We start from the raw sequence: 72,089 nt of genomic DNA, 5'->3' as shown, positions 1-72,089 counted from the left end.
CATAAAAGGGAACTGAAAAGCAAGAAAGAGAGAAAAGATAGATACCTGTGAAGGGGTAGCGTGGTGAAGTCCAGAGAGTCAGAAGTAAGAACAAAAAAGGTGGCCAGTCTGGGCCCTTCCTCAAAATGGAAGTTCTGGGAGGGACTTCCCAATGGGAAAGGGAGTGGAAGGGGTGAAGGTATGTTCCAGGGTAAGAAAGGCACAGGGATAAAGGAAACTTCCAGGGTGAGAAGGTGCAAGAATTTGCTCTGCATGACCACGCAGATTTGTCACAAAGATTTTGATTTTCAATTTTCCCAAGATGGGGAGAAGTAGGAAAAGAGAAAATAAATTTTTGTTTATTGGAAAATTAATTTTTTTTAAAAAGTTACCTAAGCAAGAAATAAAGAATTGGATTGGCAAGAATGACTATAAGCCAGGGAAAGGAAGGAAACCATCCTGGAGGTCAGTAAATCAGAACAACAAAGATCTGGAGCAGATGGTATAGATGGATGTAGCAAACCTCAAAGGGGAAAAGGTTTCTGTTGGTAGCAGAGGGAGAATTTGTAAGTGACAGTGGGGAGTAAAAGGTACATCTTTTTACTCAGTGTGTCAGGGGACATGAGGGAAGAAGCAGCCCACACAGGAGAAAGCATCCAGGATTGTTATATTTTTCTGGATGGAGTCAGGTTTCTGTAAGTACAAGAATATGGAAAGGGTGAAAAGAAAGGACCTCATGAATCAGGAGAGAAGGTGAGGAAAGGAATAGTGTGGAGTGATAGGACTGAGATGGATGGGGACAAAAACAGGCAGAGGTTGCAGAGGAAGATGAAGTTTTGCCCTGGGAGTTTGCAACTCTGAATCACCAGGATCAGGGAATCATAGTCTTGGAGAAATCCTACTTGGTTGGGTCCTTTCAGGTTTCTATCTTGCTGTTGGGAGGTGTTGAGGTGAGTCGTAGGATTACAGATTTGGAGCTGGAAGGGACTTAGGCCATCTGGTCAAATGTCCTTATTTTACAGATGAGAAAATTGATATCTGCTGAATATAAATTATTTTCCCAAGGTTACATAGGCAGTGGGTAGCACAGCCAATATTGGAACCCAGGTGCTGTGACCCTAAATTCAGTGCTTTTTCCACTACAGTAAGTATCCCCTTCTCAAAATCCTCCAGAACTAGGAATGCTGTGGCAAGGAATTTGTGGCAAATGTTTGTCTCCCAAGAACAAGATTAAATTAATAGATGGTGCCTACTTGGTATTTAAATCATAAGGGAGCAAAGAGTAAAGAAACAGCTCTGTGTTAGGCCTAGTGACCATGACTCTCATTTTCAAATTCAGGCTGGTGACTGGGGCTTTTTGGGGGTGGAACTAAGCCTTCGTTTGAAGTCCCAATGTTTCCATCCCTAGTCACAGGCTCTGAAGACCTGAATGGACAGTGTCAGGCTTTTGCCTGATATCCGAGTCTTTCTAATCCCAGGAATGGTGCTCGAGTTCAAATCCAAGGTTCACATTAAGCTTTTGTCCAAGCTGCTCCTTGGCGCACATGTGTGTACACATAAAAAAAAAAATTAGCACCTTTATTCTTGTGATGCTATGTGACTTTAACTCATAGAACATCAACCTCTCTGAAAAATTAAAATTACAAGTGGACCAATGAGGAAGTGAATGGGAGGTATAAATAACTGCAGCATATCACCAAGTGATTTATGTGCAAAAAGCAGCATAAAAGATATCACTCTGAAAATGCATTGTCTCTCTGCCTCTGCCTCTGCCAAAGACTAGCAAAATAGACTAAGGTCACTTTTAAGATCATCGTTAAAATTATCCTCCTCCTAGGATACCTCTGAAATGCAGAGGTAAGAATGGAGAACACAGGGCATAAGAGAAGAGGGCGGGGAAGATAGAAGGGAGGGCAGGTTAGGGGAAACGGTATTCAGAATGCACACTGTCTTGGGGTTGAAGGAGGGATGAGATGGGGAGAAAATTTAGAACTCAAAATCTTTTGAAGTGAATGTTGAAACTAAAAATAAATAAATTAATGAATAAAAAAAAAGAAAAAGAAAAGAAAAAAGAAAAAAGAAAACAACAGAACAATAGATTAAAAAAAGAGAGAGAATGGAGAAGACGGAACACTATAATGTTTCCACTGTCCATGGCCCCATGATGAAGAGTAAAATCTGCCCAGGCCATTGCAGGCCAATCCAAGCAAGGTGCTCAGGATGACCCTGTAGCTGTGCGCCATCTACTTTATAACCACCAGATGGCACTCACATCACAATCAAGGAAGCAAGGTCAAATGATATGATTTTTCCAAGGGGACATCTAATCAACCAAATATTACCATCGTAGAGAGACAGAGAAGATGTGGTCATCTTTAGCAAATTATGCTCCTCACTCACAGGGTCTTTCATCCCAAATAACTGTCTGGGAAATAAACCCTACATTGCAAGAATCTAATAAAACTTGCTCTGCTCCATTAACAAAGGGTCTAACTTCTGAGGTCAGCTGACACTCAATACCTGGCAAAAAAACACTGAACATTGGAAGAAAATCTAGATGTAGGTTAAATGTGCATGGGTATTGGGGAGAAGGTCTTGAGTCTTGACTTTTTCCAATACATACATTCATTCATTCATTCGACATCTATTATGTGCAAACAGGGCAGCTAGGTGGCTCAGTGGACAGAGTACCAGGCCAGGAGTCAGGAAAACTCATCTTCCTGAGATCAGATTTGACCTCAGATGCTTACTAGCTGTGTGACCCTGGGCAAGTCACTTAGTCTTGTTTGCCTCTGTTTCCTCATCTGTAAAATGAGCTGGAGAAGGAAATAACAAACCACTACAATATCTTTGCCAGGAAAACCCTGAATAGGGTCACAAAGAGTTGAACACAACTGAAATGATTGAAGAACAACAAATGTTAATATTCTTTAGCAGACTCTATCTTTAAGGCCATACAATTGTTTAAAATGTACAGAGGATACAAAATTCAACTGAGATCATTGTTTGTTGATTGTAAAAGAACATTTGATTCCTTAAAGCCAAATGTACCTCAAAAGCATTTTTCCAAAGTATCTCACATGCATGTGTAAAATCATACAAAATAATAATAGCTAATAGTTACACAGCACTTATTATGTACCAGGCACTGGGCTAAATGTTTTGCAATTATTATCTCATTTGGTCCTCATAACAACCTTGTAAGGTGGGTGCTATTTATTATCCCCATTTTATAGATGAGGAAAATGAAGCAAACAGAGGTTAAATGACGTGTCCAGGGTTACACAACTAGCAAGTGTCTGAGACCAAACTTTAACTGAGGTCTTCATGACTTCAGACTCCGTGCTCTATCCATCTGGCTGTATATAATTCCTTGAAAGAGGCAATGACAGGAGCAATTTTACTTGATGTTCCTCTGAATATTAATATCAAACAAGGTATAAAACTGGAATGCATAGAGCACTTTTTTTTTAGTAAAACCACCTTTACAGCAACCTTATGAAGAAGGTTTTATTATTATCCCCATTATACATGTGAGGAAACCGAGGCTGAGAGAGTTTAAATGATAGCAAGTATCTGAACTTAGGTCTTCTTGACTCTAGGTTTAGTGCTGTAATCATTACTAGCTACCTCATGGAGTATATCTATCACCAAATGGAAGAAAAATTACCTATAATGGTGAAATACTTCAGATGCTCCTGTCAGGAGCTGACACTGTTGACTATATCAAGCCCAAAAATATTGTAAAAAAAAAACCATATTACTATTCACATGGAAAAATCAAGCAGGTGAAAAGTACCTATTGTCCAGATACATGCAGTTGGAAGGATAGCCAAATGAGCTGATCCATCACTAAATCTTAGACAGATACCACAAATGGACAGTCAGTTGGGCCCAGAATGGAATTGAAGGAGAGTAGGCTGCTTTGCCTTTGTGAAACTAAATTGTGCATTTATTAAACCCACACTTCTCCCTGAAACAAAGGCTCACCTTTTTGAACACTGATGTTCTACTGGTGATATCATGTGCACAGAAAACCATATTTTGTAAAGACATAAAAAGCACATAGATAATAACCTATATCAAATTGCTTGCCTTATCATTGAGGAAGGAAAGAAGAGAGAGAAGGAAAGAGAATTTGAAACTTAAAATTTTTTAAAATAAATGTTAAAATTGTTTTTACATGTAATTGGAAGACAATATTTGAGAAAAACATACAGATATACACACAAGTATATTCATTCAATGGCAGACAGATTTTATATCTTCTTAACCAAAGAGCAGTTATTTATAATAGCTTGGGAACTGGAAAGGATCTTAGAGGTCATCTAATCCAATCTAGTCACTTTTCGAATAGGAAACTGAATTGTTTGCTTATGTAACTAACTGACCAGGGATTTGAACCCTGGTTTCCTAACTCTAAGTCTAATGATCTTTTCCCTTACATAAGTACTGGTTTATTCGTTTCGTATTATTTTATTTTATTGATGCAAGTCAGTATAATAGAAAAAACAGATAACTTATTTATTGCCTTAAGAAGGCCCATGGTATAATTTACATGTGTAGTCTAAGAAGTGGAGGGAGGTTTATTAGCTTTTTCCCATTAACCCAGAAAATTTATCAGATTGTCACTTTGGAAATCAGAGAGTTCCTAGCTGAAAGAGGATGAGGTAATACCACAGGAAGGAATGAGGACAGATAAGAGATGGTTAGCAACACACACTGCTCTGGGGATGGGGTGGATCGAGAAGACAGAGAGAGAAACTTGTTAAATGGTAACACTGTTTGGGGAATCCTTCTCTAACATAGATTATAAAATTGGGAATGAATGGGTTGGAGGACAGAGAATGGGATTAGAAATTTAATAGTTCTATATTTATATGTCCGAAGTTTAGGGTTTGGCTCTATTCTCTCTAAGCCAGCCTTCCCACAATTACTTTAATTGAAGTAGAAGATGTGACAATCGGTTTTGCTCACTACGACCAACATACCAAACTAATCCAACATACACTTTTTATGCCCCAACTAGGTGCAAGGAATTGATTGTGCTCTCTAGCTCTGGGTCTTTCTGGGACCCAGGGACAACTTAATAACGTCCTTTCCCTTTCCCCTTCCAAAATATAGCAAGCAACAAGGCCAACAAGATTATTTTTTTAATGTTGTCTTTTTCCAGGCTCTCTCCCCTCTAGTGTCCCCACTCCCTTAACTGTATGGGGGTGCTTACTTTCCATTTTTATATTTTCAGCGGGCATTTTGATCTGATAATCTCTTTTCCTTTTCCTTTAATTTGAATTTTGTCTGCTTCATTTTTTTGACATTGCATTCTTTATTGCCTTTCAGTTTATGACAATTTTTCCCCTAAAGGGGAAAGTTCCTCTTTAGGAAGTAAAAAGTCTCATTTCTATTTTATTATAAGTTGCTGGAATAGTAGATTAGGGAATGCCATAGAGTCCAGTAAGGTATTCACAAATGTCTCCTACGATATCCCTGCAAACAAAATTAAGAAATGTGGGCTGAGTGATAGTTTTGCATCAACATAAACATAAAATAAAAACTATGACAGTAAAATCTACTTTATATGTAGAAATACCAGTGTAACCCCACTCTCTCTCCTCATGCCCGAGGCAGTTTCCTGAAGAACAGCTCTGCCTGAGAGGAGGCTGATTGAGATGTGGCTGATAATGGACTGACAGACCTCTGAGCCCATGAAGCTGCAGGTTTGTGTACATGGAGAAGAGACTTATTCATATTCAAGAGATACTGCTGGGAGAAGCAGAAAAAGAATTTGAGAAAAATTAGAAGAGAAAAGTATATTCTCCCAATCAGTCAACAAGTATTTATTAAGAGTTTGCTATGTACTAGGCACTCTGCTAAGTATGGAGGATACAAAGAAAAAACAAAACCAGTTCCTGCCCTCAAGAAGCTTATATTTTATAGGGAGGCACAACATACAGAAATCTGAACACACAAGATAAATACAGAGTAGGTGGAAAGCAACCTTAGAGACATTGGCACTAACATCTGGGGGGACCAAGAAAGGCTCTTAGAGGAGGGTAAGATAGAGCTGTTTTAACAGAAGTCAGATCCTAGGAGTGGAGTGTTAGGAAGAAGACTATTCTAGGCATGAGGAATAGTCAGTGAAAAGGCACAGACATGAGAGATGCAGTGTCTTGGTCAAGGAAAACATAAATAAGCCAGTATGATTGGATCTTAGTGTATATGGAAGGAAGTATAATGTAAGAAGACTAGAAAAATTAAGGAATAGAACTTTGAACTTTGTATTTGATCCTGGGTGTAATTGGGAGCCACTGGAGTTCATTGAATAAATAGGATGACATGATCAGACCCATGCTTTAGGAAAATCACTTTGACAGGGGCTTAGAGGATAGACTGGAGTGGGGAAGTACTTGAGGCAGGGAAACTATTGCAACCGTCTAGGTGAAAAGCTATTTTGGTGGAGACTAACAATTGGAAACTGAAAAAATGTCCGTCATTTGGGGAATGGCTGAACAGTTAAATGTATGTGATGGAAAGCTATTGTTATAAGAAATGATGAAGGGAGTGATTTCAGTTTCAAAGAATGCTTGGAGGACTTGTATAATGTGGGGTATGAGTGAGGTCAGCAGAACCCAGAGAATAATTTATTCAATAATAACAATATAATAAAAACAAACTTTGAAAGACTTAGGAACTCTTATCACCACAATGAACAACCAAAATTCTAGACTCGTGAAGAAACATGCTACATGGATTCAGGATAGATAGGCAGATGTGTCTGTGTGTGCATATGCACATACACACAAATATGTGTGTGTATATATATATATATATGTATGTATGTACACATGCGGAGAAAGAAAGAGAGAGAGAGAGAGAACCAACATAGGAATTTGGGTTTTTGACTACATGTTTAAAACAGGAGTTCCCTTCCCCCCCCTCCTTGTTTTTCTCATTGGGAAGGAGGAGACAAAAAATAAGCATCTGAAAATAAAATAAAACTCAACTAAAAAAGAGGGAAGGTACAGACAAAAAGTGATAAGGGCCTGATCTAGGATGATGACTATGTGAGTGGAGAGGAGACACAGACATATTTGATGACAGGGACAGATGTTTTGGGAAAAGGAATTATAAGATTTGGAGATGGATTAGATATGTGGGGTGAGAGAAAAATTGGAGATGAAGCTGAGGCTGTGGACCTATGTGACTGGAAGAATGACAGTGTCCTTGACAGTAATTGGACAGATGGGAAGATTGGAGGGTCTGTGGGGAAAGATAATGAGTCCTATTTTGGACACGTTGAATTTGAGATACTTGCAGGATATCCAATTCAAAATGTCCAATAGAAAGTTGATGATGTACGACTGGAGCTCAGGAGAAAGACTAGGGCTGTATATATAGATCTGGAAATCATCAACATAGAGGTAATTTGAACACATGGGAACTAATGAGCCAAGTGAGAAAACATAAAGCACATGAGAAGAGGACCAGAACAGTCTTGGAGAACAACCACAATTAGTGGGTATACCCTGCATGAAGAGCCAGCAGAGTGAAAAGGAATTGACAGACACATCAAAGGAGAACTAAAGAAAGCAGTCATCAAAACCCAAAGAGGAGACAGAGTATTCAGGAGGAGAAAATGGTCAGCAATGGCAAATGCTGCAGAGAAGTCAAGAATGAGGAATCACTAGATTTGGCAATTAAAAGATCACTGGTAAATTTGGAAAAAGCAGTTCTAGTTGAATAATGGTGTCAGAAGACAGATTGCAGGAGATTTAGAAGGATGTGAAAAGAGAGAAAGAGGAAGTTCAGATTGTAGATGGTTTTTTCAAGGAGTTTAGCTGAGAAGCAGAATAGAGATATAGGATGGTAGCTAGAGGACATGGCAGGGTCCAGCACAAAGATTCATAGCCTGGGATCCATGTACTATGAATGGGTCTGTGTAGTTCAGGAGGCCCATTAACTCAAGTAAGAAAGAATTATGCCTTTACATTCACTAGCCTCTAAATGAAATTTAGCATTTCCTTCAATTATTTAAAAACATTATTCTGAGAAGGGCTCTAAGGGTTTATCATACTGCCAAAGGGGTCCATGAAACAAAAAAGTTAGAAACTAGTGATTTAGTTAGTTGGGGGTTTTTTTGTTTTGTTTGTTTTGCTTTGCTTTGCTTTTAGAGGGGGGTCACTTTGGTATGTTGTTTGGTAGCAAAGAAGGAAGATACGGAGAGATTGAAGATTAGCTAGAGAATGGGAATGATAAAGTAAACAGTCTGCTGGAGAAGACGGGAGTGGATGGGATCAAAGGTCAACATAGACAGGTTAGCCTTTGCAATTCAGTTGGAAGTCATGTCATCATCTCCCTGATGTCACGGTCCTCTTTGAGAATGAAGGACAAACCACAACCTGTGAGTGGTCTGAACTGCCCGAATGGAGACCCAGCTGGCCAGTTCCAGTTGGGCAACTCAGCTCCTCCTCTCCTCTGCTCTCCTCTCCTCTCCTCTCCTCTCCTCTCCTCTCCTCTCCTCTCTTCTCCTCCCCTTTTCTCTCTTTCCCTTACCTGAGGGTGTTCCTCCCAAAGGAAGGTTAATTTTCATGACTGAAACCTGTCTAGACAATTTTGGGTTTACTGGCTAGAATTCTTTCTCAACAACCATACTTCAAACTCAGTTCACTCTGGATCTCATTGATTGAACAATAGGTCCCTGCCAAAGCCCACTTCATGCTTATTTTGGGGGCTCTCCTGGCTCCTAGTGAATGTAAATAGTAACTCTTTCTTTTTTGGCCAGCAGCCCTGAGGGTATTCACCTCCCAGTTTGATTTAATTATTTATTCAATTTTTTAATAAAGGGGCCATCCTTTGACTCATTTTTAAAGAGGACTATTCACTGAATGGGTGTTTCCTCACTCAAAGTGAGAACTTGAAAAAGACCTTAGCTTAAAAAGGCCAAGGTCTCCCACTGCGTCCTAGGCCATCTCTAGTCGTCCTGATCTATACCTAGCCACTAAACCCAGATGACTCTGGAAAAGAAAGTGAGGCTGGTGACTTTGCACAGCCCTCCCTCACTCAAATCCAATTCAATTGCAAGTCATGTCATCATTTCCCTGATGTCATGGTCCTCCTCTAGAAGGAAGGACAAACCACACACACAGAAGGGCCACCTCTTCCTCAATAACTTTTATTGTTGTTCAGTCATGTCCAATTCTTCATGACCCCATTTTGGGATTCTCTTGGCAAGGATACTGAAGTGGTTTGTCATTTCCTTCTCCAGTTCATTTTACAGATGAGGAAAATGAGGCAAACAGGGTTATGTGACTTGCCCAGGGTCACACAGCTAGTAAATATCTAAGGCCAGATTTGAACAGAAAGAGAAGTCTTCCTGACTCAAGGCCCAGTACTCTATCCATAGCTCCACCGAGCTGCCCTCACTGACTTGAGTGAAGGAAATAGTAAGAGGCTATCAGATGGATATTAAGAGGAGAGGAGAAGAGGAAACTCTCAGTGAATGCACTAAATGTTTTCAGTAAAATATGAGGGGAGAGATGTTGTAAGATTCTTGGAGAGAGAAGAAAAGGTTTATGATAGCTGTCATGGTGAGTAGGATAAAGAATCAATTTAGGAGGAGGAGGATTGCCTTACTATATAGAAGGCTCAACTGAGATTAGGTAGCATTAATTTATAGTGTACTCACTCAAAACAGACTCATTATTTCATCTAGTTCAGCAGCGTGAGAGTAGAAGTAAAGCAGGCAAATGGTGTAATCCAGGGCTGGGGTTTGGCAGGGAATGATTGGCAGTGGCCCAATGGAATAAGTGATTCAAAAATACAGAATAATGTAGAGTTGAACTAGCTCACCAAAGAGTGGAAACTGGGAAGGAAGGAGAATGTAGACAGAGGAGAAGTGATGACCTGAGATAGTACTGAGGGATGGAAAGATTGGAGATTATGATAAAAATTAAAAGTACGTTTAGGAGGAGGGAAAAAATAGAGAAAGATGGAAAGGTAAAAGTTCATGATCATATAAAGGAAATGTAGGGTTCTTGGATGTGTGGATGATAGCAAGATCAAAGGTATGAGCATCTGTGAGATATAATGAAGGAGTAAATCTTAGGAGTTGAGGGGATTGAAGAACTGGGAAATTAGGATTTGGGGAAACATTTACATGTATGTGAAGTCCCCTAGAATGAGGGAAGGAGTTGGGGTCAAGAGAATGCTATAAGCCAGGCACTGAACTAATTAAAAAAGGAAGGAATATGTCCTGGGGGTCAGTAAATAACAGCTACCAAAATCTGGATTAGGTGATAAATTTGGATGGAATGAACCTCAGAAGAGAGATTGTTTAGTGATAGAAATAGAGAGTCTGGAAATAGGACTGCGAAGCAAGATCCTGGCTCACCAGTTCTTTTTCTTTTTAAAAACAGTATTTTCTTTTTTCCAATTACAAGTAAAGATAAACATTTTTAGCATTATTTTTGTAAAATTTTGAGTTCCAAATTTTCTCCCTCTTTCCCTACTCTCCCCCCTCCCTGAGATGGTAAGCAATTTGATATAGGTTGTATACGTGCAATCATGTAAAGCCTATTTTCATATTAATCTTGTTGTGAAAGAAGAAACAGTTTGATATATATTGTGATATATATATATATATGTACTTTGCAAAAGAAAAAAACATGAAAACAATAGATTGAAAATAGTATGTTTCGATCTGCATTCAGACTCCATCAGCTCTTTCTCTTGGATGCGGATAGTATTTTCTATCATGAGTCTTTGAGAACTGTCTTGGATCATTGTATTGCTGAGAAGAGCTAAGTCAATCATAGTTGATAACAAGATAATCTTGCTGTTACTGTGTACAATCTTCTCCTGGTTTTGCTCACTTCACTTTGTATCAGTTGATATAAGTCTTTCCAGATTTTTCTGAAATCTGCCTGCTCATCATTTCTTGTAGCACAACAATAGTATTCAATTATATCCACATACCACAATTTGTTCACTGGCTCACCAATTATGACCCTACAACCATAAGTTCCAAATGTCCCAATTTTCAATGACAGGAACAAGGTAGATCCTGGAATTAGAGACTTAAATTTGCAAATGATTTATGAAATAGGTGGTTTGTGATCACTTAGAAAAGAAATCAAGGAGCCAGCAAGGATTTGTCAAGTTTTGCTTCAGTCAAAATATGGAGGAAATAGTGAGAGAATATATTCTAGATCTGATACTCACCAAGAGGAATTGGTTGCTATAGAAACAGTGGAAACCTTGGGGAGGAAGTGATTGGTTTATCTTAAATCTGATCATAGGAAAGGACAGGAAAGCCTGGCAGAGTCTAAAATCCACTTTAGATGTGGGAAAGGGAAGGAAAGAGAAGGGAAAGGATTGATCTAGAGCTCTAGAGTTCAGGGTTTCCGAGTTTCCCATACAGTTAAGCAGAGAGGAGAAAGATGCAAAGGTAAAACCAAGGGCCAAGGTAGTTCTATACTTCCTCCTCACATTCTTACCACTCTGGTTCCAGTCTTCATTACTTCTCACCTAGACTATTGTAGTAGCCTGCTGGTGGGTCTGCCTGCCTCAAATCCCTCCCCATGCCAATGCATACTCCAGACACTAAAGTGATTTTCCTAAAGTGCATGTCTGGCCACCCCCAACCCACACCCTCTAAAAACTCTTACCTCCTCCAAATCAAATGCAAAATCCTCTCTTTGTCCTAGCCCTTCATAAGTTTTCTACCTTCTCAGTCTTCTTACACCTTACTTTTTGATCCAGGGATACTGGATTCCTGGTTGTTCCACAAACAAGATACTCTTTCTCTCAGCTCTGGAGATTTTCTCTGGTTGTCCCCCATGCCTGAAATGCTCTCCCTCCTCATCTCCCCCAACTGGCTTTCTGGTTTCCTTTAAGTCCCAACTAAAATCCTATCTTTTATAGGAAGCGTTTCTGAACCTCTATTACTTCCCATGCCTTTCCTCTTTATTTTCTGTTTATCTTGTCTATAGCTTGTTTGTTGTCTCCCCCATTAGACTGTGAGGTCCTAGAGGACAGGAATTGTTTTTTTTCTCTTTTTATATCCTTAGTGTTTAGCATAATGCTTGGCACATAGTAGGCACTTAATATATATTGATGATTCTTTTATTATGTCCGTGTAACTAGAAAATGCTTAAATTTTTTCAGGCTTTCAGCTGTCTTAGATATAACTAATAGGTCTGTAACAAGTTATTAAGGGAAGAAGCCTGGAATGTTTAAGGTTCATATCATAGTAAACAGCTATGTCCTCCATTAAAACATTCTTTATGCTATTTTCAGAGACATCACTAAACTAAATGGTCCAATGAGCTGGCCCTACAAGATTTCTTCATCTTATCTTTACACCTGTGAGATGTTATTTTAATAATAATTTAATAATTTTTTCAATTTAATACTTAATTTAGTACTTTTAATAATAATAGCTGGCATTTATAAAATGCTTTACATATGTAGTCTCATTTGATTCTTATAATAATCCTAGGAGGCAGGTGCTATTATTACCTTCATTTTACAGATGAGGAAATTTAGGCACAGAAAAGCTAAACAATGTTCCCAATTGCTACTTATACTACCAGTAAGTGCCAGAAGCAGAATTCAAACTCAAGTCTTCCAGACTTTAAGTCCAACATTTTATGCCCTAACTGCTTTTAGGCAGTTCCTCAACTCTCCCACTTATTAGCTGTAGAAAGAGGTCTCAGCTTCTTCATTGTCCCCCTCTGCAAAATGGGAAACCTAATATTTGTGCTTCTGACCTCACCAGGTTGCTATGAGGAAACTGCTTTGCAAATTGCAGAGCTCTCTATAAACTTTACCTATTGCTATTAAAATCAGATGCTTCTCTGGACATCTCTTTTAGCGTAAGTTTGCTAGGCATTATCATCTGCATTTCAAGACTTGTCCACAGTCACATCATTAATATATATAGCATGTTCAAGATCAGAACCCAGATCACTGGTCCACTGACTCACCACTGCTTGGAACTCCCAGAAACGGTGGGTCTCTCTGTTCCCTTCTTCATACTTAAAAATTACAGAATGTGCAGGTTTCCCCAGAGACAGCCAGGCAAACAAACATTTGGCTTCACTTTAGGATAACGTGACTCTGATCTTGAAAAAATGTCAAATATGTCAATCCTACTTTAAAGGAATAATGCCACCACAAAGAAAAGCAATGGGGAAGTATGGGGGGGGAGGCAGGGGGAGAACAAAATTTATTTTTAAAAATCCAAGATCAACATGAATATAAGGAGATCAATTCCCACCTTCACCCCCCCCCCAAGTGTACTACCTTTTTCATAACTGAAAACAAAGGAATAGTAAAGAAATTTCCATTCACCTGGGATTGCTAATCTGCTTTAAGCCATCACTTAGCAACAGGACAACAAATGGAGGTCAGCAAGCCCAGTTGATTAACATTCCTCTCTTTATTCAAAAGATCTATGTTATTGCAAATCACTGCCAGGGACTTTAAATGCCTAAAGAATGTGTACTTCTTGCCCAAAAGCACAAATTTTTTTTGTTTTATTTTTTTAATATGACTAGAAAAGCATGCCCTGCTTTAGAATGGCCAAACCCATTAGAGCCTTGGCCTGTGGAAGTCTCTAAGTCCAGATCTTATCCTGCTATTGATTTACAAGGTAACGTTGAGAATGTCATCAACCTTTTCCAGCTTCTCTGAACTTTACGCATGGAAAACAATGTAACTCTTGATGAAGAGGATACTCTGTAAAGTGCTTTTAGATCCTTAGAAATGTGTTACTCTAAGGTCAAGATAGAATTTCCCTAGTGGACGCCCCCAAAAAAAGATGTCTAATAAGTAGAAAATGTTCAGAGAACCTATAAAAGACCTTGGGGAGATCAACTATTCACTCCATCCTCTCACCATGAGCCAGCATACATTTAAATTGTTCCCAGCAGATTTGAGTTGCCACCTAATTGTGCTATCATTCAGCATGTGATGTTGAGTCAGGGTTTCAGAACAGATGGCACACAGCGGACTTGGAATCAGGAAGAGTGGAGTTCAAATCCTACTTCATACACTACCACTTAACCTCTCTTAGACTCCTTATCTGTAAAAGAGGGATGTCATTATCTGCAGTACTAGCCTCTTAATGTTGTTGTGAAAATCAAATGAGATAATGTAGGTAAAATCACTTTGCAAGGCTTAAAGTAATATAGAATGAGGGTTCCTCGATGTTGGCTGTAAGCTCCAAGCTCTTTCTCATAGAATCTCAGTGTTGGAATAAACCTCAGAGGTAATTTAATCTGCCCTTTTTCTGAGTAGAAATCTTCGCAACATAATGTTTCTGACAAGTTGTCATCTTGCCTAAACTTGAACATGTCCAGTGCTATGAAACTCATTATTTTTACAGCAGCCAATTCTACTTTAAGATAGTTATTATAATTGGGAAACTTGCTTATATTAAGATGAAATCTACCTCCCTGAAACTTTCGTCCATAGAGTTTAGAACTGTCCAATAGGGTCAAATAAAAAAAGCCTATTCCTATTCCTTTTCTCCATAGAGTGGCTCTTCAACTATCCAAAGACAGCTATCACGACTCTTCTAGATCTTCTCCCATAGCAGTTAAACCTCCACAATACAGCCCTCACTCCCAGCTCCTGGCCAAATGATCCATGTGTGTGATATTGTGGCCCTTGTGATCTGGACCACCTTCCTCTGAGCATTTTCCAGATTATCAAGGCCCTTTCTAAAATGTGGCATCAAATCTGGTTTGATCAGGAAAGCATTTGAAGAGAGCCATCACCTTCCCTTGGTCTGGGCATCCTGCTTCTTTTTATTATTGTAAGCTAAGATCAAATTAGCTCCCATACATCAAAACTGTTGACCTGCTAAAATTAAGTTTACAGTCTTATGGAATCCCCAGATGTTTTTTTCACATGAACAGTTGTTTAACTATGGCTCTGCCCCCACAGGCACTTGTACAATGGATTTTTCAAATCTGCAAGTGTTGAATTTTACACTCATTGCTATTGAATCTCATCTGCTTGGAGTCAACCCACTCCTCTAAACTGTAAAGATAATTTTTGGATCCTGGTTCTGTCAACGAGGTTGTTGGGCATTCCTCTCAGCTTCTTGACACCTGCACATTTTCTAAGCACGTGATCTATGCCTTCACTGAAATCACTGATGAAAATAGTGACTGTGACTAGGTCAAGCACTTTGCTAGAATCTGCCTCCAGGGGAAAATCTGTATATTGATTGATACTCTTCCAGTTCAAGCTTTCAATGAGTTCCAAAACCACCTAACTGTGTTATTGTCCAGCCTATATCCTCTATGTTGTCTGCAGTGCCATTCTGAAGAAACTCCTACCTTGTGGCTACACTGTGCTGATTGATGCCTTGCCTCTTCTGGACCATTCTTTCAGAAAAACCTTAACCATGCTTCACTCCACTCCTTGCCCGCCTACATTTGATCCATGTCCTTGCCAACCACTTTGTCCCCACTCTATAGCCCTTCTTCCTCACTCCCCTTCCTTCCCTGACATTGATTCTGGAACCATAAACCATGACCAAATCACTCTGTCTTTGTTCCTGGATGGAGAGTATCAAGGTGCCCACCTCTAAGGGCTGGTCATATTCACCATCCCTATAACTTTCAAGACCAAGTGCCCCTTCATAGCCACCAATCTACTTTGTATGTTGTTCCCATCCCCTTTTCATTAGAATGTAAGCTCCCTGAGGGCAGGGGCTATCTTTGCTTTGATATTTGTATCCCCAGTACTTAGCATAGTTCTTGGCACATATTAAGCACTTAATAAATTCTCTCTTATTTTTTCACAAGGGTATCAGGAGGGACTTTGGCAAATTACTGTGCAGAAATGTAGACATATTGTGTTGATGCTATCCCCCTAATCTATCAAAAATTAAAATGCAGTTAGTCTGGCATGATTTAATGGTTCTTCATAGGCTAGCTGGCTCCTACTGAGCACTGCTTCCCTTCCTTATAGGCTCACGAAGTATCCCTTTAATAATGACTTCTAGGGTTTTTTCAGAAATCAAAGTTAAGATCACCAGCTTCTTTAAAGATGATTTACTAATTACATTAATTCCATTACAATCTATGCACAGGATTGAGGAAAAAAACTATTAAGCAACACAATCTTTTTATATAAGCATCTTAAGTATGCAGAGGAAGCTTGTATAAGGAGTTCATAAGATTTGTTTTGAATATTATTCCATTTGTTTGACTCCAATACCATAGCACCTTTCCTAGGAAGATGTTTGCTGGTTAAATAATCACCTCCCCAATTCCTTGCTATTATCTTGGTCTGATGATTTGAATTACTGGAGGGCATCTAGATGTTTTCTGGCCATCTATTCATTTATCTGCATTTCAATTTCCTTTTAACAAGCTTTGTTCTCTCCTTCCCAAGCTGACAAATATGAACTGACTAGTTTTGTCTTCTGTCAATAGTTATCATAATACCATATACCCCAAGTCCTATTCTTCTTTCCCATTATGTAACTCAAAAACATAAACACCAAGACTAGGCCAAGACCTTAAATAACTTCTACTCACCTGCTTTCATGATCAGAAGTACTCCCATCAACTGATACTCTGCTTAGACTAAAGCATTCTCCAATAATCAGCAAACTTCCAACCCCTCTCACTTTGCTAATTCCAGTAATATGGAATCCCTAACTGCCTGAGAATCAACCACCATCCCTAACCCTTCAAGTTCTCTCAATTCATCTCAACCATATCTCTGTAATTTCCCACTTCAGAACTGTGCCCTCTAGAACTCATACTTTATAATTAATAAACTTATCTTCATTTTAGACCACTTCCTCCCATGCTCCCATGCTTTTTCATTGTCTAGCTCTCACTGAGACTTAGATCCTACCAGGTGATACTTCATCTCTGTCCATTCTTTCTCATACTGGTTGCCTTACTCTCATATCCCTAACTCATTGGTGCCAGAAGGAGGGTTTGGGATACTCCTTACTCCCCACTGAAGCTTCCAAACTCTCCCTCTAACATTATCACTTATCAGCCTTTGGGTTCACTCTATACAAAATTAGCACCCAGTCCAGATCTTAGAACCTGTAATCTACCAACTCCCAGGACATCGTCCCTCTTTTCTCAATGAATTCATTGCCTGGTTCACAATCTTCCTCTCCACTTTTGGCCTCATGCAAAGGGAGTTCAACATATATATTAATTTTCTCTCAAATATTCTTGCTTTCCAATTCCTCAATCAATCTATTTAAATCTAATGGTTTTCCCTCAACTACAAACAGAGATGGTCATGTATTCTATCTTGCCATCACTATAAATTTTCCACTTCCAAGAGAGGCAAGGAAGAAAAAGGAACTAGTAAGCAAAACCCCAAAGGTAAATGGGTAACTAATGGGAAGATGGGATAAAGGGTAAGAGGAAGAGGTTTGTCATTGGGAATAGGGCCATCTTAAAAAAAAAAGAATAAGCTAAAGGAACTGAAGGAACATAGTGCTATATTTACAGCAGAAGACAGAAAAAAAATCATAACTTGGGGGAAAAAACAATAATAGAGGCAAATGGAGGGAAATATAAACATAATTCTCATAACTTTAAATGAATAGGTCAAATATTCCAATAAAACAAAAAGAATGACAGATTGGATTTAGAAAACAAAACCCTACAATCTGTTGCTTACAAAAAAACCCACACATTTTAAAAAACAAAGGCATAACACAAAATTAAACTGAGAGCATGAAAAAAATGTATCATGCATTGAGTGAATCCAAAATAGCAGGTGTTGTAATCATGCTATCTGGCACAGCAAAAACAAATATTCAAAAAGTAAAGAGGGACAAGGAAACTATATTATGATGAAAGAAACCATAGGCAACAAACCAATATCAATAATAAACTTATTTGCTACAAATGCCTTACCATCCAAATTTATAGAGGAAAAATTAATGGAGTTAAAAGAAGCCATAAACAGTAACAAAATGTGGACAGGAGACTTTAATATCCCTCTCTCAGTTTTAGATAAGACTAATAGGAAGATAAACAAAAGGGAAAATATGAAACTGAATAAATTGCTGGAAAAACCAGAGATAAAGGACTTATGGGATCTTCTAAATGGGACAGCAAAATAATATATATTTATATCTATATGTATGTACATAATATTAAATATGTGTATATATTATGTATCTATGTGTGTGTATGTATGTATGTTTCTCAGCACTACATGGAACTTTTACAAAAATTGACCATGTATAAAGGTACAGAGGTATTGCAAACAAATATAAAAAGACAAAAATTGTTAATACATTCTTTTCAGACTATAATATAATAAAAATAGTCTTTGGTTCAGAAGCCAAAAGCAAAAGACACAGACTCAACTGGAGATTTAACATTAAAATACTGAATAATGAATGGGTCAAAGAACAAATCATAGACATAATTAATAATTATGTGAAATAAAATGATAATGATGAAACAGTACATCAAAATTTCTGAGATGTAGCTAAAGCAGTCCTGGGGGGCAGGGTTAGGGTGGAGGAAGGGGGCCGGAATTATATCTCTGCAAACGTATATTAACAAAATAGAAAAAGAAAGGATTAGTAAGCTGAATGTCTAATTTTAAAAAATTAGAACGTCAACAAATAAACAAACCTAAAATAGGCACGAAAGGGGAGATATTAGAAGTTAGAGGAGAAATAAATAAATTGGAAACAAAAAAACCCAGAAATAATAGAAAATGAAAACTGGTTCTTTGGGGGGGAAATAATAAAATTAATCAACTTTAATCTGATCTTAAAAAGAAGTCAAAAACTCAAATTGATAAAATAGCAAATGAGCAAGGTAAAATCACAGCAAAACAAGAAGAAATAAAAAGAATAATCAGAACATATTATGCACCATTATACGCTGACAAAACTGAGAAGACAAAAGAAATAAAGGAATACCTTCAAAAATATAAAATACCCAAACTATCATAAGACCATAAAGAGATCTTAAATAACTCAATCTCAAAAAAGAAAACAGACCTAGTTGTAGAGAAAATTGGGTATATGATCTTGAGGTTGGCAGGTAATAGCCACAAGGATAGGGCAACAATAATATAAATAAATTACATGGCTTGAAAACAAGAGAAAAAAATGTGTTAATGCTTAAAACAGTGGAGTATTTCAGTGTTCTCCAATTTTAAATAAATACTGACAGGTCAATGGCATGGAAAAATGTAATTCATAGTGTTTCAAATACAGTCTTCAAGAGCATGCAAATTCCAGTTCATGTATGGCAAAGTTGTCAAATTAGACTGTCATGGGAATTTCTGGGAATGTACAATACAATTTTTCTTATATTACCCTATGCCTTTCAAAGTAAGGAAGAGAATGAAAATGCATGCTACAATCTAGATTAAAACAGTTGTCAGCAGAAAAGATTATCCAGTTCATTAATTAGAGTTCTAGTCACACTTCTGTTATCAAGTCTAATCCTATATTTGTTTGAAATCAATCTCCCTGGTATTACTACTGTCACTTTTTAATGAATGATAATGTATTTTAATTTCCATAAGTAGGTGTGAATTAATTTTTTTCTTACTTTACCCAATAAAAATTCAAGTTTAGCCAATATTTCTACACAATGCCAAATATTATTAAAGCATGTTTCATTTAAACTAACAAATCATCATTCTTCATAGTAGAAGATAAAACACAGCCCGGTGCCTGAAGCTTCCAAGCACCCTTTGATAGCTGCTCTATTTGGACATATGCATCATTTATTCTAATAGTGTTATCTAGGTTGAAAAAATGAACACCAGCCCTTTCTACTTTGACTATACTGGGATGCTCTTTTGATTTGCAGATGTAGCAACTATGGGAAGAACCTTTCACAATTTACTGATCTCTTGTTTTGCCTCAGGAACCATATACCCTGCCCTTACTGACTTCTCCCTCACCCTGTTCCCAAAATCTCTACCTTCTGCACTTCATATTGGTTTTTACTGTTGTTATCTTTTAGAATTCCACAAGCCACGCCTCCTTATAAATATCATAGTCATAGGTACTAGCATTTATTAAGTACCTACTCTGTGCCAGGCACTGTGCTAAATATTGGAGAGGCAAAGAAAGACCAAAAACCAAACCAAACCAAACAAACAAACAAAACCCAGTCCCTGCTCTCAAGCAGCTCACAGTCTAATGGAGGAGATAATATGCAAATAATCATGGAAAACAAGATATGCACAATAATTTGGGGGTAGACTCAGAGTGAAGGCACAAACATCAAGGACTAGCAAAGACTTCTTGCAGAAGGTGGGACTTTAACTGAGACTTGAAAGAAGTTCAGGAAGCCAGGAGGTGGAATTGAGGAGGAGGAACATTTCAGGTACGGGGAACAGCCAGTTGAAGTCAGGAGATTAAGTGTTCCTGTCTTGCAGACAAGTATTTCATAGATTGCAGAGTATGTAGAGAGGAGGAAGGCTTAAGACTGGAAAGTCATCTGAATGGATATAAAAGTAAATACAGAAAAAATGTACATGAAATAGTGGCAGTCAAAGGGATCCCATGGAAATGAGCATGTGCTCTTCTCCCTTGCTGAAGTACACAACCTTGTTGAAATGCTGCAACAACTCATGATTGGTCAGCACTGATGGGAGTCAGAAAAAGCTGTCCCCTTAATAGGCTATAAGAAGTAAGAAGCAATTATCTTTAGGGACTCTACCAGTTCTTTCCGTCCCTTGGACTTCTAACAAGGGTAGGGAGAGGATTTCTTTCCAGTAACAAAATAGCAGCTATCAGCACAAGGCAGTGAGCACACGTGCTTGCCAAGGCAAGACAGTCCTTGGTCACTTTTTTTTTTTTTTCTATTTTCTCCCCTGAACACAGGCCAGCAACCAGCTATCATGAAACATGGATGTTTCCAGTATGGGTGGGGACCTCATGAAATTAGAGGTTGAAAGTTTCTGAATCAGTTTTCAGGTGCTGGCAACTGATTCCCACAATAGGATCATTTCTTGGAATAGAAGAAAAATCACCTCCAAATTTGGCTGGTACATCCAAAAGAATAACAACCTAAAAAAAAGTTCAAACCATGCCCTGACTCGCCAAGACAGCTTGTCCTTGAGAACTACTCAGACAGCACAGATCTGAGGTGAATAATAAATATCTTAAATATCTGTTCAGCAGCCCCACAAAGTCATCTTTGCTTCCTCTGATCAGAGACAGCACATTGTGTGTGATAGGTTATTGCTTTATTTTTTTTTTATTTGTTAAGGTACATGTTTGAGTTATTTAGGCTTTAAGTAAATTTCAGTGGTAGAAGACAGAAGCTACTAACCTATGCCTAATACCCATGTTGTACATTGAGTACTTATCCTAGGAAAGACATTATTACACATTTCTTGGGGAGATCCTATATGTAAGTTAGGCCTAACTTTTGTTTTAGAGATTTCAATCCATCTCTATAGATTGGCAAGTATTTATTAAATACTTGCTATATGTCAGAAACTATAATAGAAGCTGGGAATACAAGGACAAAGTATGATACAATACTTTTTTCATGACGAGCTTACATTTTCCTGGGAGAGATGAGAAGTGTGTATGTGTGTGTGTAAATATACACAGCATAAATACAGTGTGAATAAAAACATACACATCATAAATATTTTCCTAAAGTTACTACTCCAGGGTGAGAGGAAATAAACGAGAGAGATTGAGAAAAACCTAGTCTCCTTCTTCGGGGTCAGTCTTACCCCCAAGATGAACCAGGTCCATGTGAGCCCAGAAATAGCTCTCCTTATGGGAACATAACCATAAGCAACAGAAAACCTACAATACTAAATCTCTGAATTTTAAGAAAAGAATTTGTAAAACTCAGAGATTACAAAACTTTTATATTTTAACATATTCTGTTTTATTTTCATACTGGGAAAGTTTTTAGTAACTGCTGGGAGGCTAGGCCTATATAAATATGCATCTGTATGTATGTCTATAAAAATATACATGTATATCTATATGTATACACATATATATGTGCCCATATGTGTACACAAATAATGTATACATATAGGTGTATCTACACACATATGAATAGGTATACATACACATTTCCAGTGTCATATACCTTTGTGAGGAGCTACCCCAGTGCCCTATGCAGGTGGGATGAGAACACCAACCCCAGCCCAGAAAGATAGAAAAACTGGGGAATGATCCTATACTGTGTGCTATCTAGATAGCTAGCTATCATTTATCCATCTATCCATCCATTTCTCTATCATCTATCCATCTCTTTATCCATTTATCTACCCATCTATCTATTTAGCTATCATGTAGCTAGCTATATCTATCTCTTCTTATACCTATCAGTTTATCTCTGTCTATCCATCTAAATATTTATTTGTCAGTACACATATGCAACCATGTATGTGACTGTGCATATGTCTTTTCATATTTATATATTTTGTATTTATATTTATAAAAATATAAATATAAAAATATGTATTTATATTTATAAAAATATGTATCTATAATTGCATATATACAAAAACATGTGGTGCCCTAAAATTTTAGAAGTGAAAGAGTGCTTAGATTTCACCTAGTCTGATACCCTCATTTCACAGATGAGGAAATAACTTCAGAGAAGTAGACTTACCCAAGATCATACAGTGGCAGAATCAGGCCTGGAGCCTGGTGCTCTGACTCCAGATCTAGAATTTTTTCTACTCCAGCTTGATTGGCACTGCTTCTAAAACCAGTTCAAACATGTAAGTCAGTCAGGAAGCCTCCTTTTAATTTATAACAAAGGTGGGAACAAACCATCTTAGTAACCACAACCAAGAAAAAGGGTGTTTTTTACAAAGCAAAATTAAAAAGTTTTTACCAGATAGCTTTGGAGTCATGCTTTCATTCTTCAGAGCTAACTAGGATTATTGAAAATATATTTTTTTTAATGTCCTGTTGGCCGAAAAGAGACCTGCACAATTTGGCCATAGGTAGCGGCCAAAACTAAAATAGGCTAAACCTCTTAGGGTTGCAGATAGGTCAGAGTTGCAGATAGGTTGGATAGAGACAGAATGATGATGTTTGGTTGCCGCAGGTCGCGTGACAAACAGGAGAGAGTGTGCAGCGGCAATCCTGCATTTTTCATGGGCTGACTGAAATCCTTTGGCGGGCAGCAAGCAGCCTGCAGACTGCATGTTGTGCAGGCTAGCCTAAAATAAGACCACCTGGTTATCTAAGGAAGTGCTTTCTATTACACAGCTCCTTCCTGTTGTGTGAGAAGAAAGGCAAATGTTAAAACAAAAAGAAAAGAAACAATAGTTTGTCTAGCAGTGGTTGATCACCATAGTTAGGCACTTGGTAGATGTTTGTTGGTTGATTGATTGATTGATTTGTGGTGGTGGCAATATGATATTATCCTGGACTGGTTGTGGGGTTTATTACTCCCTCTCACTGGCCTCCACCCTTGTGTGGATTGAGTTTACACCTTCCCAGCCACTTCCTAGGCTTCTCCTCTCAGGAAAGACTTTCTATTCCCCAATTGATAAATGGTCAAAGGATATGAACAGGCAGTTCTCAAATGAAGAAATGAAAGCCATCTAGATTCATGTGAAAAAATGCTCTAAATCAGTATTGATTAGAGAAATGCAAATCAAAACAACTCTGGGGTACCACATCACACCTATCAGATTGGCCAACATGACCAAACAGGAAAATGATAAATGTTGGGAGAAGATGTGGGAAAATTGGAACACTAATGCATTGTTGGTGGAGTTGTGAACTGATCCAACCATTTTGGAGAGCAATTTGGAACTATGCCCAAAAGGCTATGAAAATGTGCATACCCTTTGACCTAGCAATAGGATTCTAGGGCTGTATCCCAAAAAGATCATACAAATGGGAAAAGGACTCACATGTACAAAAATATTTATAGCAGCTCTTTCTGTGGTGGCAAAGAATTGGAAATTGAGAGGATGCCCATCAACTGGGGAACGACTGAACAAGTTGTGGTATATGAATGTAATGGAATACTATTGTGCTATAAGAAATGATGAGCAGGCTGACTTCAGAAAAACCTGGAAAGACTTGTATGGTCTGATGCTGAGTGAAGTGAGCAGAACCAGGAGAATGTTGTACACAGTAACAGCCACATTGTACAATGACTTATATTAATAGATTTAACCTTTCTCAGCAATATAAGGATCTAAGACATCTCCAAAGGCCTCATAATGGAAAATGCTATCCACAAAGAAGAAAGAACTATGGAGTTTGAATGCAGATTGAAGCATACTATTTGCCATTTTTTTCTTCCGTTGTGTTTTGTTTCCTCTTTCTGGTGGTTCCTCCTATTGGTTCTAATTCTTACTTATAACATCACTAATATGAAAATATGTTTAATAGGAATGTATATGTATAGCCTGTATCAGATTGCATGCCGTCTTGGAGAGGGAGGAGGGGAGGGAGGGGGAGAAAAATTTAAAACTCAAAAGCTTATGGAAATGATGTTGATAAATCAAAATAAATTAATTTTTAAAAAAGAAAGACTTTCTAGTTTCTCCCTTGACCCTTATAAGGCTTAGTTTTCCTTTGATATCAGCCATTGGAATATAGTGGTAAAGGAAAATGACCAAACCCCAACCCCCAATTCTCGTATTAGTCTTAGTTCATCATAGCCACCCTCAGACAAATAACTCACTCATTACTTAAAAGATACAGATCTAAGTTTCTCTCTTTGCTTTAGGGAATCGTAAAACTGAATCAATAAATCTGTTTCTGTAGCCCTGAGCCCCCAGCAAGGAAAGCTACTCTGAAAAATGTGTGTATATGTGTGTGTACATATGTATGTATGTATGTATGTGTGTGTATACATGTATACATACAGATATATATACATATAAATATATGTGCATATACATATTCAGTTTCCTATATATACAGATAATAGTTATGAAATCTATTTCTCTCTCGTCCCAGCATTTCACCTGTCTTGTCTTATTCTGTTTCATTTAAGTAATAAATTATTATTACTTAATTATTAATTATTATTAATGGCTAATTTCCTTTGTCTTACACCTGGTTTTAAAGATAAGGTAAAAAAGGAAGGTAAATAAACTTTAAAGAAATAAATATATTTCAGGAACATACAGATCCTTTCCCAAGAAGACAGTGGCAGTAGAAGAAGGAAGATTGCAAGGAGGAATCAATCACCAATCATAAGTCTGTGTCTCTAGGGAAATCAGAAAAACAGCCTCTGCTCAAATATGCCTTGTGGTCCCAGAGTCTAAACTGGTAACTTATTGCTACAACTCCACTGTTACTTCCACAAGAAATATGAGAATGTACCCCTATCCCTTCTTTGCAGAGGTAGGAGATAGGTCACTTGCAAGTCATAGCATCACCTTCCTGATGTCATGGTCCTCTTCAAGAATGAAGGACAAACAGCAACCAGTGAGTAGTATGACCTGCTCCACTAGGGACCCAACTGGCTAATCCCATACACAACACAGCTCCTGTCCTCTCTCTCCCCTCCCATCCCTTCCCCTTTTCTCCTCTTCCTCTCCTCTCAGTTCATTTTGATGGCCAAAACCTATCTAGATAACTTGGGGTTTACTGGCTAGAGTTCTTTCTCAAAAATCCCAAATCACTCTGGCTCTCGTTGATTGACCAACAATAGGTCCCAGCCCAAGCCCCACCTGGTCATTGTTTGGGCCCAGATGGCTCAGAGTGAATGTAAATAGCCAACTGTTTCTGTTTTGGCCAGAAACCCTGAGGGTCTTCCCCTCCCAGATTGATTTTTTTTTTTTTTTTTACTGCATAGAAGAGGCCTTTTTTTGTCTCATTTCTAACCTAGCCTTAATCACCGAATGGGCATTGCCTCAGTGAAACTGAGACCTGGAAAAGACCTTAGCTTAAAAAGGCCAAGGTCTCCCCTGCATCTGAGGTCACCTCCAGCCACCCTGATCTATATCTTGCCACTGGCTCCAGAGCAGAAAGTGAGGTTAGTGACTTTGCACAGCCCTCCCTCACTTGAATTCAATTCAGCATGACATCACCTTCCTGATGTCACGGTCCTCTTTGAAAACAAAGGACAAATAATAGCAAGGGGGCTAGGGGTATTGAACACTGCACACACTGTTAGACTTTAGTTGAACTGTTCTTTAGTTGCGCTACGTTTTTTCTCTCTTTTTTATTGTTATAAGGGATGGCTCTCTCTATAGGGAGGAGGAAGGATACTTCACTTGACTCTCTACCTCATTTCCCTTTCGATGATCTTACTTCCTGAATCAAAGACCATGCCCAGAAAGTAGTAATTGTTTCATCTCCAGAACAGTAGCAAATGTCCCAAGAGACTCGCATATTAAACTTTTTACTGATCACAATCAGTCTTTGATTTTTCTTTGCTTAACGTTGCCTTTCTGTATGGGAATAAAGCAGTGTGATTTATTCCTGATTCATGTTTGTACTTTAGGCAGTTTCTTTTTACTTTCTTCTACTTTTTTCCTCTTCTGAGGAGAGATAGACTAAAGAAGGTTGGAGTATTTTAGAATAGAGTTAAAAAATGGAATTTTTTTTCAAGAGTCTGAGGTGAGGATAGAATTGGAACACTGGGGAACCTAGTTCCTCTACCTAGGATCCTCTAGGCAACCTAGATTCTCACAACAACCTGATCACATAAGTGCTATTATTATCTGAGGCCAAACTAGCTTAAGCGATTTTCCCTAGAGTCATTCATCTAGTAAGCATCTGAGGCAAGATTTGAATTCAGATTTTGCTGCCTCTCAGTTCAGCACTCCATCCACTGCCCCCCAGTCTAACAGAAAACGAGCCTTCCAGCATGCCAGGTGTGAGAACTACTAATACTAAAAAGTTAGGTTTCCACAGTATGTTGCAGTTTCAAGGTGGCTAAGATAGCAAGCATCATCGACCAATCAGCTTTTAGAAGAAGAAGCTGGTTAACCTAACAATTTCTGATAGAGGGGGCTCAGGCTGAAATTGGCTGAAACTGGTCAGGTTCAAGGGACTCACTGACTTTTGCTAATACGCAGGCTTAATAAGCCTCATCCATTTTATCCAACACACCCCAGAGAGGGATTTTTATTCATTTACACAACATGGGACACATGACAAGGCATGACGAGAGTGGAGTGAACATTTCAAGGAGGGACATGAAGTGGGCAGGACGGGAAGATTGTAACCTAGAAGAGTTTGGACCAATCCGAGCTCTGAGGAAAGGACTGAATAGAGTAACAGTATAAAGCTTGCTCTCCCTCCTCTGGTGGAATGCTTCTCTCATTAAAGGGAACACATTTGTTTCTTGCAAGAAACGTAATAAACGATTCTTCTTTCACTGCAGACAATATTTTCATTATTGGCCAGAGCTAAGCTTTCTTACTTTGTGGGGAGATTGTTTTTTGCTAATGGAAGACCAGGCTCATAGGAATGCATAGGAAATCTTTAAATACTGTTTGAGACTTTACTTTGAATCTTCTGTTCCATGTTATGCTAATTTGCATATAAAAGTTGAATTGCTCTCCTTTCTATCTGTTCCTCATCTGTGGAGTTGAGATGAAGGGGAAAAAAATACAGTAAAACTGATGAATTTGATTCTCAGTTCCTGTCTCTGAAACCAGACAAGTTGTGGAAAAGCCAAGGGAAAGTCCATGGGGCACTCTATTAGTGAGTGCCCAGTTAACATTTATCCATTAATGATTTCTTTTTGGGTCCATTCATGATGGACCAGTTTAAATTTTACAATTTATACTATCATCCAGCCTACATGTCTTCTTCATCTTGTTCACAAGAATGGCATGAGGGACTTTGCCAATTGTCTGGACAAAATCCAAGTATATTATATCTGTATCCTCCTGATCTACTAGTCTGGTAACCCTTTCAGTCTAGTAACCTATTTCAGAATCTGGCATGAATTGCTTTCAATGAAGTCATGCTGGCTCTTACTGAGAAATGTTTTTACATTCTGTTGCTATACATACCAGTCATTCTTTTAATAATATATTCCAGAATTTTGCCAGGGATAGAAATCAAGTTCACAGGCTTGTAACTTGAAGACTTTGCCCTCTTTCCATTTTGAAAATCAAGATCTTGCCCATCTCCAGTCCTGCAGCTGCTCTCTCATTCTTTGTGACTTTTCCAAGATCAATAGTGGTTGTTCAACAACTAAAGCTGGCAGTTGTTTCTGGGATGTAGTTCAACTGGGCCTGGTGGCTTCTACTCAATGAACACAATTAGGTGTTTTCTCACCAGCTTCCCATTTATCTTTGCCATCAACTCCCAGTTCACCTCTTTCACCTCGTCTTTCTGATCTGACATTCATTCTCTGTGGTGGAGAAATCAGCAGCAAACGATGATACATTAATCATGCTTTACTGATCATATGAGCCACATGGCAACCTGTGAGGTAAGTATAAGTATTATTATCCTTATTTTAGAGAAGAGAAAACTGAGACCCAGAGATTTGTCTATTTGTCCATGGTTATACAACTAGTAAGAGTTAAACACAGGTCTCTAATGACTCTAGGTACAATAATCTTTGTACTGTGTAGCTTTGCCTTTCGTATAAAAGGTGAATTGCTTTCCGTTCTATCTGATACCCACTACCTTTATACCCTACACTCAAGCAGCAGACCTTAGCAGTCATTCATCACCAGCCACTATTCTTGCAGGTCTGTGCTATTACTGTATTCACTCTCAGTTAAGTCTTTGCATCCATCATCTACATATGTCTTTTTAAAATCAAAATAAGTCACTTGCCCCCAAAGAAGAAATGGGGAAAATGTACCTTTCTCCTTCCTTCACAGAGGAAGAAGATTATGGGTGTGGAACATTGCATATATTGTCAAATTAGACTGACATATTGGTGAGTTTTGCCTAACTGCTTCCCTCCCACACCTTTCTTTTATTTCTTTTTTTTTTTTTGTTATAGAGGATGGCTTACTGGGTAAGAAGATAGATACATTCAGAAATTAGGTGATGTAAATACATAAGATATCTATTTTTTTTAATTTTTTAAAAAATAAAGATGAAAGTTGATTGATGAATTTATAGTACATTCATATTTTAGAAAGTCCCTGCCTTTTCTTTCTCAGAGTAGTCACATTGAAACCTCTTACACTGATCAGTCAGAAAACATTTACTAAGCACCTGCTATGTGCCAGGCGTTGTGCTAAGCACTGGAGATACAAAGAAAGGCAAAAACAAAAACAAAAACCAGTCCCAGCTCTCAAAGAGCTTCCAGTAACACACTCTCCGTTCCATTCAAACTGGACTACACATTGTCTCCTGTTTTCATGCTTCTGTCTCCCATGTCTGGACCATTGCTCTTGGGTAAACTCTTCCCGATCTCCTACTTCATCTTTGAAATCCTTCCCTTCCTTTAAAACCCAGTTCAGCTGTTGACTCCTCCATCAAGCCTTCCCTAATCTCTCACACCACAACCTCCAGCCCTGCTTTCCTAAGATTGAAGGGAACTCTCCTTACACCTACACAAACCTCTCAGACCATTTTTCCCCAGACTTCTTTGCCCATAGTCACATTCCCCTTTGCATTGTAGTGTTTGTGTGTATGTCTTATTTCACATTAGTCTGTAAGTTCCTTGAGAGCAAGGTTCGTATCCCAGTGGCATCTAAGCAGTACAGTGGATAGTTTGCTCGTTCTAGAGTCAGGAGGACCTGAATTCAAATATGGCCTCAGATATTTATTAGCTGTGTGACTCTGGGCAAGTCACTTAACCCTGTTTGCATTAGTTTCATCATCTGTAAAATGAGCTGGAGAAGGAAATGGCAAACCACTCTAGTATCTTTCCAAGAAAACCCCAAATGGGGTCATAAAGAGTCGGACACAATTGAAGATGATTGAACAGAGAACAGAACAGAGGGCCTAGAAAGGTACCTTCCACATAGTAGACACTGAAATGTTTGTTGAATTATTTCAATCACCTGGACCACATAGTGCCCTCTCTGTCCTATCAAAAGGTCACTAAATAAGAGGCAGTGTTATGAAGTGGAAACAGCACTGGTTCTTGAGACAGAGGACTTGTGTTCGAATCCTGCCTCTGATACTTCCTGTATAACTTTAGACAAGTGGTTTAACCTCCCTGGGCTTCAGTGTCCTCATCTGCAAATTGAGGGAAATTAACTACATGGCCTCTAAGTTCTCTTTCAGCTTTAGATCCAAGATCTTAATATAGAAGCAAGAGGGTCTCAAAGTTTGTAAAGCTAATTTTGCAACTTCCTGGATGATGGAAACTGTGCTTAACTAGGGGCCAAGAGTCCTGGGTTCAAGTCCCAGCACTTACACTTAATGTCTGAGGGCCCTGAGCCCTACTTCCCTCATCTGTAAAACAGGGATTCTAACATTCCTATTACTTCACAGGGTTGTTGTGAGGAAAAAGCTTTATAAGCCTGAATATGCTATAGAAATGTACACTGTTCTTGTTGCCTGGGTAACTTTTGAACATTGTGACCAAATATCCTTGTCATGAACTCCAAATGAGACAGAAATCAATTCTTTCTGTTCTGGCATTCAAATGATCACAAGAGGAACTTTTGGATCTATGGATGCCTGGAGACCTGGGGCAAAGGTTAGCTACTCCATGTCACTAATGAACAAACCACCAGCCCTGACAAATTTGCTAGATGCTGCAATGTCAGGCAATCTAGAAACGCTGGGATAGACACATGTCTAAAGCACATATATAGACAAAAGATATCTTTAAAGCCAGTAACATTGATATTTAATGCATCGTTTGGGTAAAATCATTCATGAACCGGTGCTCATAGAGCTTGGTGTAGGGGAAGGGGGTTGGGAGCGAGTCTTGGAGTCAGGAGGCCTGGTATGCATCATGGTTATGAGGCTTCCTAGGCAATGAGAGCTCTACTTCCTACCTCCTAGGGTTGTTGCAAGAGAAAGTGTCTAGTAAACCTTAAAGTCCTCTACAATTTTGCCAGTGCTGAGCTTTGGTAGTTCAATACACTGCTGCAGATCTCCCATCCAGTCTGATGACATATCACAGTATTAATAGTAACACAAGGGTTGTTTTCCTCCTTGGCTCACAGTACCACCACTATTTCTACTAAACAGTCCATTGTGTTATTGACATTCTGCACAGTGAATACCACAAAAATCAATGAGACCTCTAGTAGGGTGACATGAGGATTTATTCAACTCAGTGCTTTATACTGGGAAGCAGAAACCTATTGAGTGAAAGAAAAACATAGATGAAAATTTTCTCCCCACACTAAGTATTTTCATGTGACAGAGTTAGCATTCAGGAGTAAAATGCAATAGGTTTTAAATTGACCCTCAGGGAAATTTATGACTAATCAATTTGCTATCCAAAACAGCAGGGAACTGAGCAAAGCACACACCTGACCAGGAAGGGCTAGGCCTGCAATTGTCTATTCAGAGGATCTGAAATAAATCCAGACAGAAATTGACAGTTACCATCCACTCCTTCCTTGACACCTTATTTTCATCCCCTTTTCCAAAGTTATGGCTAGCTGATAAAAAAAATGGATAGGGCCTGGAGTCAGGAAGCCTTGAGTTCAAATCCAGCCTCATACTCACTGTATGACCCTGGCAAATCACATTCTCTGGTTGCTTCAGTTTCTTCAACCACAAAGTGGGAATGATAATAGCCTCTACCTCCTAGGGTTGTTGAGAGGATTAAATGAAATAACATTTGTAAAGCATTTAGCGTTGTGTGCCTGGCATATAGTAGGAACTTAATAAATGTTTGTTCCCCTTACCTCCTCTTCCCTATGTGCAACGGTTGTACTCAGGACAAAAAGAAAAAAAAATGTTCCCTGACTTCAAGAAGCTTATATTCTACTGGGGTATACAACATATAAACAAACACATGAATTAAGGTGAGAAAATCTGAAAGGAGAGGAAGAGGGAGAGGGAGAGAAAGAGAAAGGAAGGAAGAGAGAGAAAGGAGGAGAGAGAGAGAGAGAGAGAGAAGGAGGGAAGAAGGGAGAGACAGAGACAGAAAAACACTGGTAACTGTAGGAGGTGGCAGACAGATAGCAAGTTCATTATTAACTCCTGATCCTGACAATCAAGGCCCTCTGTGATCTGCTTCCAACCTTCCCTTTTATCTCTTACTATTCCCTCTAACAAACTCTACATTCAGACCAAAGTGGACTCTTGTCTCTGCTTTATCCCTACCTGTCCTTTACTGTCCTATCTCCATGTCTTTTGTTCACACTGTCAACTATGTCTGGAATATAGCTCTCCTCCCTTCTTCCTTCTCTTGCTGCTAAAGTTCCTTCTTCCCTCAAGGTCCATCTCAGCTGCAGTGTCTTTGGTGAAACTTACCCCTAACTGTCCTCCACCCCGACTCCCAACCCACCCCCTTCTAAAAACTATCCTTCCAGTCTCATATTTCACTTAGAACTTTGTCCAGACCTCTCCTTTGAATTCATCACACTACTCCCCTAATTTGTATGTAACTTTTTTTTGGTCTGGACCCATGATTTCATCATGTGAAGGGAGCTTCCAGGAAAAAAAAAAACTCCCTCTACTAATGCAGATCAACAACTATTCTGCAATTCACAGACAGTGTTGCCTTGGAGACTGTGCTAATGTATCAGAGGCAGGATTTGAACCCAGGTCACCCTGACTCAAAGTCCAGCTCTTCATTCACTTTATTACAGCTGCCTTTAAAACAGAATGTATGTATACCTTTCTCCCCTCCCTTTTAAATAATAAAGTGCTTGATTGCTAAGACTGTGTTATATATCTGTCTTTGTTTCCTAGGTACTGTGAGGTAGATACAAAAGTGGAGGAGACACACTGTAGAATCTTCCCTCTCTGTAGGTGTGCCTGGAACATGCTTCTCAGTTGTCATGCTTTCATTATGGTCCTGCAAAAGAAGAGGTTTCAGTAGTCAGAGAGGTATGACACTACATGTATGACTGCTTTTATGGGTCACTTTAACAAAAACAACAACTGGGTTAAGCTCTGGTGTTACCACTCTGTACTCCTCAGAATTTTTGTAGCTGCATGCAAGGGATAAACTCCAAGAATAATGACATTCAGATGGTATTTTATAGCCATTTTCTCATTTGGGCCTCACAATAACCCGAGGTAGATACTATAGATATTAATAGACTAAGGTTCAGATAAGTTAAGCAATTTGATGATGCTTACATCTTATTAAGTACCAGAGTCCAGATTCACCTGGCTCCAGGTTTATCCAGACTCCAGATCCAGAACTATCCTCAATATACCTGCAGTTCTTAACTTTTTGTGTGTTTCATGGACCCCCTTGGGAGTCTTATAAAATCTATGAACAGCTTCTTCAAGTAATGTTTGAAAATAATTGAAGGAAATGCTAAATTTCAGTTAGAGGTTAGTGAAAATAAGGATGTAATTTTTGTACCATCCCAATTCACAACCCCAAAATCTATGAACCCCTTAGTAGTCCATAGACCCTAAATTAGAACCCACCATACCATTCTTCTAAATACATTACACAAGATGAAAAGGGGTTGCATTTTTCTAGAAGTTGCAAGAGCTTTCACATGTCCTTTGGGTGGAGGATAAAAGAATGCAAATCCCCTGTGTGACCTCCACCTGCCAGGAGGCAAGCAGCTAAGCTAAGTGGGTCAACAAAATCACTTAGCTTCATTACAACTTTAGAGCAATTCTCAGAGCCAAACCAAGGGGAGGACACCAGCTGGGCTTGTGTGTGATTCAATTAAAGTTATGGAGAAATTAATTTTGTTTCTCATGCAGTCATTTGTCTAGCCTGAAGGATTAGCTGGTTAGCTTGAATATGTATTAAGGGAAAGAACAGAAGTTTTGTTCAGAGGGAATCCATTAGTGGTACCAGCTGTTAATGACATGGCCAGCCTCCCTGGAAGAAACAAACCTCTTTTGCCCAGTGACCTTGCAGTCTAAGGTCTTCAAACAGAGACCAGCAAATGGGTGCCTCCACTGAATTCCTAAGCAAGTAAAGCATTGCTGTTGTACTAAGCTGGATTTGGATATTTCTATTTGCTTTTGGCCTCTAGCCTGGTCAATGCTTGTACCCAGGGCTTCCTAACCCACTGAAATCAACAAATAGTTCATCTTGGACTCTTTGAAAAAGATGACAAACTTGTGCTTATTCAAGTGCAGCCCAGATTGCTCCTGCTCTTGTCAAATAGACACTAACCACACGTTTGGCTGGTAGTACACATTACTGGGCTGGGCTGGACCCCCATAGTAAACAGTTAGGGAACCTATTTATTTCACACTTTCAGGATGCCATGCTCTAGAAACTCTGCCACAGGAATTAACCAGACTTGCCTGTAAAAAGTTGTGTAAAAGCTCTGGTCAAGTAAATGTAGATGTTACAAGGATGAAAGATAAATAATGGACAAACAGATGCTTGCTGGACTGACATCCATGAAATGTTCAAAAAGCCAGAGTCAGAGGGTGGGGTGGGGTGTCTGGCAAATTGGATGAGTCACCTGTTTAAAGGAATAGTGACATTGATGAGATCACAAATCCACTACCCTACTGAAGCTTAAAGTTTTCTCTATGGAAGTAGACCAGTCCAATTTCCGTGTGCTATTCGGTTTCATTCAGGGGAAAAAAATAAATAATGATTTTCATTCATGTAGTATTTAAAGTTATTGCTCATTCATATGCCCTTCCGCATCCTACCAAATATAAGGAAACATGAATGACAGGGCAAGTTTCCACCTTTCATGTTCACATAATCACAGAATCTCAATCAGAAGGACCTCAGAGGTCAAGTCCAAAGCATACCCTCACAGGAATATCCATTGCAACATCCCCCAATCCTTGCTAAAAACCTTTGGTAAGAAGTAACCTACTGCCCATTTCACTTTTGGCTAGCTCTGCTTTTTACCTTGCATCGGGCTGGGGATCTGCCTCTCCACATTTTCCACCAAGTAGAATGTAGTTCCTGGAGGGCAGGAGCTATCTTGCTTTTTATCTTTGTATCCTCAGTCAACTAGCATTTATTAAGTACCAACTATGTGCTGGGCACTACGCTAAGGATATAAAGAAAGGGAAAAAACTGTCCTTGCTCTCAAGGAGCTCATGTGCTAATGGAGAAAAAAATGTAATTAATTATGAACACAACATATACAGGACAAATGGGGACTCTTAAAGAAGGCATTAGTATAGAGGGGAACTGAAAGAATGCAGAGGGTGGGACTTTAGCTGAGACTTAAGGAAACCAGGACTAGGAGATGAGGGGGAGTAGGGAAAACATTTCAGGCTTGGGGGACAGACAGTAAAAATGCCCAGAATTGGGTTATGGAAAATCTTCTGTGAGGAACAATAAGGAGGCCAGTGTCAATAGATCTTAGAATATGTAGAGGGGAATAAGATGTAAGAAGACTGGAAATGTAGGAAGGGGCCAGATTATGGAGGCCTTTAAAAGCCAAAAGGAGAATTTTATATTTAATCCTTGAGGTAGTAGGGAGAAACTGGATTTTACTGAATGAAGAAGGGGTTGCTATAGTTTAGACGTATGCTTTGGGAAGATCAAGATCCCTAGTGCTTAGCATAGTGACTGGCACATAGTAGGCACTTAATAAATGATTGTTCATTATTTGATTGCTCCTACTTCTTCCCTCCAGGGCCAAGGAGAATAAGTCTAATCCCTCTTCCACATAATAGCCCTTAAAAAAAAAGAAAAAAAAGAAATTTATATGATAACTATTATATATTTAAAAGGAATAGCAAGCTGTGCATAATAGATTTGCAGTTTCATGTGCAATCAATTTGTTATTATACTATGTTATGGAAATGCTGGTTTTATTCCATAAATTAAAAATAAAATGAATAAAAATTTTAAAAAATAAAAAGAATTAAAAATATATTTGCAGACAGCTATGGAATCCATCTAATCCACATAACCTTATCTGGGCTGAACACGCCTAGTTGCTACCAGCAAGCCTTCTAGAGCAGTGATATCAAACTCAAGAAAAACACAAATAAACATTATCTATGTTGTACTATATTTTAATTTATTTTGTCAAATATTTCCCAGTTACATTTTACACCTCTTTCTAGAATATGGTCTAGAAGCCCTTCACTGTCATAATTTCATAATAGCAGCCAATATGAATGTGCTTCCAAAAATGTTGCATCCGGAATGGAACACAAAAAGCCCTTAGGATGATCTGATGGGGACAGCGTAGAGTGGAACAATGACCTCTATTGTTCTGGACACTGAATTTCTACTGTAGCCTGTTGTTGTTCAATTGTTTCATTCATGACCAACTCTTTGTGACCCCATTTAGGGTTTTCCTGGCAAAGACGCTAAAGCAGTTTGCTATTTCCTCCTCCAGCTCACTTTACAGATGAGGAAACAGAGGCAAACAGGATTAAGTGACTTGCCCAGGGTAACCTGAAGCGATGTTAGAACTCAGGTTTCCCAGGCTCCAGGCAGCGCTCTATCCTAGTTATACCTTGAGATCACTTCAATTGGTTTTGGTTATCATATCCCATTACTAACTCATATTGAGCTTGCAGCTCTATAACACCCTCAGATATTTTTCAGGCAAACTGTTGTTTAGCCATGCTTTTTCCATCTTATATTTGTGAAATTGGGCTTTTAACCCAAGTATAAGGCCTTACATTTATGCTTTTATCTTACTAGATTCAATCCATTGCCTTTGCCTGTCACCCTACTTAGCTAATCAATGCCTTAAGATCTGCTCATTTTCCCACATCTGTTCCTTCCTTTCCACCTACATACGCTTATCATCTTTTTTACCCCCCAGATGACTGTCATAATCTTTTAGCCAGGCTTTCTACCTCCAATCCTTCCTGCATACCATTGTTAAATTCAGCTTTCACAATATTCACTCTTGTTCAAAATCTTCAATGGATCAAAATCCTTCATTTGCATATTGGAAAAATCCAAATTGCCTAATATTCCAATTCCTTCACAATCTGGCTCCACCCTCCCTTTCTAGACTTTTCTCCAACTATTCCCCATTCCTTTTCTGACTGATCACTGCAGCCCAAGATGATTCCTTCACCTTCAGAATTATTTGTACCACTCAGAATTTACATGTGACCTTCTACTGTTTATTTTGTTTGTTTTATGAGTAGAATATCTTTGGTGCTCCCAGATGGATTCAAATGAACTTTGTAATAAACTTCCTCACTTCTGTCTGTCTGTATGCCCTAACACAGTGCCTGGTACATAATAGGTATTCAAAATATATTTGCTGGTTAATTTATTAATAAGCCTACAAATATCTATAATTTCCTTTAGCAACCAATTACGGAGGAAGAGACATATTCATAGTCACTCTCACCTGGGGTAAAGAACTTTCTACATGCCGGTGCAGATCACATCCCCTCTACGAATTGGTAGACATCAGAGGGATTTTGCTGAACTATGGAGTTTAACTAACTTACCCAGGGTCACATGACTAATAAGTGTGAAAGGCAGAACTTGATCCTAGGTCCTCCTGACTCCAAGTCTCCTCACTCCTCACTAACATTGTATAGCAGTTCTCAGTCCTATGCTCTTTTTGCTGCATGAGCGTCTCCCAACCTTTTCAAATATAAAGAAAACTTATTAGTGTTAGATTTCTTTAGCCGCTTCTCCCACCACCACCGCATGGTAGCTGTACTGTTACAGTTGCTGGTTAAGAAAACATGAAATGGCTAAAAGCTATTAAGAATTCAAAAATGCTCTTATAATGCATTTTATTAATTATGATATCATACATTTCAGAAGTTGTATATCTATTCAGTTGATGGAAGATATAATTGTTTATGGATGTGTAGACCTGTTGCAAGAACTCTAAGAGTATCCCAAAGACACACAGTCCACACAAATTGAGAATCGCTACTATATATATCATATATCCTCTTGACTATTATTGATAACAAGCATTTATATTGCACTATAAGGTTTTCAAGGCTCTTTACATACATCATCTCATTTGGTCTTCATAACAACCCTGAATGGTAGGTGCTATTACAGATAGGAAAACTGAGGCACAGAAAGGATGAATGACTTACCCAGTGACTCATAGCTAGTGAGTGTCTGATGCGGGATTTGAATTCAGGTTTTCCTGATTTCAAATCAAAAACTCTACTGACTGCTAGACCTAGAGCTACAATGACTGGTCTATATCATGTTTCCTCTTCAACAATACTCTGGGTGAGTCACTGCCCTTTCTGGGAACAGGTGCTAAAGAGCACGAGGGGACAGAACCCTGAGTTATGAGGCTTCAGGTGGCTGGAAGGCAAAGATCCAAGGCAGGAATGATAGCACAGTAGAGAGAGACTGGACTCTGGATTCGTGACAGTTGGAAGCCTTGGGGTTTGGGGAGAACAAGCGGGAAGTCTGAACTGAGGAAGAGACAAAACCATCTATTCTCAAGCAGGGAAGAAGGCAAGGAAAGGACACAAAGGGAGGGGCTAGAGCAGCTGAAGCAAAGAGAAAGATGAGCTCCAGACTCCAGGGGCTTTATCTGGACAGAAGCAGTGATGACAGGATGTAACCTTCCCTCTTAGCAGCTCATGAAGTAGGGGCCCTCCAGCAGTCAATGCTAGGCCAGCCTTCACTCTTCTTCCCAGAGAAACATTTAGGGAAAGAGAATGAAAACTTTAGAAGAATGAAATAAGACTGACATTCAACGTGGGTCTCGTAAGTTTAGTGTGATTTCACAGGTAACAAAGGGAAGGTCCTTCCCACCCTAGGAACCCCTCACCTGCCTAAAATTCCTTCAAAATGGGGCAAAGCTCTTTATTATACAATTATTCTTGAGTCCATGGCAGGACTTAGCTTCCCACCATCCACCAGACTAACCCTAATCACCATTTAATATTCCAGTATGAAAACTAGACAGCGGAGGATAGAGTGCTGAACCTGGAGTTAGGAAGACCTGTGTTCAAATCGCGCTTCAGCCACTAACTAGATGTGTGACCCTGGGCAAGTCACTTAAACTCTGTTCACCTCAGTTTTCCCATCTGTAAAATGGAAATAATAACAGCACCTTCCTTTCAAGGTTGTTGTGAGAACAAAAGGAGTTAATATTTATAAAGTGCTCTGTGAACCATAAAGTGCATAAATCTAGCTGTCATTATCATTATTATTATTATAAATTACAGTACAACCAAGAAGACACATTGCACACAAATGACAATTAAAAATGTACAACTCTCCAACATATTAGAAATTGCAAATTTACATATTATTAAGCGACTCTATACATGATAAAGAGATTCCAGGGATAAGAGTCATGGAGGCAGGTAGGGTCAGTCATGCCATGAGCATCCCTGCTCCATTGGAGTACATCCTGGGCCTCTACATAGCCAATGCTTCGAACCACATGAAGGATTCTATGTCAAACTCCTATCAGCTGAGATTTCTGAAGGGGCAGTTCCACTGAGCTATTCTTCCTCCTTCAGGAGCTTTATGATTTAGATTCTATTCACCAATTTTCAGACATACTTGGAGGAATTCCATTGGCACTTTTCTATAGGTAGACATTCGGAGGTCAAGAAACAACAATGCTGGTAATTTGCTGTGGGCCTGAGATAAATGTTCCCTTGTCACCATTTCTCAATGCAATTTGACAAATGATTAATGTGCAAGGATTTCAAATTTAACACATATGATGATGCAAATTGAGCTCAAAGCACTCAGGCTTCCTCCACAAAAGATGTGAGGGAAAGATGGGAAAATAGTATTTCTGAAATCTGTTTTCAATCTTATGTGCACAGAATCACGAAAAGTTCAGAACTGGCAGGGACCCCAGCCATCATCTACTCCAACCCATACCTAAGGATCCTCTCTATGACATTCCCCAAGGTGTTCATTCAGCCTTTGCTTAGAGACTTCTTGTGTCAGGGAGCCCACCACCTCTTGAGACAGCTCATTCCATTTCTGAGTGCTTCTAATTGCTAGGAAAGTTTTCCTAACATCAAAGTGAAATCTCTTTTCCTGCAGTTTCTTGTCCTGCCTTCTGGGGCTCTTCTACATAAGCTTTTCAAACTCTTGAAGAGGGCTATCAATCGCATTAGAAGTCTCCAGACTAAACACCTCCAGTTCCATCACCCAATCTTCACATGGCGTCATCGGCCTCCAATTCTCTCATCTACTTGGCCTCCTACAGCTGCACTCCGATTTGGTTATGGCCTTCCTCAAATGTGTCATCCAAATTGAACACAGTATCCCAGATATGATCTAACAAAGGCAGACAAAGAGCTTATCCCTCCTTTTCTTGTGGACGTTATGCTGCCCAAGATTATATTTTTTCAGGTAACATGAGGTAGTGGATAAAAAGCCAGAGTCAGGAACACCTGAGTTCAGGTCTCACCTCTGACCCATATTCCCTATGTGTTTAACCTAACTGGTCAGACTGATCTAGCTGAACAGTTGACCTCTCTGATTCTAACAGCTGACCTCTTAAACAAGGGTGAAAGAAGACATTAGTGGTGACTCGTGCTTGACCAAAGGTTGGAGATATTCAGATAATAATTTAGGAATAATAACTAGTATTTACATAATGCTTCCAGGTATGTAAAGTGCTTTCCATATGTTCTCATTTGATCCTTACTGAGGTAGGTGCTAATATTTTCTCTGTGACAAGAAATGAACCTGTTTATTATGAGTCAGAGGGTTGGATGAGTCCTCAAACAGCTGAGGATCCCAGCAACACTCACTAATCAACTGGAATAATAAGAGAACTACAGAAGTCTTAATGGTCTTTTTCATTCCAGTTACCCAGACAAGGTGTAACCCTATCAGTAGGGATGCCTTCAAAAGCAGAAGACAGTGACACATAGCTGGAAAAAAAGAAAATTGAAAATTGACTTTAAAGCACTTGCTCTCTGCCCCCTCAAACTCTCTCTGCATCTGGATACCTCATTAGGACTGCCCCCATTCACCCAGGAAGTCTCTAGCCCTCCTGGCAGGTGGAGGCGTTTGACCCATCCTCACAGCCATCTCCACAGCTCCTGCCACAATCCCATGAATTTCACTAGTCACATGCAGATTACAGGCAGATTCGTTTATCTTGAATAATACTCCATTTAATACTCTATCGCCAAACCATCTCAAACTGAATATACTATCATCGACCCAAACTAAGCACAAATTTGGTAGAACTGCTTAGTTTTCCCCATCTTTGACTCTTTCTAGAATGATGGAGTCTGCGTCAAAGGACATAGTTTTGATCACTGGCTCTGTTACATTCTATCCATGTGGTCTCTGTGAACCCTAGTTTCCTTATTTGTAAAATGAGGGAGTATAACTAGGTGATTGAACTTAGGTTGTGCCTCTGAGTTCTCTTCCACCTCCATTTGTATGATAATTCTCCGCAGATCAGAGGAAAGATGAGGACTTCCTCGAGGCCTCCCCTTATTGGACTTTGGGCTTCTGATGGCTCTTACCCAGGGGTATTGTAAGGCTCATATGAGAAATGGATGTAATGAACTTTGCAATCCTTAAAGTGCTATATAAATGCTGGTTATTATTACTACTGTTATTATATAATTAGCCTGCAGTCTAGTGATGATTCCATTTCCTGATTCTTCTACTACTGTATTCAAATAATGTTTATAGAGCTATATAGGGATGTGTTCATAAATGTTTAATAACCAGCTTTAGAGAGGGGAAAGGGAAAGGAAAAGGCATTTATGTAGTGCCACACTATGCTAAGCTTTTACAAATGTCTTCTCATTTGATCCTCACAACAACCCTGTGTGGGAGGTGTTATTATGATCCCTATTTTATAGTTGAAGAAACTGAGGCAGACAGAAGTTAAGTGACTTGCCCAGGGTCACACAGCTAGGAAGTATCTGAGGCTGAATTTGAACTCAGGTCTTCCTGACTCCAGGCCCAGCACTCTATTCATTATGCTACCTAGCTGCCTGTAAAAAGCAATTGGGAGGAGGAGGGAATATATGCATACACACTTCCAAGTTGGATTTGCATTGTTAATACTTTCTTAAGTCTGGACAATCAACAAAATAATAAACCAAGCTCTTGCCAATATCTGAGGTGTAACTGCTCACATAGAAAATTTAACAATGGACTGGCTCCAAAATGTCCATCCCCTGGTCAAATATTTGTTTAGTATTTTTCTTCTGCTCTGTGTCCTCTACAATATTTGCCTATGTCAGTGTCTCCACTGGGGACAAGCTCTCTCTCAGTTACTCAGTATAGCACTTAAAACAGCATCACACATGGGTTGGCACTTGATAAATGCTATCAGATGATTTCAATTCCTGGGCTTGCAAGGCTGTCAGGATGAATATAATGTTATGGTAATCACTGCCTCCAGTTCTAACAGCTGTCTGATCACACCCCTGCAATTCTGATTCTGACAGAAGGCAGGTGGTCAGGCTAGGGCTGAGTGTGCCCGGGAAGAGAAGATGCTGGATGGTCACTGGCTCTGGCTGCCTCAGCTGCTCATTCTTACCAATCCTTGTGAGGCATGAGACATTTTACCTTGGCCTTAGGTAGTCTTTGTGTGGGAAGTACAAAAAATTCAGAGAGAAAATGCAGACAATGCAAAGCATTCTGGTGAAATAGTTTGGCTAAAACTAAACCTTTTTTACATTCAGACGCTGTCATAGGAAGGTGGGGTGGGTTTCTCTGCAGGCTCATCATCATATATCAAGGCATGTGATGTGTTTTAATGCAGTCCATTTTAGCATAGAGAGATGAACACTGTGGTTGAAGGGGAAAAAATTCATCTGTAGATTCCATCTTCGTACTAAAATGAACAGAGCGAGAGAAACACGGGAATAGACAGGGGCTATAAAAGGAACAAACCAAGACCATGATCTAAGAGCAGGAGCCTTGAGTATGAAGTTAGAGGTCATGGAATCACAGGATCACACAGTTAAAGATAAAAGAAAACTCAGAGATCATCAAGTCCAAGCCCATCGTTTTACTGATGAGGAAAATGAGGCACAGAAAACTTAAGTGACCTGCCTAGGGTTGCACAGTTTATGTATCTGAATCGTCTTGGGTTTGAATCCTAGGTTACAGTTACAGTAGTAACTATGCTGCTTATTACCTGTATAACCTTGGCCAAGCCTTCCTTGGCCTCAGTTTCCTCTTCTGTTACATGAAAAAGCTCAACTTGATGATCTACAGATTCCCTTCCAACTCTAAACCCTTTGAGTCTTTTAATCTGCTAAGAATGATATTCCACACAAAAATATCCAATGTTATTTATCCAATGGTATTCCAATATAATCCAATAATTCTGATATAATCCAATCTCCAATGGCATTCCAATGAAAATGGATTCTTTTATTACAAGAAAATGAATCCTAGCAATTTTCCACAGAGAGAATGTTCTGACAGCCTAATCTCTCCAGACAAGGTTCATATTTGAGTGAGTTACTTATTCCCTTACTGTTGACTAGGTAAATAATCAGAATCAGCAGATTTGAGGTCCTTTAGGCAAGGATAAGCAGCTTAACGCAAAGGACTGGGGTATAAAAGCCCCAAGCTGGGAGAAGCTGGCACAGAGATTTGTTCCTTACCAGCAAAATGGCTTTTCATTCCCTGCTGTTCCTTTGCCTTGCTGGACTGGTGTTTGTGTCTGAGGCTGCACCTGAGGTGAGTTTGGTTACTGAAAGTCATCCTTTTGTGGTAAGCCTCTCATATCCACAGTGGACAAGGTAAAAATGGTAACTTCTGGCTAAGTTACTTTTTAACATTTTTATAATTAATGGCCTTTTAATCTTTTAAATCTTTTAAAATGCAATTAAATTGAAGTAATCCCCAGAGAGGGTTAAGTTCCATCAAACGTCAATTGAATTGAGCAGGGAGTTAATATTCTCTGCTGTGTTCTTACTGCTTCTTACAGCAGTTGGTGCCTCAGTAATTGCCAATGAATAATGGAAATAGGAGTGGAATGAATGCTAGTTTTCCAGGGGACCTGGCCTTTGTGAAATTTCTGCATGGAGAACAAATGTAGATGAGACTATACTGCAATCCTTTGCCTACATAACATATCTCCCTGGCCCAGAAGGCAATAGAACTTCTAAAAACTTAAAGCTGTCCCAAAGTGGACTGAGCTGCCTTAAGCTGGAGGGGACTCCGTCTCTCTGGAGTCTTTAAGTAAATCCTAGATGACCCTCGTCAGGTATGTTGTAGAAGGGAGTCTCACTCAAGTACAGGTTTTCATGGCCCCTAAGTTTGCTTCCAACTTGGAGATTTTGTGATTCTGTGATATACTTATTGAACCTTAGAAGATTCTTGATTTGGAAGGGATAAAGTTTCAATCATATACTTACCTAATTCTTTCATCTACTGTAAAAAATTACCTGAGAAGGAGGGTTGCATACTGTGGAGACCTGAGTTCATACCCTGCCTCAGACCCTAGCTATGTGACCCTGGGTAAGTCACTTAACCTCATTTGTCCTCAATTTCCTTATCTGTAAAATGGAGCTAACAGTAACACCTACTTTATGTGTTATTATGAGGATCAAATGAGATGACATATGTAAAATGCTTTTCAAAACTTATAAGTCTTAGCTATCATTATCCAATGTTTAAAAAGTACATGCCATTAATTCTAAAGTTACTATGAAGGCATCATTATTGTCATCACCATCATCATCATCATCATCACCTACATGGCACTTTAATGTTTACACAGCTCTTTACTTATGTTATCTCATTTGATCCTTGTAACAATTCTGTGAGGTCGGTGCCAGTATGATACCCATTGTACAGATGAGGAAACTGAGGCTGGGAGCAATTAAGTGACTTGCCTAGGGTCACACAACTAGTAAGTGTTTGAGGTGGGATTCAAACTCAGGGCTTCCCTGCTTCAAGTCCATTAATATCCATTACACCACCCAGGTGCCCCATTAAATAATTAAATTATCCAATACTTTCTGGGGCAACTCCTACCACAGGTTTGACTAGGAATGCAATCTAGATGAATGGGCTTGATTTGTTCAGCATCTCTAAGAGCTTTGTAGGTACTGCTGCAGCAGCAAGACAGCCCAGGGCAAAAGCTGGTCATACATGAGAAACAGCCTTCCAATGGGACTCAAAGCTCATTTTAGGTACTACTAAGAAGTAGGAAAGCATACATTTGCCTATCTCACTTCAGGTTTCCAACCCCCGCACTGAGTTTTTCTGTTGCATTCTACAGGTCCATGGAGGTGACGATTCCAAGTGCCCTCTGATGGTTAAAGTTCTTGATGCAGTCCGAGGAAGACCAGCAGCCAATGTGGATGTGAAAGTGTTCAAAAAAACTGAAGCGCAAACTTGGGAGCTCTTTGCAGCTGGGTAAGTGACAAGCACCTACTTTTTGCAAAAATGATTTACATCCATTATATAGATGTGGACTCTGGTTGTTAATTTTTCCAGTTGCTTCTCTACCATTTGTCAGAGAGTGAGACATTCACATAGGGAAAGAAAATGCTATCATCCCGTATCTAACAGCAAACATTTGTAAAGGGGACAGAGGCATCACTTTGGGACAAATGCTTGCTCATTTTTTTTAGTACGGAGTCAATCCTGGGTTCCCCAATCATATTGTCAGCAGACAACAAAGTTCCAGAAGGTCCCACCAAGCTGGAGAGGCTATTAGTTCAGGTCCAGTGATGGACTGTATTATATGCCTGTCATCTGAAGACCAGCCTAGGTCATTTCACAGGGGTTCAATCAATGAACAAATATTTATTAAGCATCTAGTATACCAAGACTACTAGGCACTGGGCCACAAAGATGAAATAATCCCTGCCCTCAAAAATTGTAAATCCTATATAGAAAGATCATCAGAAGATTGCCACAAATGTCTCACGAAGTCCATTACTCAGGCATAAAAGAATTGTGATTTAAATCAGTGGAGGGAGTATCCATGTTCATGAAATCCCAGATTTCCATAGAGTTCTTTATACTTCACAAAAAGATTTATAGACATTATCTTTTTTTACTACTCATAGCCATCTTTGGAGGTAGGTTATGTAAATGTTTTTAATCCTCATTTTGCAGATAAGACCCAGAGAGATGAAATTTCTTATTCAAGCTCATACCGCTAGTAAGCAGCTGAGCTGGAACTAAATTTCAAGTCTCAACTCTCAGGCTAGTGCTCGATTAGATACCTCAAAAACCTGTTAGAGACACAGGCTCAAATCCCACCTGAGACCTAGGTAAATATGTGTTCCTGGGCAATCACTTAATCTCTCTGGACTTCAGTTTACTCATCTGTAAAATGAGGGGATTGGATTCAATGACCTCTAAGATCCCTTCCAGCTCTGAATCTATGATTCTATAATCCACTGCCAGGTAACACCTGCCATTCAATATAAAAGTGAGTTCTAAATCCCGCTCACCAAGGCATCCCTACCCTTGAAACTTTTCACAGAAATCACTGCACCTATTAATAAACCTAAATAAACCTCTGTCCAAAGACAGAGCAGCCAACCTAGCCTTACAGAACCAAATGGAAGAAGAGAAGCTGTTTAGTATTTAAGCCTCTTGGAAGGAGTACTTTTGTGATTTAATTGAATCTGTAATAGCCACATTATGATTCTTCACCCATCATTAGAAAGTCTATTTTCTTGAGGGGATTTTAATTGAATTTGTATTTGTCTGTTCATTTTTGTCTACACAAATGCCAAGTAGAACTTGAAAAGTAGGCCAATAGAGTATTCTAAGCAGGTGATGCCATTCTAACAACAGAGAATTCAGATGCTTGGTACGAAAATGACTTGTCAAGGAAAAGAAAATAATCCATCCAATTTGAGTTATTCTTTCTATATTAGAAGAAAGATTAAAACAATCAAAGACAGGACTAAAAAGAAGGTGCAAAGCTATCAAGAACACAGCCACTTTCCATGTCCCTCTGTTTCTTGCAACCTTTGAATCCTTTGCCCATGTGATGTTATTGGCTTCATCCTGAACTTTACCTTTAGGAAACAACAAAAACTAGACAAAATCCATTTGTAGATCAGTAACTGTGGAGACTAAGCAAATAAAGGGATAAGCTTCCTGTCTTTTTTTTTGTACCTTAGGTGTCTCCTTGCACATCTAAATCTCCCTGAACTGTAAAAAAAACTCATGCATGTGAGAGGAAAATGCAATCTCAGTGTGAGAACCACATTTGGAGACTGAATTACTCAATTCATCTCATAGGATTTAGAGTTAGAAGGGGCCTCAGAGATCCTCTAATCCAACCTGCTCACTTTATATAATGCTATCCAACAAACATTGATTAAGCACTTACTCCTCTGCAAAGCACTGGGGACTCCTGCATGAATATGCATGAATATTTTCTCCACCTCCAACACAAAGGAAAATAATATTCTAGACTAGAAATAATGAGGGTTTTTTTTTCGTTATACGCCTCATAAACATCTGGTGCCCTTATTGAAACAACCCCAGTGAAGTGACTGAAATTAAATAGCAGAAATGTAGTTTGGGTTATATTATGTACATAATTCTATTTTACCAGTGTTAGTGTCATCTTGCTAATTATTTCCTTGATGCCTATAGAGCCACACACTATTTAACATTCACTTTTACATTGTCCAGGAAAACCAATGACAATGGAGAGATCCATGAACTCACAAGTGATGACAAATTTGGAGAGGGTTTATACAAAGTGGAATTTGACACCATCTCCTATTGGAAAGCCCTTGGTGTTTCCCCATTCCATGAGTATGCAGATGTGAGTATAATGGAATCCTGGGTTTCTCTTTTTGATTCAGGTGATAAAGGGTAAAGTACTATGTATACACTAATATACTTCTGAGTTCATCTAGGGAAAGAAAAATGCAAGAGTCCATTTGTGGTTCACCTTTGAAAACTAATGTCTAGAAACTACCAAATTTACCCTAAAGTCAGTCAGGCCCATGAAGTATTTTCTTGAGTCAGTGAGACAACCCTAGTTTGGGTCCTCTGATGGAGTTGTCATGAGAAATAAAATTTTGACTAACTAACGACCAAGCAGAATTGCATTATTTTACCTTGGTTCAGATGTATTTGATTTCAGAATTTCTATTTCTTATTTGTAGCAGTCAGTGGCACCTAAGATGTTTTTGCTTTCTATTCAATATCACAGTTTTTGTGTGTGTAATAAATATTTGTTCTTCAGTTTGATAACAAAAACCAGTTATAAAAGTAGTGCAAGGTCCACCCCCCTCAGCAGTGCATAGAGTAGTTGGTTATAAGACTACCAGCACCCTTGTTCCCAAAGCTCCCTTGTCCTTTGTCTGCAAAGCTACTAGAGAACTAATTTACGAAAGGTTTCTCTCACTTCTTCTCCTTCCTCTCTTTCTTCTCCTTCCTGTCTCCTTTGTCCCCATGAAGAAATTCCTACACTGTCTTGGTCAAGGTTAAATAAGATTTGAAAGTGCTGGATTTCAAAATTATACACGAAAAGCTGCAAAAAATCTTGACTGCCTCTGCAACAAATTCTTATTCTTCAGCTAGACCCTCACAGAGGTACACTGATCCTTTAAAAAAGATCATATTGATATTATTGCTCCCTAGAGAGGCTCTTTCCATCCTTCTGATCTCTCCTCAAGTTTCCAATGCCATACAATCTCCTTCACCTTCAACAAATAGCCTTGCCTTTCACTTCATGCAAAAGATTGATGGACTCTATCATGTGTTCCTTTGTCTCCCTCCCTCTAAACCTCAAAATCTCATTTTCTTCCCTTCAGTCTGAGAAGATGAAGTGATAGTCTCCCTTGCAAAGGTTAGCCCTCTTCCACCTCAGCCTTGGTCACGTCTCCTGTCTTCTGAAAGCAACTAGCCCCACACTTTCTTTCATCTCCATTTGCTTCCTCTCTGTTGACTTCTTCCTGTTTGCCTCTAAACATGCTTAGATCTCCACTATCCTTAAAAACAAAGAACATAAAACCTTTCTCTTTATCCTGATATCCCATCTAACAAACTTCCAAATTGGCACATCTAGCTCCAATATCTTCCCTAAATTCCAGACCTAACTCTCCAACTTCTTGCTGGATATCTCCACCTGGACACCTCTAAGTCAACATGGGCAAAATGGAACTCATCATCCTCTCCTGTAAACCTGTCTCCCTCTTCCATTTTTCCTACTTCTACTGAGGAAGCCTTCTAAAATTTCTCACCCAGGCCCCAATGTTCAGAGTCATATTTGACTCTTTTTTCCTCTCTCACCATTCCCCATTCCTCCTCCTCCATCTGCATTCTCTTATATTTGTCTCCTCTTTTCCATTGCCACAGTCACTGCCCTACTTTGGGACTCTGGATTATTGTTATAACATCCCAGGTGGTCTTCCAGCCATTAGTCTCTCTCCTCTCTAATACATCCTTCATATATCTGAAAAGATAATCTTCCTGAGGCATTGTCTTGACTATGAGACTTTTCTTTCTACCTTAAAAGCCTTTGGTGACTCCCTTCTGAATATGGGATAAAATAAAAACTTCTGATTCTGGCATTCAAAGACCTCCCAAGTCTGGTTCCATGCTACTTTTCCAGCTTTATTTCACCCTCTTCCCATCCAAATCGCATTGTGCCACCCCCTGTAGTCTTCTGTCTCTATTCATTTGTGCCCACAGTAGTCCCCATGTCTAAAATAGGCTTCTTCCACATCTCTACTAAAGAGAAAGTTGGGGGCAGGAGAGGAGAGAACAGATAAAGACACTTATTTAATTCTAAGTTTTATTAGTATTAATATATAGTAAACTACAAAGTCCTTGAAAACAAAGACTACGTCTCTTTTTTTTCTTCTTTGTATTGGGGAGGAACTGTTTTCCTTTTCTCCAAGGAGGGAACATAAGGTCAGTAGCTTGAGTCAATAAAATATTTGGATTTCCATTCCTTGTTCAAACCCTTCCAAACTTTTAACAAAAAAAAAATGATACCACCCCTTTCTGCAAAAGCCAGCCCACCCAGGGAATTTGTCTAGCAATCACAGAATGGCAGAATTAGAAAGGACCTCAGAGGCCCCATTATCCAGCTCATACTTGCAACATGAATCCATAACACATCCAGCAATGGAGTTTTTCTCCCCCCTTCCCCCACTTTCTCCTTCACAAACTCTATAGACAGGACCTTCACTACTTCATTTCATTTTCTAGCACTGCTCTTCTTGTTAGGAAAATTTCTCATATTGTAAAAGAGTGAGCAAATTATGAGGGAAGAGGAAACCTGCCTGAAAGTTCCTGCCACAGAAATTTTTAATTGATTCTCCATATTCTTCACTCTCCAGGCACTAATTCTAATGATGGTTCCTTTGCCTTCCAGGTGGTGTTCACCGCCAATGATGCTGGTCATCGTCATTATACCATTGCTGCCCAACTGAGTCCATACTCCTTTTCAACCACAGCTATAGTCAGCAACCCAAAGGAGTAAACAAATGTCATTTTTCTCTGTGGCAACAGCCATTAATAGAGGTTCGGCAGGGGAGAAAGGACCACCTTTTATGGAGCTAATAGTATCACATTTTTCCACAAAGCAGCGTTTTCACTTTGTTATTAACTTGGGCAGAGTCAATAAACCATTCCTGCTAAAGCACTTCCTGTTTCCTGCATTTTGATTCCTTTTTCTGTATCCACAATAGTTCCCCTAAAGGATCCTGAGCTCACCAGAACAGGGAAGGCAGTGTTCGAGAGTGTAAAAAGCACTGAGCTTGGACTTAGAAGTCATAGGTTTGAGTTTGAACTCTATCTCCTTTTAGCCCCATGACCTTGGGCAAATCTCTTCACTTCTCTAGTCCTCGGTGTCTTCATGTCTTCAAGGAGGATTCTAATACTTACATGACTAACCTTGAAGGGTTCTTGTGGGGGAAAAATGCTCAATTAAATAGCTCACAATAAAAATGTGAGTAGTTATTATCATTATTACAGGAAAAAAAAAAGAAAACCTGGAAATTCCCTGGCTGGAGCTTTGGGGGAAATCCCAATTACCAACATTTTCCAGGACATAACATAACATAACAAAAAGAATTCGGAAATAACTACTCTACCACCTTCCACTTCCAGCTCAGTTCATTTTTACTGAGCCATCTGTAAACTCACAGTAACAAATCGGAAGTTGAAGAAACTTCCAGTTTTCCACAAGCCTTTAGAAAAAGTATTCATAAGTGAGTCTTCTTTAAGGTAGCCTAGTCAGGGGTGGGGAATGTGTGGCCTCGAGGCCACATGTGGCCTTCTAGGTCCTTGGGTGGTGTCTTTTGATGGAGTTCAAATTTTGCAGAACAAATCCTTTTATTAAGGGGATTTGTTCTGTGAAGTTTGGATTCAGTCAAAGGGCCACACTTGAGGACCTAGAGCACCACATATGGCCTTGAGGCCACAGGTTCCCTGCGTCTGATAGGCCATTGTTCCTTTATCTGCCTCTAAATCATCTTACTGCCTGCAGGTGATGCCTTATCTACCTCTAGGCTTCACTGGTGTTGTTGGGAACAACTTTTTATATAGCAGGTCAATTGCCTCAGCACCAAACCACTGTACAGATGATCACTAGCCCATGCGATTCCTTCAACCAAGACTTCCCTCTTGCAAGTGGTTCCCAAATGCCACAGAAAGGGAGCTACAGAGTAAGTCCCAGCTCCAGCCCTTCCTGCTATAGTAGTGGCAGGACTAAGGGAGACTCTCTTGTGATTCTGGCAGCTCTGATATAAATCAGTGACCCCTTACTCCTGTCGATCAATCAATCTACTATATGCCCATCACTGTACTGGGACCTGGGGATACATGTGCAAAGAATAAAACAGTCCCTACTCAAAATGAGCTTATATTCTAATGGGTAGGACAGAAGCACATATAAAACTATGTACAGTATAAAGTTAACAAGTGCAAATATACACAAAATACTTAAATACAAAGTAGTTAGGAGGGAGGGCACTAAAAGTTGAGGAAGATCAGGAAAGGCTTCATGCAGAAGATGGTGCCTGAGCTGCATCTTAAAGTAAGAGAGAGGCCCTATGATGTGGAGGAAAGGAAGAAATGCATTCCAGGTATGGGGGAGGTGGGGTGGCCAGTGCAAAGCTATAGAGATGGGAGATGGAGTGTCTTGTATGAGGAACACCAAGAAGGCCAGTTTGGCTGGATCAAAGAGTAGGAGAGGGTGAGTAATGTCCAATAAGGCTGGAAAGAAAGGTGGGGACCTGGTTGTCTAGGGCCTTACAAGCTAAGGAGAAGAATTTGTATTTTATCCTAGAGGCAATAGGGAGCCACTGGAGTTGATTAGGTAGGGAAATGATCTGGTCAGATGTGAGACTAAGGCAAAATACTTTGGCAGCAGTATTTAGGATGGATTGGAATGGAGAAAGACTGAAGGCAGGGAAACAAACTAAAAGGCTGCAGCAATAATCAAGATAAGAGATAGGGACTGAACTAAGGTGTCCCCAGAGTGTATATGACAAGATGTTGGAAGACAAGATGAACAAATCTTTATTGAGAGCCTAACGCTGTGCTGGATATTGTGTGGTATAAGAGATCTGAACTCACAAGAGAGATCTGGGTTTAAATGCTATTTCTAACCATTACTAGCTGTGTGAGACATTAATACATTTCTTAAACATTTTCTGCCTCAGTTTCCTCATCTGTAAAGAGGTAATGATAATATCTATAGTACTTACTTCACAGGGTAGTTATGAGAATCAGAGACAATGTGCTATGAAGTGGATAGAGATTAAGAAAAATTGAGCTTCTTAAAGAATAAAATTGGCCAAATGGAAAGGGAAATACAAAAGCTAACTGAGGAAAACAACTCCTTAAAAGCTAGAATTGAGCAAGTGGAAGCTAATGACTCTATGACACTAATGACATCAAGAATCAAATAAACAAACTCAAAAGAATGAAATAATAGAAGAAAATGTAAAATACCTCATTGGAAAAACAACTGACCTAGAAACAGATCCAGGAGAGACAATGTCAGAATAATTGGACTACCTGAAAGCCATAATCAAAAGGAGGACCTGGACAGCATCTTTCAAGAAATTATCAAGGAAAACTGCCCTGATATCTTGGAACCAGAAGGCAAAGTAGGCATTGAAAGAATCCACCAATCACCTTCTGAAATAGATCCCAAAATAAAAACTCCAAGGAACATTATAGCCAAATTACAGAACTATCAGGTCAAGGAAAAATTATTGCCAGTGGCCAGAAAGAAACAATTCAAATATCAGGGAGTCACAATCAGGATTACACAGGACTTAGCAACTGCAACATTAAAGGATCAGAGGTCATGGAACATGATATTCCAGGAGGCAAAGGAGCTAGAACTACAACCAAGAATCACCTATCCAGAAAAATTAAGCATAATACTTCAAAGGGGGAAAATGGTCATTAAATTAAATAGGATTTAAACTTTCATAAGAAGACCAGAATTGAATCAAATATTTGATCTCCAATATCAAGATCCAAGAGAAGCTTGAAAAAAGGGAAAAGGGAAAAGAAAACAAAAGAGATTCAATGGAACTGAAATGTTTACATCCCTACAAGATATTTGTTAAAAATTGTACCACTCGTAGTGCAGCTAGAAGGAATATACATAGAGAGAGAGGGTACAAGTATAAGGTGAAGTTGAGGGAATGACATAAAAAATTAAGGGATGAGAAAGGAGTACACTATGAACAGAAGGAAGGGAGAGGTAGAATGGGGTAAATTAGTTCACATGAAGAGGTGTGAAAAACCTATTACAGTGGAGGGAAAAGATGGGTGGGTGGGCAATGGGCATCACTTGAACCTTACTCTCATCAGTATTGGCTCAAAGATGGAAAAATATACATAATCAGTTGAATATAGAAATCTATCTTACCTGACAGGAAAACAGGACAGGAAGAGATTAATTAGAGGGGGAGGGGGAGAGGGAGGAGAGAGAAGGACTGACAGACAAGAGGACCCGCCAAGGGAGGCAGTAGACAGAAGGAAAATAGTACTGAGGAGGGAAAGAGTTAAAGGAGAGAGGAGACAAACAGGAGGAAAAATAGGATGAAGGGAAATACACAGTTAATAATTATAACTGTGAATGTGAATGGGATGAACTCTCCCATAAAATGGAAGCAGATAGTAGAGTGGATCAAAAACCAGAATCCTACAATATGTTGTTTATAAGAAACACACTTGAAGCAGAAAGACACACACAGAGTAAAGGTAAAGGACTGGAGCAAAATCCACTATGCTTCAGCTGAACTAAAAAAAAGCAGGGGTAGCAATTCTGATCTCAGACAAAGCAAAAGCAAAAAATAGACCTAATTAAAAAAGATGAGGAAGGAAACTACATCTTGTTAAAAGGTACCATGGACAATGAAGTAATATCAATACTAGACATATATGCACCAAGTGGTATAGTATCCAAATTCTTAAAGGAGAAGTTAAGTGAGTTATAGGCATTATTAAATGTAAAATAGGTAATTTTTATTATATTAAAATAAAAAGATTTTGTACAAATAAAACCAATGCAACCAAGATTAGAAGGAAAACAGAAAGCTGGGAAACAATTTTTATAGCCAGTGTCTCTGATAAAGGTCCCATTTCTCAAATATATGGACAACTGAATCAAACTTGTAAAAATATAAGCCATTCCCAACTGATAAATGGTTAAAGGATATGAACAGGCAGTTTTCAGATGAAGAAATCAAAGCTATCTATAGGCATATGAAGAAGTGCCCTGGGGGCAGCTAGGGGGTGCAATAGATAAAGCAGCAACCCTGGAGTCAGGAGGACCTGAGTTCAAATCTGACCTCAGACACTTGACACTTACTAGCTGTGTGACCCTGGGCAAGTCATTTAACCCCATTGCCTAGTCAAAAATAAAAAAAATAAAAAAAGAAGTACCCTAAATCACTTTTGATTAGAGAAATGCAAATTACAACAACTCTGAGGTATCACCATACCTATCAGATTGTCTAATATGACAAAAAAGGAAAATGATAAATTTTGGAGATCGTGTGGGAAAATTGAGACTCAAATGCACTGTTAATGGAGTTGTGAACTGATCCAACCATTCTGAAGAGCAATTTGGAACTATGCCCAAAGGGCAACCAAACTGTGCCTTTGATCCAGCAATACCACTCTAGGTCTGTATCCCAAAGAGATCATAAAAAAAGGGAAAAGGACCTACATGTGCAAAAATATTTATAGCAGCCCTTTTCTGTTGGCAAAATGTTGGAAATTGAGGGGATGCCCATCAATTGTGGAATGGCTGAACAAGCTATGCTATATGAATGTAACGGAATACTTTTGTGCAATAAGAAAGCATGAATAGACAGATTTCAGAAAAACCTGGAAAGACTTGTACGAACTGATGCAAAGTAAAATGAGCAAAACCAGAAAAACATTGTACACAGTATCAGCAACATTGTGTGATGATCAACTCAGAATGATTCCGCTCTTCTCAGAAACACAATGTTCCAAGACAAGTACAAAGGATCCATGAAGGAAAATGCTAACCACGTCCAGATAAAGAATTGGTGGGCTTTGAATGCAAATTGAAGTATACTTTTTTCACTTACTTTATTCTTTTTCATGGTTATTTTCCTTTGGATCTATTTCTTCTTTCACAACTGTGACTAATATGGAAATATGTTTTACATGATAGCACATGTATAACCTATATGAAATCCTTACCATTTAGGAAGAGTGGGGAGGGAAGGAGGGAGTAAAATTTGGAATTCAAAATCTTGTAAAAATGAATGATAAATTTTGTCTTGACATATAATTGGGAAAAATAAAATAATATTTTAAAATAAAAAATAAATAAAACAAAATCAAATCCAGGCTAGAATTTCTCCTTGTTGGTTCTTCCACCTCTTGAAGAATGAAATAAGTTATCATCTGTAACCTTGTCAACACTTAACCCAGACTAGGTGACTACTTCACATCTGAGTCTTGAAATCACTAACTAAGCTTTCCTCCAGTGATATTTTCCATGGAGCTTTCTGAAAAATAGTCAGAAAACCCTCCAAAAATATGTAAAATCATTTACATTGTTAGAGTCAGGAAACATAGTAACACTAGTATCATTTCCCCAGTAAAGATTGAATCTAAATACTGAGTCCCAGATTCTGCATCCTTGAATAAGAGTCAAGTACTTGTTCGCTGTGAATTTTTAAAAATAGAAACAATCTATTAAAAATGTCCTTCAAGGACCCATGAAAACATTACCTTCTGCCAGGGGCTAAGCATTCTAAAAGAATAAAAGGGCTTCCTTTCATCCAAATCTAACCATAAAAGTTGCTGAGACTAGGTCATTTGAGCCTCTGAAGAGGCACAATCCAATCTCCCAGCTCAGACCACCCTGCTGAGAAGCTACCTGCAGTCAAAGACCTGCTTGTATTTAGCCCTCATTGTTGCTAGTTAGGAGACAGTGGCCTGTTTCCTTGGCAATGCTTTTAATCTTGTTCTGATGAAGTCTAAGTGAGGGCTTATCGACTTCTGAAAAAAATCATTTTCCTTGTGGGATAGAATGGAGAGGATGGAGTTAGTTATGACATGCCAGTTATTCTGATTTACCATTAAATGGTTCTTCCAGCATGAGCTTTATTGTCAGAGTCCACATATACCAAAAACATTCTGGTATTTCCCAGGTTAATAGGCTTGTGGAGGTGTGAACAGGTAGGGGAGAAGTAGCTATCTACTTTTAAGCTCTATGTCAGCCTCACTCGTTTAAATTTTTTTTTCTACTAATAGATTTCGTTTGATCTAAAACACTTCCCAGAGAATACTCAAACCACTAGCAAAGTATATTCCTTGAAAACAATTTACCAAAAACTGATAAATCATATGATCATGAATGCAGCACATACCATTTTCTACTTTTGTCTGTTAACAATTGATTTGTTGTTTACCTCTTGTTAACAGAAAGAAAGGATGTGAGCTCTAACTTCGATAGTGTGGTATCAGCATTGCTCATTGAATTTGACTTATATTCTGTTGTACTTTTGTGTTGTCTTTTTAATTATAGTTATTATATACTATATTCTTTTGGTTCTGCCTTATTCACTCTATATCACTTCAAGTCTTCTCATAGTTCTCTAATTCTTATTTGTCATTTATTACAGAACAATGAGATTCAGTAACATTCTTAAACCACAGTTTGTTCATTTTTTTCCTAATTGTTAACCTCATCCAGTGGTTTTCTTTTGTTGTTGTTGTTAGCATAAATAATGAGAAGCATCATGCCGTTGTGGTTAAAGAGCTGTCCTGAAAGACAGGAAGGCCAAGTCTAAAGTCCCACTTCTGATATATACTGGCTATGGGCAAGTCACTTAATGGCTCAGTATTCTAGACAACTCTCTTAAGACTCAATTGCAGAGAAGAAGTCAACCTACAGTGGTAGTGGGAGTACCCTCATATGGGAATTGTCTATACCAATTAAATCACAGGTTGAGTAATCATCTAAATAATATTGTTATGAATATTTTATACCTATGAATATCTTACTGACATCTTTGGAAGTCTAAACTTAATAGCAAGACCTCTGGGTGGAAGAATATGAAAAGTTTAGTAATTTCCTTTCATAATTCTATTTGTGCTCCAGAATGGTTGAACCATTTCACAGCTGTACCAGCAGTGCATTAAAATATCTCATCCTTATTGAAATCGTCATAGAAGATATAAATAGTCACTAGAAGTCCCACCTCCGACAAGTACACAAACAAGCTATTAAACTATAAACCTTTTAGGTAAGAATGCTTCTTCAACCTGATATTTTCCATAGGCCACTGCAAGGTACTTTCTCTAAACTTGACATTCAGTAAATATTTGTTGAACGAATGAATATTGGATAAGTAATATGGTCTATTGGAAAGAGCCCAGGATTTGGAGTCAAAAGGCCTGGCTCCAAGTCCTGACTTGCCATTTATTAGTCATGTGATCTTATTAATTTAAGAGTCAATCTGCTTTATCATAAGTTTTTTCATCTGTAAAATGAGGTTAGTAATACTTATATTACTTATCTTCCAAGGTTGTTGCATGAGGTAATCACTTTTTAAATGATGAAATCCCACATTGCTATGAATTATTATTATCATTATATCCTATCACTTGAAGTATAATCCTTCTGAAATTTCAATAATGGACTAACAAAAGAATTTATCTCATTTTATTAGACTAAAATAAAATAACTCTATTTTATTCAGTTTCATTCACAGTTTCATTTCTCTCCAGGCTGCACTCCAGATTTCTTCTACCAATCCCCTCACCTCCTTTATACAGTATGGGATCTCCAGGCACATTGTATCTCTCTCCCTCCAATTCAGTTTCCTTTTATGTGTTGTCCTTCCTCCGTCCTTGAGGACAGAAACTGACTTTCTACCTGTGTTTTATATTCCTAGTGCTTAGCACAATACTTGACACAAAGTAAACTCAATAAATGCTAGTTGACTGAGTGACTGTCACTCTGAAAAGTGATAGAAACTATCAGAAAAGTTGAATCCTAGATTTTTGAGACTATATAACTGTATATATAACTATAGATATATAAGCCATATATTTATATAACTACAGATTTCACAGATCCTTCTATGACAAATCAGCTGCACCTGAAGAAATATCAGATTAGAGAAGATAAAGCCAAAAAGTCCATCATAAAAAGTGTTGAGTAAGAGCCCCTGCCCTCCCTTACTTGTCAAACAGGTAATTTTCCCAATCTATGTCTCTAACAATCAACCAACAAGAATTTATGCTTACTGTGTGTTTCATGTTTTTCTAAGATCATCAAGTTCATCACTTCTTACGCTCAGCCGTATTCTATCACAATCATATACCACAGCTTGTTCAGCCCTTCCCCAACTTATGGGCACCCTCTCAATTTCCAGTTCTTTGCCATCACATAGAGAGCTGTTATAAATATTTTAGAACATGTGGGTTCTTTTATTTTTTCCCTAATCATTTTGGGAAACAGACCTAGTAGTGGTATTGCTGGGTCAAAAGGTATAGGCGGTTTGATAACTCTTTGGGCAGGAAGGTAGGATTTAAACTGAGAAATCTAGGGAAGCAGAGGGGAGGATACATTCCAGGTATGTGAGGCCATGACCCATTAAGAACTAATTGTGTACACAATTTATTTCCCTACTAGAAGTAAAGGTTAAAAGGCTTGAGAAATGGATCTATATTCTCCAGTTTATTTGAAATAATGAAGTGTTTTTAGAAATAATATAAGAACACTTCAAGACAAAAACAGAGAAAAAGAGTATGGGGAGGCAGGCTAGAATCTAATCCTGTGGGAGATGGTAGAGAGTGGAAGGTGACACAGAAAATGAGGAAAAGAAAAAAAAAGACCACTGGGATTGTGTAAGAGATTTGAGGATCTTTCGACAGCAGAAATGAGGAAGCAGATTCCCACAGTTTGCAGAATGATCATGAGGATACTCTCCAGAAGAGCAAATATCTAGTATAGACCATAGGAAGGAAAGACAAATCCTGGAAATTGCTGGCTACCTGTTGAGGGATTCCAATGCAGCCATGTGATCTAGTGTGAAAATTAAAAGGTATCTTATTTTCCTGGAGATGTCAAAATATGACAGAGGCACCCAAACTTTATTAAACTTGTCCACCTAATTCTGAGAATTCTTGTGGGGGAGATAGATGCTGCTGCTAGAAGAATCTTCAAAAATATTTAAAGGGATTATAGTTGACATTTTCATCCCTGCTGCCAACTGAAAGTTAATATATCAAATTAAGGACTAGGTTAAAGGGATGGTGTTTTAAAACACCATTTGGATTTTATAGGTCATGGGTTAAAATAAAAAAAAATTTGGATTATTGGCCAAGGAATAATTGTACAATAAATTAGGGCTGGTAAAAAATGCATTTTCCAGGTATCTTGCAAAACTATTCTTGACAACTTTAAATTGAAAATGGAACTGCTTCCCCCTCCCTACCCCCAACTGCTCATATACAATTATTAAGCTAGAGAGCAAAAGGTCTAATACAAGGAGAAGAAAGGCAATGAAGACACCCAGAAATCCAAAGGAAATAATATCTAGGACAAGGGGCAGCACTTAGAGCTTCAGGTGTCTATATACAAATGTGCATAGCATGGGCACTAATGAAAGTGAACTGGAGATATTAATGCAGTAAATTTTATGTCCACTATCACTGAGACTTAATGGTGTGTGACAAATAACTGAAATATAGGAATGCAAATGTCTATATTATTCACTTTCTAATCAGGAGATGTTTAGATGAAGAGGTGATAAAGTAGCATGGCATATCAAGAAGATATATTCCAGGGTGGAAATTCATGAACCAGAAAAGAAAAGAAACATAGAGAACATTGGAATGGGAACAAAGGGGAAAACCTAAGTAATATTGTAGAGGGAGCGTATTTCAGATTGCCTGGCAAGAAGGAAGAAGATGGATGATGACTTCTAGAAGCAGATGATAAAGCTTGAAATGACACAAGATAGAGTAGTGATGAGGAAATTTCACCAATAAGGACATCTGCTGGGTGTTTTTATTTTTCTCTGCTAAAAGCAGTAACTAAGAAATTGTTATCTTGGCTTGCTGATAATTTTATACTCCGGAAGGTGAAGGAAGAAATGAAGGGAACTGCTATTCTTGGTCTGATTCTAATTAACAAGAGGAAAATGGTTGCAATTGTAAAATGGACAAGAGTGTCAAGAGAAAGCAACTGCTATTCAATTTGAGCAACAAGACTACAAATATTTTTACACATCTCCTTTATACAATGTCTAGCTTCTGGGGATACAAAGATGAAAAAAATGACATCATTCTGGTCCTTAAGTCTTCCTTTCTCCTTTGTTGTCATTGAATTGTTTCAGTCCTGTCAAACTCTCCATCACTCCATTTGGGGTTTTCTTGGCAAAGACATTGGGATACTTTACCATTTCCCTCTCCAGTTCATTTTACAAATGAGGAACTGAGACAAAAAGGATTAAGTGATTTGCCCAGAGTCAGTGGTTTTCCCATGGTCTTCCCTTCTATAGAAGGAGGGTAAATGTTGTTTGGCATCTTGACACTCATAACAACTCTATGAGATAGATAACACAGTTCTTAAAATCCCCCTTTTTATTAATTTATTTTGATTTATCAACAATCACTTCCATAAGCTTTTGAATTTTACATTTTTCTCCCCCTCCTTCCCCACCTCCTGCCCCACATGTAATCTGATATAGAAAATCCCCCTTTTTACTAATAAGGAAACTGAGACTTATAAAAGTTTAAAATCTTGCCCATGGTCACCCAGCTAGTAAATTTCTGAAAAGGGAACTGAAACCAGATCTTCCTGATTCCAAGACCAGCGCTCTCTCTTCTTTATGACTTTCAAAATATTTTTATCTCCTTTCTGAATATCTTTTGGTGGGGGGAGTTTCTTTATGGGTTAGGGAATCATAGGATTTAGAATCTGAAGGAATCTTAAATGTCATCTAGTCCAACTCTTTCTTTTTTACAGATGAACAAATAGAGAACCAAAGAGATTAAATGATTTGTCCAAAGTTACATACTACAGATAATAAGGGGCAGAAGGAAATTTGAACCAAGGTCCTTTGATTCCAAATTCAAAACTCTTTCCAATGTTCCAAGTTGCTTCTCTTGCATTGCTGACTAATCTCCATAAATAATATTCTGCGTGCAAAATACCATAGAGGTAGTCTTTTAAAAGATAATCAGGTTTACAGAGAGTTTTTATTAAACATTGTTCAATTGCTCGATTTCTTAGGATTTGAGTTCTAACACTATGAACTGGTACCCAGGAAGAATACTTTAGAAAAATTAAGCCCTGTTTAAATCTATTTGCATTATTTTCTTCTTTTTTCTGAAATACTGCAGCATTGTCTCTTCCCATTCTCCTTACTTTTTCTCCAATTACATTCCTGATTCTAATCCCCACTATTTCCTGATTTATATTCAAAAGAGTGGTGCTATAGCTTCCTTGACTCCTGACTTTGCACCTCCTTCCTGTCAGTATCTCATTAAATCCTTTATGTTGCTCCTGAAAACATATATAAATGTCACCAAAAAAAAAAAATCCCCTTACTATTCTCTTGCTTATTATTCACCGATCAGAATTCAGGCAGTAAAGAAGAAGGAATTTCTTTACGTTTTGCTTTATTTCAAGAAATATTGCCAAGAAGAGATGAAGTGGATCTATATAACTCTACATAATACTGAAAAAGTAGAAGTAAAAACTCAATTCCATAAGCATAGGTCATTGTGCTATTCAAGGTTAATGGTGTTTGGATACCATGCAGTTTAGTTTAGCATTTGAGATTAAGTCCATCATGGATATAATGTTCCCCAGTGAAATGTTTTATTACATTATATGGTGTGGCAGATGCTGTGGAAAGGATATGGAAAACTGAGCCATTCATTAGCATTTGAAATATATGCATCTAGAGGTAGAAATTAGTTGCCAGCTTACAGCATTATTAGCTGATTACAGCACTTCTTAGTAGAATGGGATACAGAGGTAGTGAACTGGAAAGAGTGTTGTTTAAAGAAAAATAAAGGTACCTAATATTATATTTCTAGAACTTTAACATAAGGTTATCTAAGCATATTATGAGTTAGCTACACTCCACAAAACTGGATTGTTTCCTTATCTTGATACATCTAGTCATAATTGCCCCTGAATTCCCACTTTATCAACTATTCCACTATTGTTCTCTTGGTTATTCCATAAGCATCTCAAACTCAACATTTCAGTCAACAGTCAACTAGAATTTATTAAACACCTACTATGTGTCAAGAACTGTGCTAAGCATGCCCACCCTTTAAAACTCCCCTTTCCTTTCTCTCAATCTCTCAATTTTGTAATCCTGGAGTCATTCTTAGCCCCCTCCCCAAGCCAATCAGCCAGCAAGTCTTGTTTCTTTTACCTCTTCAATGTCTCTTGCATCTGTCCTCTTCTTTCCACTGATGCAATAAAACATAAATCTATATATTTAAACTTATTCTATTTAATTTCCAATTTTTACACTCTCATTTACAAAATGTTTATCTTAATTTCTGATTGATTGGTCTATCACTGATCGTAGCTCCTAATAATAGCTCTAATGTAATCTAATGATAGTTCTCTCTGTCAAATGCTCTATAAATAAAACTTAAATGTAACCCCTATTTTAAGGATCTCTAATGAATACTTTTATAATGTAAAATAATCACCTTTTAATTTATCTACTTCAGAAGACTGGATTTTGATAAATTGATTTTCTTTAAATGAACAATGGTATCCCCAGTAATAACTTCTCTAACCTTCAGGTATACAGGTTTTCACCAGCTCTCTGTTCATTTAAAAATTAACTCATTAAAATCACCAGCTAATATAATGGTCATTGGTTATGTTTCTCTGAAGCACTATGCAAGATTCTAGACTGGAACCACAGGGCTCCTCACTTTCAGGGCCCTGGTGCTGCAGCTTCTGGCTACTCCTTGGGAAGAGAACTTTCTAAAATGAGTTCTTGCAGAAAGAGCCTGCCCAGCTCCCCTTTCCTCCTCACCTATGGATCTCTCTCTTCTTCCTGGGTCCCTCGATCCCAGCTTCTCTCCAGCTGTGGCCTAGGAAGAAGCTGAAAGACTGGTGGTGGGATCCGCAAATCTGTGGGCATCAGAGTCCCTAGGTGGGAATAAGGGGCCAGGTAGTTGGGGCCCCTATGCTCCCAACCATGGATATGATGTTCCAAGTTTCCCACAATTGCTAGGAAGGGTGACAGTGAAAAAATGATTGATCTGGACTTCAGAATTTGCCAACAAAAAGAATACTATTTTGATGATTCTAACCTCCCATGAGACAAAATTTTTAAAGGAACAGATCAAAATAGATGATCAAATTCAACAGATTAAGCAAACTGACAAAGAGTGTGATGTGACAAGAAGTATTCTAAAGAAATCAAAGACAGAGTTCATGGAAGTTAGTGGGGATAAAACTAAAATCAGAAGATCTCCAAGTAAACCCCTCCCTGAAGTAACAGAGGAGTATAAAAATGAAGTAAAAAAAAAAATAGATCAATCAGTGCTAAAGGTTTTCCAACAGATGCAACGCTTGATGACGTAAAAGAATGGTTACAAGGTAAAGGTCAAATACAAAATATTCAAATGAGAATGTTACATAAAACATTTAAGGGATCAATATTTGCTATTTGATAAGTGTTGAATCTGCCAAGAAGTTTATAAAAACCCCTGGAAAAAATACAAAGATATAGAGCTGCTGATACTCTTCAAGAAAGATAATTATGCAAAAAGAAAAAAAAAAGAAAAGAAAGGCAAGAAGCAAAAAAAAAAAAGTAAAAGATGAAGCAAATGCTAATCAAGAGCAAAAAGCAAGAGATGCTGAATTGAAATCCCTGGATGAAAAGATTGGATGCTTACTAAAAATTTCTGGTTATTTAGATGATCAAACCTATAAAAAAGATTTTTGTACACTTTTCTCTAATCATGGAGAAATAAAATGGATAGACTTCATCAGAAGAGCAGAAGAGGGAATAATCCTACTTAAAGAAAAGGCAAAAGAAGCACTGGACCAAGCTAATGCAGCAAATAATGGAACAAAAGTAAGAACCATAGACATAACATGGGGATTGTTAGAAGAACAGACAAAGAAAGAAGCTTTGAAAAAAATCATTGAGGATTCACAGGAATCCCTAAATAAGTTGAATTCAAAAGGTCAAGTTTTTAAAGAAAAAGGAAGAGGTGATAAGGGTACACCCATTAAAAGAAAAATACAATTCATGGGCAGCTAGATGGCACAGTAGATAGAGCTCCAGGCCTGAAGTCAGGAAGACTCATCTTCCTGAGTTCAAACCTGGCCTCGGACACTTACTAGCTGTGTGATTCTGGGCAAATCACTTAACCCTGTTTGCTTTAGTTTCCTAATCCACAAAATGAGCCAGAAAAGGAAATGGCAAACCACTCCATTATCTTTCCCAAAAAAACCCCAAATGTGGTCATGGGTAATTGGACATGTCTGAAAACGACTGAATATCAACAAACAATTCTAGGGCAAGGAAACAAAATATGATAGTGATGAAGAACAGGAAAATAGTGTTCCTGGAGGATCCCTTAAAAGGGCATGAGAAAAACCTAATACTAAAACAGTTGAAAACAGAAAATGGAACTGGAGAGCAGTGTCTTGACACCCTCCCCCCCCCGCTCTGCAATCTGAAACCGCTTAAAACTTATTTAAAATAAGTAAAAAAATTTTGTGTCAAGACACACACAAAAAAAAATGAAAGCAAGATCCAGTGCATCTCTTACCAATCCAAATGGAATTTGTTAAAGGACATAACCCAGCCATCCATATCCCAAAATAATGAAGAAAGATACTTTCTTGTTAGATCCAGCTTTGAGGAAAAATAAAAAAGCAGTGAACCTTCAGAAACCTTGATCTCTGGAAAAAGAGTGTGATTTGAGAGTGATTTACTTTTGCTTATATGGAGAAAAATCCTTGCTTCAGGCATTACTTAGTGAATTCTCAACTAAATCTAGCCTTGAAGTTTTAGGGATGGTTAATTGGCCAGCGTATACATGGCTATGATTTTGGACAGTTTTTTTGAATTTATGGTAGGTCTTTTGGCCAACTTGGCTTTGATATACATTCAATACCCTCAGTGAACTTAGACAAAAGTGACTATTATCGGGATAGGAGGCATGTAATAGTCAGGTGCTCATAATTTCCCTAAGGATGACACATATTCAATAACCTTGGATGGACAGCCTGCCCAGTGCAGTTACTAACAATTATTTTAAGAATGACCTTGGAAGAAATTTCCATTTTCTTAGAGTGAACAGGAGCTGAAATCCAGTAAAGTTACTTGCAAAATTTACAAAGGGAAGATCACAGTTCAAAGAAAACTGTTAACTTTTAGAATACAAGTACAACAGATAATAATACACTATTTTTAAAATGGCTTTTTAGGAAAGGAATTAGGAAGGGATTCTCCACAAATAGAGTTTGCACTGATAGCTTCAATATGTAATAAGCAATAAATAGATTTGATCCTACCCCAAAGGCATGGTCTATCACTTAGCCTTACTTATAGAGACAAAAATCCATATATCAGTGATAACTACAATTGCAAGGTAGGAAGCAGTCACATAAAGCATTGATGAAGGAGAAGACCAACCAGAACATAAGGAAATGTACCAGAACCAACTAGAGAACCAATCAGAACTCTAGGTCTTCACCATCGACTGCAATGGAACATTAATATTGTCCATCCCTCTATCTTGCTATATGACCATCCCATGTCCTTTGTTTGGTCATATATCTCTCTGATAATATCCTTTACATCATTCTTCCCATTCAATTTATATCTCAGAGAAGAAGAAATCAAGGCCCACAGAATGGGGCCACAGAATAAACAAGTGACTTGCCCAAGCTGACACAGTTAATTAGTAGAAAAAGCAGGAATTTTTGTTGGTAACATGTTATAGTCTATTAACATTCACTGGGCCTTTTCAGTGGCTGTCCCTCATGTCCTCCTCACCTCCACCTCTTGGTTTCCCTGGTTTCTCTAAGACTCAGCTCAGACCCCACTTACGTCCTCTATTCCTTTCCTCTGAGATTATGAATTCTATATACAGCGAATTGTTTGCTGTCTCCACCCATTAGAATGTGAATTCTGTGAGGGCAGGGATTGTGTTTTTTTGGCTTTTTTCATATCCCCAGAACTTAGTAATGTTTCATATTCATTACACACATCGTTGCTGGCCCCCTGGTCTAATCTCTGCAAATTCCTCTTCTGGCTCTGGGTCTGAGCAATAAGACCCTGCCTTGGATCAGAACACTTGGAGACCACTGAAAGTTTGCATATCTCCAGCCAGAACTGCTTCTGAGATCCTAGAATAACACAGCACTCAATATTCTAAGAAAGCAATGAAAGGATTAGCCCAGACTTTCCCTCCAGAAGAGTGCAGAGGTTGACCTTAACATCATTTTCAGAGTCAGCAAGAAGTCTGGAAGAATGAGCAAACAACCAACAAGAAAAAAGAATCTCACCATATAAAACTACTATGGTAACTGGTCTCGAGACAAATCCAGAAGAGAATGACTCCAAAAATCTACAAGCAAGCCTCAAAGGAAAACACAGCTTTGGCACAAATTTAACTAGAATTCCTGGAATAAATAAATCAAATGCTAAAGAAAGAATTTTAAAATGTTTTTATAGATGAAATTAGTGTGCCAGAAGAAAAACTGGAAAAGAAGTGAAGGTATGGAAGACAGAATGAGAAAGGAAATAAACAGCTTTCCAGCAAATTCCCTGAAATCTATAATGTTTGGGTAGAAGGCAATGATTCTGTGAGACAAGAAATATTAAAACAAAGTCAAAAAACTGAACAAATAGAAGAATATATAAGCTATGTCATCACAAAAACATCTGACCTAGAAAATAGACTAAGGAGAAAAAAATTAAGAACCATGGGACTACCTGAATACCATGACCAAAAGAAAAGAGCCTAGATATCATATTCCAAGAAATCTTAAAAGAAAATTGCTCAGATCTCTTGGACACAGGGAGAAAAGAGAAAATAGAATCCACTGCCCACCTTCTAAAGAAATCCCAAAAGGAGAACTCTCAGGAACATTATAGCCAAAATCCAGAGCTTCCATGTCAAAGAAAAAATACTACAAATATCCAGAAAGAAAGAATTCAAGTGCTGAGGAGCCACAGTCAAGATCACACACTATTTATCACCCACCTCTATAAAGGAGCAGAAGCTTGAAATTTGATATTTCAGAGGGCAAAGGGAATCGACTTACAGTCAAGAATAACTTACCCAGAAAAACTGAGTATAATCCTGCAGGTGAAAAAAATGGATCTTTAATGAAATAGAGGACTTCCAAGCATTCCTGACAAAAAGACCAGAGCTGTGTAAAAACTTTGAAATTCAAATAGGAGTTAAGAGAAACATTAAAAGTTGAATACAAATAAACATTCATGAGGGACTAAACACGAATAAATTGCCCACATTCAAATGCGGAAAGATAACATGTGTCCCCTCTGAACCCTATTAATAGGAGTCATATAAGAAATCTAATTAGAAAGGTCTGGGAGTGGTTCTGTTATGTCTTGATGATCTTAAAAGAAGAATGGAAAGGGAGGAGAAGAGGAATATACTGGGTGGGATGATTATCACGTAATCAGGGTACACACGCACATATCTATACAAACATGAGTGGGGAGCAGAGAGGAGCAGCTGCCACTTGAAAGTCACTCTCATCTGAACTGGTTATAGAAGGGAAGAATACACACACATACACAAATACATACATGTAAACAGTTGGATATAGAAAGACATTTCACTCAATGGGAAATAGAATGGAAAGGGGAGAAGGGGGAATTAGAGGGAAGTAGTTTAAGGGAGGGCTTAGTCCTAAGCACAACAAACTCTAACAATGTACAAAAATATTTATAGCTCTTTTTGAGGTGACAAAGAACAAGAATCTGAGGGGGTCCTATAAATTGAGAAAGGGCTGAACAAATTATGGTATATATATGTGATAGAATATTATTGTACTGTAAGAAATTATGATGGTAAGAGATCCAAAGGGAAAACTTATAATGAACCACTGCAGCATGAAGTGGACAGAACAAGGAGAATAATTTATACAATGTCAACAACACAGTAAAGATAAATAACTTTGAAAAAAATTAAGATCTTGAGACTCTGAGTGAGAGGATACATGGAGACACTTAGTAGTAGGGATGGTGGCATTCCTTAGCAAACAGAGCTATAAAGATGCCATCAAGGAGTGTCACAGTTACAATGCCTGTCTATGTGGCCAAGTGCCATAATGCCTGCCCTTCCTGGACTCTCAGACTGGAGTGACCCAGAGCAACAGTTACATCTGTATTGAAAAGCAACACTGTGGTCTGAGACTGGCACCAGGCCAGTGGTATTCCTATCCTTCTCTGCATTGGCAGAAAAAAAACGCCAGGCCCACTTTCTTGAAGGTCTCCCGCTCTGCTTCTCATCCACCAAACCAGACACAGAAGGAAGGACTAATTTCTCAGGCTGGAAGCAGCTCGAGGGCCCTGATGTGCACAAACATCCTAGCAGCTTTAATGATGTTCACCTGGACGGGTCTCAGGTTACCAACCAAGGAAGCAAACCTTGGAGTTCCAGGATGAGGATGAGGTCTGGGTGGATGACCATGAGGAAGATAAATCCAAGCCCAAGCAGGGCAAGGGCAAAGCCAAGGCTAAAGGTGTGAGTAGCAACCTCCAGTAAGTGGGAGAAAGGTCATCCAAGAAGAGTGGGCTTCAGAAGGAGATGCTGGATAATGTACCTGTTTTTTAACTCTACTCAGAGCCAACCTCCAAAATCCCCCTGATGTTCTTCCTCTTCTTGACCTAGACATTCAGCCCTAAAGTGAATTGGAATCCAGTAGGCCCCAATCCAATGCCCCTAAGTTCCTGGGTCATAGATGAGTCACTCAGATACCCCTTCTCTCCTCAGACACTTGATAGCAGCTGGTAAGGGCTCAATGCTTCTGATTCCTCAGGCTTCTGCCAGCTGAGGCTGGCAGTGGAGAGGGGCAGAGCGTGGAAACAGTACATGGCAGTGCTCTCTGGGAAACCCTTCCTGCTTGGTTCTAAGGGAGGACTTATCTCACTGTTGCATTGAAGTTGAGGTGTCTTTTTTTTTAAGTTCTTATATTCCAGACATTAGTACAATAAATATTTTATATGGAAAAAACAACTCAGTAATCCTGTCTTCTTCAGGTGTGTGAGTTCAAATCTCATTGCTGACAGATGTTTGAAGGTGAAAGTTTAGCATAGTACCACCATTGCACTAGCCATCCCTCCATTACAGTGTGGCATTCTGTCTCCTGCCTCCAGCTCCACTTATTAGAATCCTTAGTGTCCCTCAAAGCTCAGCTCAAACACTACCTACTCTATCCTGATCTCCCTAGTTGCTAGTACCCCCCAAATGACTTTATATTGATTTTGCAGCTAAATTGTATATCCTTATATGAGTGCTCTTGTCTCTTTATTAAAAGTAAACTCCTTTGGAATACTATTGTGCTACAAAAAATAGTGAAGGGAATGGTTTCAGAAAAAACCTAGAAAGACTTATATCAACTGATGCAAAGGGAAGTGAATGGAACCAGAAGAACGTTGTACATGGTAATAGCAATATTATAAAGAGAATCAACTGTGAAAGACTTAGTAACTGATCAATACGGATAGAGAACTGATGGATCCAGGGTATAAAATGAAGATTTCTTTTTTCTTTTCATTCTTTTTTTTCTCCCCCACCCTGAACATGGCTAATGCAGAAATATGTTTTGCTTGACTTCATATGTAAAAAAAAAAATTAGATCTTTGATCAATGTAATGACCAACTATAATTCCAGAGGACTAATGAGGAAATATGCTACCTTCCAACTGATGAGAGTTGAAGGACTCAATGTAAAATGAGGCAGATATTTTTTGGACATGGCCAATGTGTCAATTTGTTTTGCTTGACTGTATACATTTGTATCAGGGGTTTTGTTTTTCTTTCATTATCAATTGGTAAGGGAAGAATTAGGGTAGGAGAGAGAGAAGGCAAATTTTTGCTCATTGATAAAAATAAAGTTTAAAGTTAAAAAAAAAAAAAGACTTGCCCTAGTCCATCCTGGGAAAATGGGCACTCAATTAGCTATAATATGAAATCATGGAGAAGAGAGCAGGAAAGAGGCAGATCAAAGGGAGGAGGAAACAGCATTTAATCCTTCCCCCACATACACACTTTTTTTTTATTTTTTTAGGCAATTGGGGTTAAGTGACTTCCCCAGGGTCACACAGCTAGTAAGTGTCAAGTGTTTGGTCTGAGGCTGGATTGGAACTCAGGTCCTCCTGACTTCAGGGCTGGTGCTCTATCCACCGCGCCACCTAGCTGCCCCCACATACTCACTTTGAGGAGCAAGGAACAAACAAAGAGTAACAGGCCAATCAGAGTCTGAAGTAGGATTCAAAATTTGGTCTTTCTGAGTCCAAGCCCAACACTGGTATCCTAACACAGTGTCTGGTGCATTGCAGGCACTGAATAAATGCTTGTTGAATTTGTTGTTGCTCAGTCATTCAGTCATGTCTGACTCTTCATGATCCCCATGTACCATAGTACACCAGCCCTTCTATCCTACATTATCTCCCAAAGTCTATCCAAGCTCATGTTCATTGCTTCTATGACACTATCCATCTCATCCTCTCCTGTCCTCCTTTTGATTTCAATCTTTTCTAACATCAGGGTTTCTTCCAACGAGTCCTGTCTTCTCATTATGTGGACAAATTATTTAAGCTTCAGCATCAGTATTTGTTCTTTCAACGAATGATCTGGATTAAGTTCTTTAAGTATTGAATGATTTGATCTTCTCGCTGTCCAAAGGACTCTCAAAAGTCTTCTCCAGCACCATAATTCAAAAGCATTGATTCTGCATAGCTTAGCTTTCCTTACAATCCAACTCTCACAAACATACATGGCTACTGGAAAAACCATAGCTTTGACTTTATGGACCTTTGTCAGCAAGGTGTTGTCTCTGGTTTTTAGTATGCTATCAAGATTTGCCATAACTTTCTTTCCAAGAAGCAAGCATCTTTTAATATAGCAGCTGCAGTCACTGTCTGCAGTGATCTTGAGCCCAAGAATATTAAATCTGACACTGCTTTCATTTCTTTTCCCTTTATTTGCCACTCTTTATTTGCCAAGAAGTGATGGAAACAGTGTTTTGTTTTGTTTTTTTAAATGTTAAGCTTCAAGTCAACTTTTCTTGAATTACTTTCTCATCTATATAAAACTTTTATTAGAGTAAGCTATGCATATATTGAAGACATTCTTAAAGGTACTAAAGAAAACAAGCAGACTTTTTGCAAGTACTTTTAATAATAACAATAGCAATAAATAATAGCTAGCATTTATATAGCACCTACTATCTGCCAGGCTCTACAAATATTTCATTCAATCGTCACAACAACCCTGAGAGGTGGTTACTATTATTATCTTCATTTTATAGATAAAGAAACTGAGGCAAAAGAGGTTAAGTGACTTGCCCAAAGTCACTCAGCTAGTAAATGTTTGCAATCGGGTTTGAATTCAGGTCTTCCTGACTCTAGGCCCAGTGTTCTATGCACTATGCCACCTACTTGCCTCAAACTGAATCTTTACTGTCAATCACAGAATTGACTAAAAAATGTAGAAGCTAAAACATCTTTTTCTTACTCTTTGTTTTTCATAAAAGCACAACATTTG

The 72,089-nt window shown here is 38.6% G+C and overlaps 1 protein-coding gene and 1 pseudogene across 1 annotated transcript; both read left to right on the top strand.

Moving 5' to 3' along the window:
• Window positions 1-43,408: 43,408 nt before the first annotated feature.
• On the top strand, window positions 43,409-50,457 carry LOC114031912 (transthyretin). The gene is made up of 4 exons (XM_027847114.1): window positions 43,409-43,550; window positions 45,100-45,236; window positions 47,487-47,622; window positions 50,188-50,457. The coding sequence occupies exons 1-4, from the start codon at window positions 43,482-43,484 to the stop codon at window positions 50,293-50,295; spliced, it is 450 nt and encodes a 149-aa protein (XP_027702915.1). The 5' UTR covers window positions 43,409-43,481; the 3' UTR covers window positions 50,296-50,457.
• Window positions 50,458-63,081: 12,624 nt separating this feature from the next.
• On the top strand, window positions 63,082-68,986 carry LOC114031747 (annotated as a pseudogene).
• The last annotated feature ends 3,103 nt before the right edge of the window (window positions 68,987-72,089 follow it).

This window comes from Vombatus ursinus, unplaced genomic scaffold (genome assembly GCF_900497805.2).
Source record: "Vombatus ursinus unplaced genomic scaffold, bare-nosed wombat genome assembly UNPS02015255.1, whole genome shotgun sequence".
Taxonomy (NCBI): Eukaryota; Metazoa; Chordata; class Mammalia; order Diprotodontia; family Vombatidae; genus Vombatus; species Vombatus ursinus.
This window is presented reverse-complemented; position numbering and strand designations above follow the sequence as displayed.

What these genes read in the sequence shown, in the direction of transcription:
- LOC114031912 (XM_027847114.1), top strand. Translation starts at nt 43,482, where the DNA reads ATGGCTTTTCATTCCCTGCTGTTCCTTTGCCTTGCTGGACTGGTGTTT. An exon ending in TGTCTGAGGCTGCACCTGAG is followed by an intron (nt 43,551 to 45,099) that starts GTGAGTTTGGTT and finishes TGCATTCTACAG; the next exon opens with GTCCATGGAGGTGACGATTC. An exon ending in CATTCCATGAGTATGCAGAT is followed by an intron (nt 47,623 to 50,187) that starts GTGAGTATAATG and finishes TTTGCCTTCCAG; the next exon opens with GTGGTGTTCACCGCCAATGA.